We start from the raw sequence: 72,089 nt of genomic DNA on the forward strand, positions 1-72,089 counted from the left end.
ATATTTGCTTTGGAATTAAATGTTGACTTTTTCTCCAAATAAATTTTTTGCTCATTCCGACACCTAAATATTATCCGACCATCACCAAAATCAATAGGCTTCTTCCTCTATGAGACCTTCATTAACACTCGAAATTTCGTGAGGATCCGATCAAAATTGCGACCTGTAGCGTGATTTCCAAAAAAATGGAAAAATTTGATGTATTACCGATTATTGCGATATCTCCGTTAGTTGGTCACCTACGCCGACCTAGTTTGCATCATTGTAAAGATGGGATGTTCTACTTTCATAGTCAGGCTTTGCTTTTGGAAAGTCTCCAACCAACGCAGTGATATTCGTCATTATAATTAAAATCGCAAAAATGAAAAGTTGGGTTTTATTTGCGACTATTGTGATATCTTCGTTGTTTGATCACCTACGAGAATCCACTTAACATCATTAGAAAGGTAATATTTTCTACTTTCATTGTCATGGTTTGCTTTTGGTATACCCCTTATAGAAGCTGAGATATTCGCTTTGGAAAAAACGTTGTCTTTTTACTCAAATACGTTTTTTGCCCATTCCGACCCCTAAATATTATCCGATCATCACCAAAATCAATAGGCTTCTTCATCTTTGAGACCCCCATTAACCCTCAAAAGTTTGTGACGATCCGATCAAAATTGCGACCTGTAGCGTGATTTCCAAAAAATGGGTAAATGGGATGTATCACCGACTATTGCAATATCTCCGTTATTTGGTCACCTACGCCGACCTAGTTTGCATCATTGTAAAGATGGGATCTTCTACTTTCATAGTCAGGCTATGCCATTGGAAAGTCCCCAACCAAAGCTGTGATATTCGTCATTATAATTAAAATTGCAAGAATGAAAATTTGGGTTTTATTTGCGTCTATTGTAATATCTTCGTTAAGAACTTACTTTACATAATTAGAAAGGTGATATTTTCTACTTTCATTGTCAGGTCTTGCTTTTGCTATACCCTATATAGAAGCTGAGATATTCGCTTTGGAAGAAAACGTTGTCTTTTTATCCACATAAGTTTTTTGCCCATTCCGACCCCTGAATATTATCCGACCATCACCAAAATCAATAGGCTTCTTCCCCTCCGGGAGCCACATCAACACCCAAAATTTCGTGACGATCCGATCAAAATTGCGACCTGTAGCGTGATTACAAGGTTTAGATGGACAGACGGACGGACGGACGGACGGACTGACGGACGGACACACATAGCCAGATCGACTCAGCTCGTCGAGACATTCATTTTGGTATATATAAGTATGGGTCTACGACCATTATTTCGATGCGTTACAAACTTTTTGGGCAAAACCAACTTATAATACCCTCCCCACATAGTGGTGTAGGGTATAATGAGCGTTTAATAATGTGAAACTCGAATCCATTCATTCTGATCTTGATTTACTGAATGTCTCATCTGTTCTAACCACTTGGACTGATAGAATGTGGGAAAGCAGACTAATCAACTAAAACATTGGAGACATTTCCATAAGGAAGTCCGTCACTAGGGGCATCCTACAGAGAGAGAGTCTTACCTCGTTTGCTGTGGCTTCTGGTGGTGAACGGGATACTGAAGGAATATGATAGACTAGGAACTGGGGTGTCACCGTGGTACAATGGTATGCACACCCGCCTTGCACTCAAAAGGTCTGCCGCTTCCGGGATGTTTGTGAAACAATTATTTAATATTAAAAATGGGAAGCTTTTGCCGATTCCGAAACAGCAGTGTTCATAGATGAATAAAATTCAAAAACAAGAAAAAATCGCTGGTGTGACTTTTAAATAAATCGAGGTCAAAGTTCACATTTTTATACCCTCCACCATAGTATGGAGGATATATTAAGTTTGTTTTTCCGTATGTAACGCATTGAAATAATCATTTGCGATTCTATAAAGTATATATATTCTTGATCAGCGTCAAATTCTGAGTCGATCTGTGTATTTCCGTCCTTCCGTCCATCTGTGGTAATTACTGAATAGGACGCTGAAATTTTGGGAAGATGCTTCTTTTGCTTGCGGGCAGGTTCAATGGTGAGCTATATCGATCCACGTTTTGGTATATAACGGTACCGGTACAGGTATTTTGCCGTGTTTAGTGAGATTTTCAAACCAAATTAGCTAAAATTTGACATTCAGCCTTCCTAGTGATCAACAAACTTATATTCCAAAAGATATGGGTATAGGTCCATATTTTGGTACAGCCCCCATATGACGGTACCTCTCGATTTTCCGTATTTTGAGAATTTTAGCTACATTATTTTACCGAACTACCTGCAATTTTACAATTGTGGTCACAAAACATTTCAGGTATTTTGCCGTTTCTAGCCACTTTTTAAAACCGAATTAGCTATAATTTGACATTCAACCTTCCTAGTGATCAACAAACTTATATTCCCATATAAAGGTACCTTCCGTATATCGCCCATATAACGGTACCTCTCGATTTTCGGTATTTTGAATATTTTTGCTACTTTTTTAAAGGAATTACCTGTAATTTAACATTTGATATTCCCAGTGGTCCAAAAACATCTCCACCAAAAATGGTCAACATAAGTCCAAATTTTGGTTAGCCATCATTTTTCGATTTTCGGTATTTTGAGAACTTAAGCTACACTTTTTGACAGAATTACCTGTAATTTAACATTTGATGTTCCCAAAAACCATCTGCACCAAAAATTGTCAACATAGGTCCTCCCTATTTTTGGTATTTTGAGGATTTTAGCTACATTTTTTGACCGAACTATATAATCTGACATTTGAGGTTCCAAGTGGTGACAAGACGTCCCCACCAAAAATGTTTTGATAAAGCCCTCATATACCGGCTTCTCCCAATTTTTGACATTTTGGGGATTTTAGTTTCAATTTTTAAACAAACTAGCGGTAATATGCCGTATGAGGTTCCTAGCGGCCATAACACATCTCCACTGAAAATTGTCAATACAGTTCTATGTTTTGGTACAAGCCCCCATATAAAGTTACCTCCCGATATTAGGTTTTTTGGAGATTCTATCCACACTATTTTGACCCAACTACCTGTAGTTTGACAATTGACCAACAATTGTCAACATAGATCCATGCTTTTGTATAGTTCTATATAACGCACCTTCCGATTTTAGGTATTTTGACAATTCCAACTATATGTTTTCACCGAGCTATCTGTAATTTGACGTTTAAGTTTCCAAATGGTCACAGAACTTCTTCCCCTAAAATTATTATGGTCCATGTTTTGATATTGCCCCATATAAATTTGCCGTCCGATTCAAGAAATTTTTAGATGCATTTTTAACTACCCGCTTTTAGGGTTTTTGATGAGTACAGCTACATAGGTCCATAGGTCTTCCTTGTCTGCCTGCGCAAGTACCCAGGCTTCTGAATCATACATCAGCACGGGTAGTATCAGTGTTTTGTAAAGCGTTGTTTTTGTTTGACGAAATGTGGCTTTATTCCTAAACTGCTTGTCTCCCACTTTAGCAGATTCATTTTCGACTTTTTCAAAGGTATGAGTTACTTTCTTTACCGATCGACCTATAAGCAAGTAATGTAGGGAATGGAAGATACCAAGAAACGGGCATGAGAGGCATTAACATGGCAAAGCCCAGTATTTATCTTTGTCCCTCTTTCATCTTAAGTGTATACTGACTTCCCCGTAGTGTCACTTGGGGAGCTGCCTTTAGCACCCGTTATAGGTAGTGAGCTAACAGTGCCGCGCATTCACTCATAAGAATGTTAAAAACTTGGGGCTGAAAAATACTTTGATTTAGCCCCCATATAAAGGTGCCACCCGATTGAAGACATTTTTAAATGCATTTTAGGTATCCGTGGTCACAAAATATTTCCACCTAAAATTGTGTGGACAGGAAAGAAAATAATATTCCATATTTTGTATGAGAATATTTTATGGTGGAGGGTATAAAAAGTTTGGCCCGGTCGAACTTAACTTTTTTACTTGTTAGATTTATTTTAGGTTTTCACGATTTTGCTTGTAGAGAATTTTTACTGCTATGCCATTTCGATCGGACTTGCGGTTTCCAAGCAAACTCGTGAAAACCTAAAAAACCCCAAAAATGTAAATTTTGACAGCGATTTTTTTGTACAGCGCTCCTGTGATTTTTTTGTTTGTTTTTTTTTGGGTTTTCTCGTCTATAAACATTGTTCTTTCAGAATCCGCAAAAACTTCCCAGGCGTAAGAACCTTTCATTAGTTCAGGCGCACCGTGTTTCTCCTGCTGCTCTAGTTCGTCTATAAACACTCAGCGTGGCCGCTGCTCGTCTATTAAGACTCTCTGCTGCTGATGCAGTTCATATATAACGACTGCTTTCTGTAAAGACTCCCTCCCTGCTGCTACTACTTAGCTAAAAAAATTAAAAGAATCCCCGCTCACCTATAAAATCGAATGATGCTCGTCCATAAAGACTTAAGCTGAAAACAGATCCAACGTTTGAGTAAAGTTTTGTGTTGGGCGTTGAGAAAAAAACAACAACAACAGGTCGACGCCGACACCAAAGTCCAGCGTTGATATGTTTGCCGGCATATATTTCAAATGAATTTGAATTTTTGGGCATCATGCCGAACAGTATAAAAACGGCCAAATCGACAAAAAACTTTACCCAAACGTTGAATGTGGTTTCAGCTTTACTGTTCATACAGATCTTCTTCTTGGATCTGCAGCTCATCTACAAACAGAATTTAACCATAAAGAGAATAGACAGGTATAATTTAAAAACTTGACATATAAAAAATCTTGGGTAGAAAAATCGAGTTCGACCATAAAAAGTCCGCTTTTCGATTTTCTCTATAACCAAAAGTCGACTTGGATTTTTCGACTTTTCCAGCCAAATAATCGATAAGTCGTGTTGTGTGTCCATAAATTATAATTGGTTTGTTAATTAAAATCATTAGAGATTCGGCTGTTATCGGTTTCTTTTTGCTTTGCCCCAAGTTTTAATACATAAAACAACTCATGTAAACCTTGGAAGATGTCGACTAGTTTCTGTAGAGAACCGCAAGGGATTCGGGAATGGGCACGGTCTGATAAGTCGATATAAACATACGCGTTTGTCCGTCCGTCTGTCTATTGAAATCAACATACAGCTAGCAATGTTCAAGATAAAGCTTTAAAATTTGGTATAAACGTTTCTAATACGCCTGGGATGTTAGGTATTAAAAATGGGCTATATCGGTCCACGTTTGATACAGCTCCTATAGAACGGCACCTCCAGATTTTCTGACCAAAATGGCTGAAATTTGGTATTTTGTCTTCGTTGGAGGTAAAACACTTTCCACCTTAAATTTGTCGGAATAGGTCAGCGTCTTCATATAGAATGTTGGCTGCTGATTTTCGGTATTTTGACGGTTGTGGCCGCAACATCCCACCAAACTGGCTGAAATTTGGTATTTAGTCTTCGTTGTAGGCAAAAAACGTTGTACCTTAGTTTTGCTATAAGAACGTAGAGGAATGGATCTATTAATAAGGGTTGGACTATAAGATATGGAGGCGGTTATTGTGGTTTACTACGTAGATGGTTAACACAGGGTATGCATTACATTACAAATTCTTACCTATTTGGATTTACATTGCACTTTACCTGATCTTTCATTGGCAATCAGAAGAAAACAAGTCTACAGTAAATATTTGTATATATTTTTTATTTGTTATTGTTTTTCAATTCATTCATTTATTTATTTGTTTATTTGGCAACCGTGTTACAATATTTGCTAATTTACATTCTTAACAATTACAAAGAAAAAAAGTCATAATAATAATATTGTACAATTATGCATTGTTAATAATTAAAATAAATAAAGGAAGAGCTTTTTGAAAACTCGTGTTGCTGTGTTAAACTTAACAAATAGGCTTTAAACTTAGTGAAAGGCGTGAATAAACAATGTACAGAAAATAAACTATTAAAGGGAAGGGGGAAAAATGTGCAATTTTATTCTAACAAATTATACAAATAAATAACTTAATTAAATTAAATATTATATGGCGTACATAAAAGCATCTTTAGAAGGTGACGAAATGTGTAATGTTGTACAAATGTAATGTTAGGGGTTACTTATAAATGAAATTTATGATGCATATTATTTTTAATTTTTTTAAGGGATGACCACCACTTTTAAAGCCCAAAAAAGGTAATTTTTCATGTATTTTTTCAAAAGAAAAATCCACCTCAGCTCCTGAGGAAATTTTTTTCTACAGAAAAAAGTCACCTTAGTTCCTGAGGAAATATTTGTCTATAGAAAAACGTCATCTTAGTTCCTGAGGAAATTTTTTTCTATGGAAAAAAGTCACCTCAGTTCTTGAGGAAATTTTTTTCTATAGAAAAAAGTCACCTCAGTTCCTGAGGATTTTTTTTCTATAGAAAAAAGACACCTCAGTTCCTGAGGAAATTTTTTTCTATAGAAAAAAGTCACCTCAGTTCCTGAGGAAACATTTTTCTATAGTAAAAAAAAAATTCCTCCGGAACTGGGGTGACTTTGACCTCAGTTCCTGAGGTGACTTTTTTTCTATAGAAACAAATTCCTCGGAAACAGAGGTGACTTTTTTCAATAGAAAATATTTCCTCAGCAACTCAAGTGACTTTTTTCTATTGAAAAAAATTTCCTCAGAGACTGAAGTGACTTTTTACTATATAGAAAAAACTGACCTCAGTTCCTGATGTAAATTTTTTCTATAGAAAAAAGTCACATCAGTTCCTGAGGAAATTTTTTTCTATAGAAAAAAGTCACCTCAGTTCCTGAGGAAATTTTTTTCTATAGAAATAAGTCACCTCAGTTTCGGAGGAAATTTTTTTCTATAGAAAAAAGTCACCTCAGTTCCAGAGGAAATTTTTTTCTATAGAAAAAAACAACCTCATTTGCTGAGGTAAATTTTTTCTATCGAAAAAACTGACCTCAGTTGCTGAGGTAAATTGTTTCTATCGAAAAAACTGTCACCTGAGGTAAAACTGCTGAGGTAAATTTTTTCTATAGAAAAAACTGACCTCAGTTGCTGAGGTAAATTTTTTCTATAGTAAAAACTGACCTCAGTTGCTGAGGTAAATTTTTTCTATAGAAAAAACTGACCTCAGTTCCAGAGGTAAATTTTTTCTATAGAAAAAACTGACCTCAGTTCCTGAGGTAAATTTTTTCTATAGAAAAACTGACCTCAGTTCCTGAGGTAAATTTTTTCTATAGAAAAAACTGACCTCAGTTCCTGAGGTAAATTTTTTCTATAGAAAAAACTGACCTCAGTTCCTGAGGTAAATTTTTTCTATAGAAAAAACTGACCTCAGTTCCTGAGGTAAATTTTTTCTATAGAAAAAACTGACCTCAGTTCCTGAGGTAAATTTTTTCTATAGAAAAAACTGACCTCAGTTCCTGAGGTAAATTTTTTCTATAGAAAAAACTGACCTCAGTTCCTGAGGTAAATTTTTTCTATAGAAAAAACTGACCTCAGTTCCTGAGGTAAATTTTTTCTATAGAAAAAACTGACCTCAGTTCCTGAGGTAAATTTTTTCTATAGAAAAAACTGACCTCCGTTCCTGAGGTAAATTTTTTCTATAGAAAAAACTGACCTCAGTTCCTGAGGTAAATTTTTTCTATAGAAAAAACTGACCTCAGTTCCTGAGGTAAATTTTTTCTATACAAAAAACTGACCTCAGTTCCTGAGGTAAATTTTTTCTATAGAAAAAACTGACCTCAGCTCCTGAGGTAAATTTTTTCTATAGAAAAAACTGACCTCAGTTCCTGAGATACATTTTTTCTATAGAAAAAACTGACCTCAGTTGCTGAGGTAAATTTTTTCTATAGAAAAAACTGACCTCAGTTGCTGAGGTAAATTTTTTCTATAGAAAAAACTGACCTCAGTTGCTGAGGTAAATTTTTTCTATAGAAAAAACTGACCTCAGTTGCTGATGTAAATTTTTTCTATAGAAAAAATTAGGTAAATTTTTTACCTCAGCAACTGAGGTCAGTTTTTTCTATAGGAAAAATTTACCTCAGCAACTGAGGTCAGTTTTTTCTATAGAAAAAATTTACCTCAGCAACTGAGTTCAGTTTTTTCTATAGAAAAAATTTACCTCAGCAACTGAGGTCAGTTTTTTCTATAGAAAAAATTTACCTCAGCAACTCAGGTCAGTTTTTTCTATAGAAAAATGTACCTCAGCAACTGAGGTCAGTTTTTTCTATAGAAAAAATGTACCTCAGCAACTGAGGTTACTGTTACCTCAGGAACTGAGGTCTGTTTTTCCTATAGAAAAAAATTACGCCAGGATTTGAGGTCAGTTTTTCCTTAGAAAAAATTTACCTCAAGAACTGAGGTCAGTTTTTCCTTAGAAAAAATTTACCTCAGGAACTGAGGTCAGTTTTTCCTTAGAAAAAAATTACCTCAGGAACTGAGGTCGGTTTTTTCTATAGAAAAAAATTACCTCAGGAACTGAGGTCGGTTTTTTCTATAGAAAAAATTACCTCAGGAACTGAGGTCGGTTTTTTCTATAGAAAAAAATTACCTCAGGAACTGAGGTCGGTTTTTTCTATAGAAAAAAATGTACCTCAGGAAATGAGGTCAGTTTTTTCTATAGAAAAAAATTACCTCAGGAACTGAGGTCAGTTCTTTCTATAGAAAAAATTTACCTCAGGAACTGAGGTCAGTTTTTTCTATAGAAAAAATTTACCTCAGCTACTAAGGTTAGTTTTTTCTATAGAAAAAATTTACCTCAGCAACTGAGGTCAGTTTTTTCTATAGAAAAAATTTGCCTCAGCAACTGAGGTCAGTTTTTTCTATAGAAAAAATTTACCTCAGTAACTGAGGTCAGTTTTTTCTATAGAAAAAATTTACCTCAGTAACTGAGGTCTGTTTTTTTCTATAGAAAAAATTTACCTCAGTTTTTTCTATAGAAAAAATTTACCTCAGTAACTGAGGTCAGTTTTTTCTATAGAAAAAATTTACCTCAGTAACTGAGGTCAGTTTTTTCTATAGAAAAAATTTACCTCAGTAACTGAGGTCAGTTTTTTCTATAGAAAAAATTTACCTCAGTAACTGAGGTCAGTTTTTTCTATAGAAAAAATTTACCTCAGTAACTGAGGTCAGTTTTTTCTATAGAAAAAATTTACCTCAATAACTGAGGTCAGTTTTTTCTATAGAAAAAATTTACCTCAGTAACTGAGGTCAGTTTTTTCTATAGAAAAAATTTACCTCAGGAACAGAGGTCAGTTTTTTCTATAGAAAAAATTTACCTCAGGGACAGAAGTCAGTTTTTTCTATAAAAAAAATTTACCTCAGGAACAGAGGTCAGTTTTTTCTATAGAAAAAATTTACCTCAGGAACAGAGGTCAGTTTTTTCTATAGAAAAAATTTACCTCAGTAACTGAGGTCAGTTTTTTCTATAGAAAAAATTTACCTCAGTAACTGAGGCCAGTTTTTTCTATAGAAAAAATTTACCTCAGTAACTGAGGTCAGTTTTTTCTATAGAAAAAATTTACCTCAGTTACTGAGGTCAGTTTTTTCTATAGAAAAAATTTACCTCAGTAACTGAGGTCAGTTTTTTCTATAGAAAAAATTTACCTCAGTAACTGAGGTCAGTTTTTTCTATAGAAAAAATTTACCTCAGTAACTGAGGTCAGTTTTTTCTATAGAAAAAATTTACCTCAGGAACTGACCTCAGTTTTTTCTATAGAAAAAATTTACCTCAGGAACTGACCTCAGTTTTTTCTATAGAAAAAATTTACCTCAGGAACTGACCTCAGTTCCTGACGTTTTTCTATAGAAAAAATGTACCTCTGGAACTGAGGTCAGTTTTTTCTATAGAAAAAATGTACCTCTGGAACTGAGGTCAGTTTTTTCTATAGAAAAAATTTACCTCTGGAACTGAGGTCAGTTTTTTCTATAGAAAAAATTTACCTCTGGAACTGAGGTCAGTTTTTTCTATAGAAAAAAATTTACCTCTGGACCTGACGTTTTTGAGGCTATTTATCGGTATTTTACTGTACTTGACTTCGAATTTCATTGGCAACAAGTTGTCTGGTCTTTGACTTTATTTCATGACAAAATTTTTTTTCACCGCCCCTTGCTTGGAAGGTTACTCAAATTACCATTATAAGTAGGCCGCTTTTTTGTACTTTTTCTGCCATTCATGGCGTTCTTGTTTTTAGGTTGTTGTACAAAAACAACTCACATTACTACTCGCCTATTCGCTAACACAAGTCATGCAATTCCAGACCTCTTTTCCGGTGGGCCATTTACTTCTTTTTTTCCAACATCCGCACGAAGTAAAAAAGCAAATTATAAAACAAAAATAAACTAAGTAGCCGTCATGCAATGACTCCTCATGGTAGCCATCACCATCATCATCCTCATTAGAAATGAAGCTAACAACAACAAAATATATTCGATTTCAAATCTTTCATATTTAGTATTATCTTTTTACATTGTTGTAATATAATGCCATTCATAAATTTTCATGGGAATTACAAATTTATGCAAGAGCTGGCTCCAATACAAAAATGGACAGACCGAAGTGAACGGCAGCCACCAGAAAGCAGATGATCCTCTAGACAAAAAGCTCGCCACCACTAACGAACAAATAAAACCAAATTAAAATCAACAATAAAAACAAAAAACTTGCAAATAGTCCAGACCAAAAAAGAGTACATTGTTTCAAAAATTTATAACTTCATAAATGCAGACAGTCGAAGTTGTACAACAACAACACAATAAGCATCTAAACTAGCAACTGTCAAGGGCAGGCAGGCGGCGGTGTCAATAACGACGACAATATGTATGGTTTGGCTGAGCACAAAAAAACTATGGCAAAATTATCATAAAAAATAATATGCATCATAAATTGGCAACAACAATAAAAATAACAAATATAGTAAAAAATAACTAAAATAAAAACAAAACTACATACTATACAAATTAAAGGCTATACTATAAACTATATATTGACAGATATGTGTAGGTACAGGGGAACCCACAAGAAGAGGATAGGAAAAGGAAAGGCCTCTTAAACAAGGGTTAGTTTAATCATAAATTTTTCTTTAATTGTATGAACCCCCTTAAAAGGGGTTCCACTGTAACAATAATAATCTCTAGACTCCAAAATATGCAAGATAGGTTTACAACAGAATGCATCTCTTTTCATTTACAGAAATATACAATTCCATGGAATTCTTACAAACTAAGCATAGCTGCAAGCCAGGCACAAAAAAAAAACCTTAGGACACATTATATTACATACTCGTACATACATACTTACACATCTACATACTTATAACTATATTTATTCGTACTTAAAAACAGAATACGTTCTCGTAGCAGCAGCTTAAAACCATCATAAAAAAATATTTTAAAATACAAAAAAAAAAATTATCACATTTCAATACAAATCATCATCATTGTTGTAATAATAACAATAATTTCTCAATTATAGTAATTGTACAAAAACAACAAGAACAATATGAAGAACAATATATGGAGACATAATGGTACAATGATAATAACAAGAACAACAACAACGACAAACCTCAATGGGGAGATATAAATAACAGCATCATCAACATTGGCATCAGCCTCAGAATCCAATAAAAGATTCAAATGGCAAAAAAAAACAAAAAGTAAATAGATTTATGGAGCTAACACAGGGCTACAACAGGAGGAGGGAGAAATTGGCATTTAAATTTTAACAAGCTTTACCTTTATTTTCAATATGAAAATGAAGGAAAGAAAACAGAAGAGAATATTCAATAGAACAAATCGGAGGTAAGGAGACTTTTTTCTAAAGAAGAAAAATCCTCAGTTGCTGAGGAGACTTTTTTCGACAGAAAAAAAATTCCTCAGTATTGTGAGGTGAGTTCTTTCTATAGAAAAAAATTCCTCTGTACAGTGAGCTGAATTTTTTCTATAGAAAACAATTTTCTCGAGTTTTTTACAGACAAAATTTCCTGAAGAACTGAGCTGAGTTTTTTTCTATATAAACATTTCCTCAGGAACTGACATGGGTTCTTTTCTATAGAAAAAGTCTTATATTTCTGAGTTATTTTTTTTCAAAAGACAAAAATACTCAGTACAGTGAGACTGTGACTTTTCTCTGTAGAATAAATGCACTTCAGCACACTGATATGAGGTTTTTCTACAGAAAAAAAAAATCCGCATTACAATGAGGTCAGTTTTTTCGATAAAGAAAAATTTCTCAGTACATTGAGGTAAGTTTTTTCCTATAGAAAGAAAAATACCTCAGTACCCTGAAGCGAGTTTTTTTCTAGAGAACAAATATTCCTCAAGAACTGAGGTGATTTTTTTCTATAGAACAAATATTTCTCAGGAACTGAGGTGAGTTTTACTATAGCCAAAATTTCCTCATTTTTGTACAGGAAAAAATTTCCTCAGGAACTGAGGTAACTTTTTTCTATAGAAAAAAATTTCCTCAGGAATTGAGATGACTTTTTTTATTGAAAAAATTTTCCTCAGTACACTGGGTTGTGTTTCTTCTGTAGAAAAATTTTTTCTCAAGAACCAAGATGAGTTTGTCTACAGAAAAACATTCTTCAGGAACTGAGGTGAGTTTTCCTATGGAACCTTTTTTCATAAACTGAGTTAATTTCTTTTATAGAAAAAAATTTCCTCAGGAATGAACAGACTTTTTTTTGTCAAAAAAAAAAAAACTTTTTCTCCCTTTTCTTTCTTTTCTCAGTCCACTGAGGTGCAATTTTTCTGAAAAAAATTCTTCCGGAACCTAGGTGACTGTTTTCTATAGACAGAAAATCCTCAATAACCTAAGGAGACTTTTTTGCATAGAAAAATTCACAACAGGAATTGAGGTGACATTTTTCTATAGAAACAAGTAAAAAAGTATCAGTCGGCTTTGCCGACAGAGATATACCCTCAGCCTGTGTATATTGAAACAAATTTTTCCCAAAATACGTGTGTATTTAGGGGGTTTTAAAAATTTTGGACGTTTGAACCGACGAAAATGTTGATTAGGATTGAAGATCAAACGTTTTGCGGAGGAGATACTAAAAGGAATGTATCGACATTGACCGTTATGGAAGTGGACCTCCAGCCACAACATATGGTGCCATAGGGGGTTTTTACACTCTTCGGGCTGTTTGCTCAAGAAGTATGGACTTGCCCCTAAAAAAACTTTTACCATCGTATTTGAGGCAGCGAATGCAAGTTGCCTCAACAAAAATCAAAGTGATTCGATATCAGGTCTTAAAGTGAACTTATCCGAAATTTTGTGTGAGAGGTAACGGATGGAGTGGACAAATATAGCCCATATTTCAACCTGATCTATATGTGGTAGATATATTAGGACGTGTAAAGTATAGACCAATTCGGCCACTCCCTTCAAGAGTTACCGTACGAACAATTTTTCCGAACATGTTTGAAATTTTGTGGGGGAGGTACCTGAAGGATTGGACCGATATGAGTTATGTTCAAACTTAAACTATGTTTGGATAAAATATTACTAAGGACAGATTTTGGACCGAATCGGCAGATCCGTTCGAGAGTCATCTTTCGCTCCAACCACCTCAAACGGTGTCATAGGGGTTTTTTTGCAAGTTTCATGCTATTTTCTCAGGAAGTATGGACTTGCCCCTGATGAAACTTGTACCGTCGTATGGAGGGCAGTGAATACAAGTTGCTAGAACAAAAATCAAAGCGATTCGAGAGATGGCCCTAAACTGAACTTTTCCAAAATTTTGTGTGGGAGGTACCCGAAGGAGTCAACCTATTGAGACCATATTGGAACCTAATATTACTCTGGTAGAAAGTATACGCTATACAAAGTATGGACCAAATCTGTCACTCCCTTCAAGAGTTATCGTGCGCACAAACTTTCCGAACATTTTCGAACTTTTGTGGGGGAGGTACCGGAAGGAGTGGACCGATGTAGCTCATCTTCGAACTTAAACTAAGTTTGGGCAAAATATTGCGAAAGCCAAAATTTTAACCGAATCGGTTCATCCGTTCGAGAGTTATCGTGCGCTCCAGCCAGCAGGACAGACAGACAGACAGACGGACGGACATGGCTAGATCGACTCCAAATTGTCTGAAACACATTTCGTCCAAACATACTTGGGGTCTAAAACCATTATTTCGATGAGGCACATTTTCATCGTATCAAAGTGTATATACCCTCCTTAGCTTAAAGGCTGAGGGTATAAAAATGCACATCAGTACATTGAGGTGAGTTTTTTCTACAAAAAAAAATCTTCTTTACAATGGGGTCAGTTTTTACTATAAAGAAAAATTCCTCAGTATATTGAGGTAAGTTTTTTTTCTATAGAAAGATTCCTTAGTACACTGGGGCGAGTTTTTTCTATAGAAGAAATATTCCTCAAGAACTGAGGTGAGTTTTTTTATAGAACAAATATTTCCTCAGGAACTGAGGTGAGTTTGACTATAGACAAAATTTTCCTCAGGGACGGTGGATATATTTTTCTATAGAAAAAAAATTTCCTCAGGGACGGTGGTGATATTTTTCTATAGAAAAAAATTACTCAGGAACTGTGGTGACATTTTTCTATAGAAAAAAATTCCTCAGGAACTGAGGTGACTTTTTCTATGGAAAAAATTTCCTCAGTACACTGGGTTGTGTTTCTTCTATAGAAAAAATAATTTCTCAAGAACCTAGATGAGTTTTTCTACAGAAAAACATTCTTCAGTAACTGATGTGAGTTTCCTATAGAACCTTTCTTCATAAACTGAGTAAGTTTCTTTTACAGAAAAAAATTTCCTCAGGAACTCAAAAGACTTTTTTGTCAAAAAAAACTTTTTCTCCCTCTCAAAATTCTCAGTCCACTGAGATGCAATTTTTCTGAAAAAAAAAAAAACAATTCCTCAGTACACAGAAATAAAATTCTTCAGGAACTTAGGTGACTTTTTTTATAGAAAAAATCCTCAATAACCTAAGGAGACGTTTTTGTATAGAAAAATTCACATCAGGAATTGAGGTGACATTTTTCTATAGAAAAAAATTGCATCAGTACAACGAAGTGACCTTTTTCTACAAAAAAAAATTCCTCAGGAACTGTGCTGACATTTTTTATAGACAAAAATTTCGTCAGGAACCGAGGTGACTTTTTTCTATACAAAAAAATTCCTCAGGCACTGAGGTGACGTTTTTGTTTCTATAGAAAAAAATTTCCTCAAGAACTGAGGTGACTTTTTTTCTATAGAAGAAAATTTTCTCAGGAATTGAGGTGACTTTTTTCCTTTTTTCTCAGGAACTGAGGTGACTTTTTCTATAGAAAAAAATTTCCTCAGGAAAAATTTGTTCATAACACTGAGGTGAGTTTTTTCTAATGAAAAAAAATTATATAGAAAAAAATCGATAGAATCTCAAATCTCTCAGGAGACGTTTCCTATAGAAAGAAATTTTTAGTAATCTAAGGCGATTTTTGTCTTTTTTCTGAGGAATTTATTTCTATGGAAAAAAGTCAACTCAGTTCCTGAGTAAATTATTTTCTATAAGAAACTCACCTCAGTTCCAGAGGATTTTTTTCCATGGAAACAAATATTCTCAGGAACTGACGTAACTTTCTTCTATAGAAACAAATTCCCTAAGGAACTGAGACGAGTTCCTTCCTCAGTACATTTAGGAGATTTTTTTCTATAGAAAAAACTCACATCAGGAAATGAGGCGAGTTTTTTCTATAAAAACAAATTTCCTCAGGAACTGAGTTGTCTTTTTTCCAAAAAAAAAAAAAATCCTCAGTACACTGAGGTGAGTTTTATCTATAGAAGAAATTACTCAGTACACTGAGGTGAGTTTTTTCTATGGAACAGATTTCCTCTGCTCCTGATGTGATTTTTTTCTACAGAAAAAAATTATTCATTACACTGAAGTGAGTTTTTTCTATTGAAAAAACAAAATCATTAGTACGTTAGTAAAAAAATCAATAGTAAACAATTTCACATCAGGAACTGAGGTAATTTTTTGACATCAGTTTCACATCAGGAACTGAGGTGACGCTTTTTCTATAGAAAAAATTTCACATCAGGAACTGAGGTGACGCTTTTTCTATAGAAAAAATTTCACATCAGGAACTGAGGTGACGTTTTTTCTATAGAAAATATTTCACATCAGGAACTGAGGTGACGTTTTTTCTATAGAAAAAATTTCACATCAGGAACTGAGGTGACGTTTTTTCTATAGAAAAAATTTCACATCAGGAACGTAGGTGCGTTTTTTCCATAGAAAAAAAATTTTCTCAGGAAATGAGGTGAGTGTTTTCCATAGAAAAAAATTTCACATCAGGAACTGAGGTGAGTTTTTTCTATAGAAAAAATTTCACATCAGGAACTGAGGTGACGTTTTTTCTATAGAAAAAATTTCACATCAGGAACTGAGGTGAGTTTTTTCTATAGAAAAAATTTCACATCAGGAACTGAGGTGAGTTTTTTCTATAGAAAAAATTTCACATCAGGAACTGAGGTGAGTTTTTTCTATAGAAAAAATTTCACATCAGGAACTGAGGTGAGTTTTTTCTATAGAAAAAATTTCACATCAGGAACTGAAGTGAGTTTTTTCTATAGAAAAAATTTCACATCAGGAACTGAGGTGAGTTTTTTCTATAGAAAATATTTCACATCAGGAACTGAGGTGAGTTTTTTCTATAGAAAAAAATTTCACATCAGTTCCTGAGGTGAGTTTTTGCTATATAAAAAAATTTCAACTCAGGGACTGAGGTTGGTTTTTCTATAGAAAAAATTTCACATCAGGAACTGCGGTGAGTTTTTTCTATAGAAAAAATTTTACATCAGGAACTGAGGTGAGTTTTTTCTATGGAAAAAATGTCACTCAGGAACTGAGGTGACTTTTTTCTATAGAAAAAATGTCACATCAGGAACTGCGGTGACTTTTTCTATAGAAAAAATGTCACATCAGGAACTGCGGTGACTTTTTTCTATAGAAAAAATGTCACATCAGGAACTGCGGTGACTTTTTTCTATAGAAAAAATGTCACATCAGGAACTGCGGTGACTTTTTTCTATAGAAGAAATCTCCTGAGCTTACTGTGGAAATTTTGTAGCCCTGTGTACCTTAAATTTTCCTTTCTTCTTCATCACTGCCAAATGAGACGATGAATGACAAACCAATTGCCTGATCATCGTTTGGCGCTTGAAGATGCTGGCGTTGGTGTTAATGTTGTTGTCGTTGTTGTTATGATGCCGCCGATTTCCATATGGATTCATTAGATGCTATAAGATGCTCTTTAGGTGATGTTAACGTAACAAGTTCTTCTTCAGCCACGCTGGTGGCTAACGATGTCACCGCTTCTAAAGCGGCTGCCGTTGATGTTGTTGAGAGGCCTCCTGGCAATGTTGAAGCTGCTGATATTTGATCATTGTAAAGATGCTGTTGCTGGTGCAGAATTTTATGCTGGTGCTGCTGAGGATCGGGACTAAGCGTCTGTTGTTGATGATGCTGCTGCGGCTGAAAGCTCACCGTGCTTGAGCCAACATGTTGGTGTTTCAATGAAGCCTTAAGCTTGTTCGATGTTTGATGCAAACACGACTGTTTATTGTGATGCTGATGAGGACTTATGGCCGAGGATGTTGATGCTGTGGACGAACCATAGTAGCTTAGAAATCTACCCACATAGATGGCAGTAAGTGTGGCATAGATTATGCCCATTACGGCACCGGCCATTACATCCGACCAATGATGCCAGTAATCGGCCACACGACTCAACGATATAAACCAGGCCAACGATAGAAACAGAAATTGCAACAAATGACGTAAGACACGATTCACACCACGACCACCCCGCCAGATGGCGTGCAGATAAAAGGCCAAAAACAGCATGGCATAGAATGACAACGACGAATGGGCACTGGGGAATGACACATACAATTCGCGCAATTGACGAGCGGATAAATTGCGATTGGAACAATAGTATTGTTCGACAAATAAATTGCGATTTTTTGGATCGTCACATGTGGAGCCATCGTTGAGTTGCGGCCGGCAGGCCATGTAGAAGTGGGGCCTCAGCCGCCTTACCACGTTCTTGGCCAATTCGGTGCTCAGATAGGTGGCAATAAAACCAAAGCTAAAACAACCCAAACTAAGGCTGGTATTTCGTAGATATTGCCTTAAACGGAAGTTATGACAAAGGCGCATTATCTCCACAACACTAAGGAACAGCATGGGTAGTAGCAGCATGCACACCAGCAGCATGGGCACCGTAATGGTGCACTCATGGTATGGATACCTTATGCTGAGGTCACCACAAAAGAAACCGCGCTGATATGTCAGCATAGTTATGGCCTGGTTAGATGAATAGATAGCCTTTGTTGTAGATCTGTGACCAATATGGAATACATTCACTCAGGTTACAATGGCCACACGGTTCAAATACATACACAGGCACAGCGCACTCACCACTCTCGGACGGTATGGCCACACACTCGATACGTTCAAATACTTTGTAAATATTTAGATTTCTTGTTGTTGTTGTTGCTGCAATTGTTTTGTGTGATTTTTTTCCTTCAATTTGTGCAAGAATTTCCTCAAGTATGCTTTGTAGTTTTCTGACTGGGCTGGGCACTTGTCTGTCGGTCGTCGTTCACTTTTATTTGTTTTCCATGGAAAATTGCAAAAATCTTCTATTGGTGTTTTTTTTGTTTTTTCTTCGTGAAGTTCGTTCTATGCGTTCGGACTCTTTAAACAGATGCCTTCTTTCTTTAAAAGCTGTAAGCAAAAAGAAATATTGATGATGAAAGATGTACGTCTTTAACCTTTACGACCTGGGCACACAGTGGCAAACAAAAGTGGCGGAAGGCAATTAGAATAAAGGAGATGTTTCTGATTGGGTAATCTTTAAAAATGAAGTGGATTTTTGGTATTAGTTCAAGAAGGAGAGACAAAGGAAAAATTAAAAAGACACCACAGTTTGCTGAACTCAGTTGCTGAGGTAAATTTTTTGTATAGAAACAACTGACCTCAGTTGCTGACGTACATTTTTTCTATAGAAAAAACTGACCTCAGTTCCAGAGGTAAATTTTTTCTATAGAAAAAACTGACCTCAGTTCCTGAGGTAAATTTTTTCTATAGAAAAAACTGACCTCAGTTCCTGAGGTATATTTTTTCTATAGAAAAAACTGACCTCAGTTCCTGAGGTATATTTTTTCTATAGAAAAAACTGACCTCAGTTCCTGAGGTATATTTTTTCTATAGAAAAAACTGACCTCAGTTCCTGAGGTATATTTTTTCTATAGAAAAAACTGACCTCAGTTCCTGAGGTATATTTTTTCTATAGAAAAAACTGACCTCAGTTCCTGAGGTATATTTTTTCTATAGAATTCCTGAGGTAAGTTTTTTCTACAGAAAAAACTGACCACAGTTCCTGAGGTAAATTTTTTCTACAGAAAAAACTGACCACAGTTCCTGAGGTAAACTTTTCTATAGAAAAAACTGGCCTCATTTCCTGAGGTAAATTTTTTCTATAGAAAAAACTGACCTCACTTCCTGAGCTAAATTTTTTCTATAGAAAAAACTGACCTCAATTCCTGAGGTAAATTTTTTCTATAGAAAAAACTGACCTCAATTCCTGAGGTAAATTTTTTCTATAGAAAAAACTGACTTCAATTCCTGAGGTAAATTTTTTCCATAGAAAAAACTGACCTCACTTCCTGAGGTAAATTTTTTCTATAGAAAAAACTGACCTCAATTCCTGAGGTAAATTTTTTCTATAGAAAAAACTGACCTCACTTCCTGAGGTAAATTTTTTCTATAGAAAAAACTGACCTCACTTCCTGAGGTAAATTTTTTCTATAGGAAAAAAACTGACCTCAGTTCCTGAGGTAAATTTTTTCTATAGGAAAAAACTGACCTCAGTTCCTGAGGTAAATTTTTTCTATAGGAAAAAACTGACCTCAGTTCCTGAGGTAAATTTTTTCTATAGGAAAAAACTGACCTCAGTTCCTGAGGTAAATTTTTTCTATAGGAAAAAACTGACCTCAGTTCCTGAGGTAAATTTTTTCTATAGGAAAAAACTGACCTCAGTTCCTGAGGTAAATTTTTTCTATAGGAAAAAACTGACCTCAGTTCCTGAGGTAAATTTTTTCTATAGGAAAAAACTGACCTCAGTTCCTGAGGTAAATTTTTTCTATAGGAAAAAACTGACCTCAGTTCCTGAGGTAAATTTTTTCTATAGGAAAAAACTGACCTCAGTTCCTGAGGTAAATTTTTTCTATAGGAAAAAACTGACCTCAGTTCCTGAGGTAAATTTTTTCTATAGGAAAAAACTGACCTCAGTTCCTGAGGTAAATTTTTTCTTAGGAAAAAACTGACCTCAGTTCCTGAGGTAAATTTTTTCTATAGGAAAAAACTGACCTCAGTTCCTGAGGTAAATTTTTTCTATAGGAAAAAACTGACCTCAGTTCCTGAGGTAAATTTTTTCTATAGGAAAAAACTGACCTCAGTTCCTGAGGTAAATTTTTTCTATAGGAAAAAACTGACCTCAGTTCCTGAGGTAAATTTTTTCTATAGGAAAAAACTGACCTCAGTTCCTGAGGTAAATTTTTTCTATAGGAAAAAACTGACCTCAGTTCCTGAGGTAAATTTTTTCTATAGGAAAAAACTGACCTCAGTTCCTGAGGTAAATTTTTTCTATAGGAAAAAACTGACCTCAGTTCCTGAGGTAAATTTTTTCTATAGGAAAAAACTGACCTCAGTTCCTGAGGTAAATTTTTTCTATAGGAAAAAACTGACCTCAGTTCCTGAGGTAAATTTTTTCTATAGGAAAAAACTGACCTCAGTTCCTGAGGTAAATTTTTTCTATAGGAAAAAACTGACCTCAGTTCCTGAGGTAAATTTTTTCTATAGGAAAAAACTGACCTCAGTTCCTGAGGTAAATTTTTTCTATAGGAAAAAACTGACCTCAGTTCCTGAGGTAAATTTTTTCTATAGAAAAAACTGACCTCAGTTCCTAAGGTAAATTTTTTCTATAGAAAAAACTGACCTCAGTTCCTGAGGTAAATTTTTTCTATAGAAAAAACTGACCTCAGTTCCTGAGGTAAATTTTTTCTATAGAAAAAACTGACCTCAGTTCCTGAGGTAAATTTTTTCTATAGAAAAAACTGACCTCAGATCCTGAGGTAAATTTTTTCTATAGAAAAAACTGACCTCAGTTCCTGAGGTAAATTTTTTCTATAGAAAAAACTGACCTCAGTTCCTGAGGTAAATTTTTTCTATAGAAAAAACTGACCTCAGTTCCTGAGGTAAATTTTTTCTATAGAAAAAACTGACCTCAGTTCCTGAGGTAAATTTTTTCTATAGAAAAAACTGACCTCAGTTCCTGAGGTAAATTTTTTCTATAGAAAAAACTGACCTCAGTTCCTGAGGTAAATTTTTTCTACAGAAAAAACTGACCTCAGTTCCTGAGGTTAATTTTTTCTATAGAAAAAACTGACCTCAGTTCTTGAGGTTAATTTTTTCTATAGAAGAAACTGACCTCAGTTCTTGAGGTTAATTTTTTCTATTGAAAAAACTGACCTCAGTTCCAGAGGTAAATTTTTTCTATAGAAAAAACTGACCTCAGTTCCTGAGGTAAATTTTTTCTATAGAAAAAACTGACCTCAATTCCTGAGGTAAATTTTTTCTATGGAAAAAACTGTCCTCAGTTCCTGAGGTAAATTCTTTCTATGGAAAAAACTGACCTCAGTTCCTGAGGTAAATTCTTTCTATGGAAAAAACTGACCTAAGTTCCGGAGGTAAATTTTTTCTATGGAAAAAACTGACCTAAGTTCCTGAGGTAATTTTTTCTATGGAAAAAACTGACCTCAGTTCCTGAGGACATTTTTTCTATGGAAAAAAACTGACCTCAGTTCCTGAGGACATTTTTTCTATAGAAAAAACTGACCTCAGTTCCCGATGTAAATTTTTTCTATAGAAAAAACTGACCTCAGTTCCTGAGGTAAATTTTTTCTGACCTCAGTTCCTGAGGTAAATTCTTTCAATAGAAAAAACTGAACTCAGTTCCTGAGGTAAATTTTTTCTATAGAAAAAAACTAAATTTTTTCTATAGAAAAAACTGACTTCAGTTCCTGAGGTAAATTTTTTCTATAGAAAAAAACTGACCTCATTTCCTGAGGTACATTTTTTCTATAGAAAAAAACTGACCTCAGTTCCTGAGGTAAATTTTTTTTCTATAGAAAAAACTGACCTCAGTTCCTGAGGTAAATTTTTTTCTATAGAAAAAACTGACCTCAGTTCCCAAAACATTATTTTCGAAAGGAAAAGTCACCTTAATTATTAAAAAAAATTAATAATATTATTTTACGAACCTGTTTGATTTTGAATTAATCTGTATAGAAAAGCTGTAGTTAGTTCCCAAGTCATTATGTACAAATTACCAATATATTCTCGCCTTATGTACATAAACTCATTCATAGAATTTGTTTGCTAATTGTCTGCCAATTATGGCTATAAATCACATACTTATATTTCCGTTGATAATGTCGCGATAGTATTTTTCCGATACTCCTTCAACATTAAAGTATTATTAAAATATTTTTTATAAACAAAAAATTAAACGCGTAGCAGCAACGAATACTATAATTTGTTAATACTTTTTCTTTGAATAATTTAACAAAAATTCTTTTGATATCTGATTGGAGCTCTGCGGCGAGCGATAAGATAAGGCGCTTTGTGTTTTTGTTTGCGATAAAGAAGAGTGGAACATGGAACACATCAATGGCGTTTGATTTTTGTCGGTTATTTACCTTAATTTTTCTTCAATAACAATACAACTTATTGGCATATATATGATTGCGAAAAGTACCGCGAAAAATAAGATTTCATTCATACTTAGGTTCCTCTCTCTCTGTCTTTCTCTGTTTTATCAATGGAATGTTAAATGCCACCTTAGCATGACTAACTATGCAATAATTTCATCAATTATTGCAAAACATTTAATTGAGCTATTCTAAATGGCCAATTCCATTCAAAGTGAATTGCAATTAATCAGCGTGTTGTTGCTGTTGTAAAATTAGGGTTAATGATTCACCGTCAAACACTGCCAGCCTTTGATTTAGATTACTTAGTACACGATTTCGTTGAGAGTAGGAGTGTCGAGATAAATTTGAAATTAAATGGAAACGGAAATTATAGGCAAAATTTTAAGAATTTTTTATTTGGAATTTAGAAAGAATGATCAAAAGTTGGAAGTGAGTAAGTTGTAATACCTAATTTTTATAACTTGGCTAATTCCCTTAAGAAAAAGTTCGAGTGATTCAAATAGAAAAATACTGAGCAGTTTTTCTACGGAAAAAAGAGTCCTCAGAATACTGAGATATTTTTTTGCTATAGAAAAAAGTGTCCTCATAGTGTCCTTAAAGAAAACACAGAACTGAGTGGTGATTTTTTCTAATACAAACTATTCTTCACTGCACTGAAATGTTTAATTTATATAAATTTGCATGGACATCCTTAAGAAATCAACATTAAAAAAGTCGAAATATTTATTCATATACGAGTATAAGATAACATAATAATAGGAGTTACATCAGCTCATTAAAAATCTCTGAAAATTATTTAGAATGTCTTTGCCAATCAGAAACCTTTCTATATAACCGAAAGTGTTATATATTTAGATGACCCTATTGAAGTTCTATGAATGACCATTTGCATATTTATTTGACATACTTTCGGAGGTGGTGTAAGATACGGCCTTGATAGGTTTTAACAATGCAACGTAAAGGATTTATCTCGGTCCCTTTTCCAGGTGATGGATTTATGGTGAATTGGCGACATAAAAAACCTGCATTCCTGATTCACTTCGACGGATGGCAGTATTGTCACAATCCCTATAAAAGCAAAGTTGGTTAACATTGGACTCAGCGGGGCCCATGCCTCCACCGAATAGACAGACAAACGGACAAAGATATATTCTACTAGTGCCCAAAGAAAACATATGACCGTTCTGGATATGACATTATAATTGTTCTGTGAAATTTTAATGCTAAAATTGCGAGGAAAAATATCTTTCAGCCTTCATAGGGTAACATCCGACAACAGAATGAGGCTATACAATTTTGCCGAGGCAAAAATACATTATAATAATTATAGGTTATAACACATCACCCAGAAACCAGATCGATCATCTTGCGATATACAGTGTGATAGATGTCCGATCGGTACGAGAAGCGAACCTCGATCGTTTGTGGCCATTTCCTTGTAGCAACCAAGATACACACCTAATGTTGCAACAAAGTGCGATTTAAAACAGAACGGAATGTAGAGAAGCTGCAAACACAACAATATCACACTCTAAATACATGCTGGAAAACGGCACACTTTGTCCCGTTTATTTTGGATCCAAACATATTTTATGTTTGCGCCCAAACACATTATATGTTTGCTGAATTTTTTTTCTGCGTGTAAGCAATTTCACGACTATGGGCCTTTGAAAAAATATTCTTTAAAAAATCCACGACTATGGGCCTTTGAAAAAATATTCTTTAAAAAATCCACGACTATGGGCCTTTGAAAAAATATTCTTTAAAAAATCCACGACCATGGGCCTTTGAAAAAATATTCTTTAAAAAATCCACGACTATGGGCCTTTGAAAAAATATTCTTTAAAAAATCCACGACTATGGGCCTTTGAAAAAATATTCTTTAAAAAATCCACGACTATGGGCCTTTGAAAAAATATTCTTTAAAAAATCCACGACTATGGGCCTTTGAAAAAATATTCTTTAAAAAATCCACGACTATGGGCCTTTGAAAAAATATTCTTTAAAAAATCCACGACTATGGGCCTTTGAAAAATATTCTTCAAAAAATCCACGACTTTGGGCCTTTGAAAAAATATTCTCTAAAAGAATCCACGACCTTTGAAAAAATATTCTTTAAAAATCCACGACTATTGTTGCATGAAACAAATATTCTTGAAAAATCCACTAATATTGTTACTGGAAGAAAATATTCTTTAAAAATCCAAGACTACTGTCCTTGAAAAAAAATCTTTAAAAAATCCACGACTATTGTTCTTTGAAACAAATATTCTTTAAAAATCCACGACTAATGTTCCTTGAAAAGAAAATAACGACTGTTGGTTCTTGAAACAAAATATTCATTAAAAAATCCACGACGTTAAAATTATTTTTAAAAAATCCAAGTTTATTGGCCTTAAAAATATTTTCAAAAAATCCACGTTTATTGATCTTAAAAATATTTTTAAAAAATCCAAGTTTATTGGCCTTAAAAATATTTTCAAAAATTCCACGTTTATTGGTCTTAAAAATATTTTTAAAAAATCCACTTTTATTGGCCTTAAAAATATTTTTAAAAAATCCACGTTTATTGGCCTTAAAAATATTTTTAAAAAAATCCACATTTATTGGCCTTAAAAATATTTTCAAAAAATCCACGTATATTGATCTTAAAAATATTTTTAAAAAATCCACTTTTATTGGCCTAAAAAATATTTTAAAAAAAATCCACGTTTATTGGCCTAAAAAATATTTAAAAAAAAAATCCACGTTTATTGGCCTTAAAAATATTTTTAAAAAATCCACGTTTATTGGCTTTAAAAATATTTTTAAAAAATCCACGTTTATTGGCCTTAAAAATATTTTTAAAAAATCCACATTTATTGGCCTTAAAAATATTTTTAAAAAATCCACGTTTATTGGCCTTAAAAATATTTTTAAAAAATCCACGTTTATTGGCCTTAAAAATATTTTTAAAAAATCCAAATTTATTGGCCTTAAACATATTTTTAAAAAATCCACGTTTATTGGCCCTAATTATGCCCTCAGCCTTTAGGCTAAAGAGGGTATTTACACTTTGATACGGCCAAAAATGTGCCTCATCGAAATAATGGTTTTAGACCCCAAGTATGTTTGTACGATATCCGTTTCAGACAATTTTGAGTAGATCTAGCAATGGCCCTAATTATGCCCGGTCCACTCCTTCGAGTACCTCCCACACAAAATTTCGGAAAAGTTCAGTTTAGAGCCATCTCTCGAATCGCTCTGATTTTTGTTTTAGCAACTTGTATTGACTGCCCGCCATACGACGGTACAAGTTTCATTAGGGGCAAGTCCATACTTCCTGAGAAAATAGCCTGAAAGTTGCAAAAATTCTATGACACCGTGTGAGGTGGTTGGAGCGCAAGATAACTCTCGATTGGATCTGCCGATTCGGTCCAAAATTTGGCCTTGGTAATATTTTGTCCAAACATAGTTTAAGTTTGAAGATAAGCCATATCGGTCTACTCCTTCAGGTACCTCCCCCACAAAAGTTCAAAAATGTTCGGAAAATTTGTTCATACGGTAACTCTTGAAGGGAGTGGCCGAATTGGTCCATACTGTACACAACCTAATATATCTGCTAGATATAGATCAGGTTAAAATATGGACTTTATTTGTCCACTCTATCCGGTACCTCCCACACAAAATTTCGGATAAGTTCACTTTAAGTCCTGCTATCGAATCACTTTGATTTTTGTTGAAGCAACTTGCATTCGCTGCCTCAATTACGATGATAAACGTTTTTTCAGGGGAAAGTTCATACTTCTTGAGCAAACATCCCGAAGGGTGTAAAAACCCCCTATGGCACCATATGTAGTGGCTGGAGATCCACTTCTATAATGGTCAATTCCATTCCTTTTAGTATTTCCTCCGCAAAATGAACATTTTTGTCGGCTCAAATGCCCAAAATTTTTAAAAACCCCTAAATACATATGTTTTTTTGGGAAAAAAATGTTTTCAATATACACAGGCTGAGGGTATATCTCTGTTGGCAAGGCCGACTGATACTTTTTTATTTGTTGGAATATATTTTCATAAAATTCAAGTTTATTGAAATTGACTAAAAAATCCTCGATTATTGAAAAAATATTTTTTAAAAGTTCCACGTTTAAAAAAATTAAAAGAAATAGACGATTATTTTATTTTTAAACAAAAATCGACGAATATTGAAAAAAAGTTTTTTTTTTAAATCAGCGATTCTTTAAAAAAATATTCTTATAAATCTACGATTCTTAACAAAATATTCTTAAAAAAATCTACGATTCTTAAAAAAATGTTCTTTTGAAAGTATACGATTTTTGAAAAATATTCTTGAAACAATTTACGATTTTTGAAAAAAATATTCTTTAAAAAATAACTATTTTTGAAAAAAAATATTATTTAAAAATCTACGATTTTTGAAACAAAATATTCGTTAAAAAATCTACGATTTTTGAAAAAATATTCTTAAAAAAATCTACGATTTTAGAAAAAATATTCTTTAAAAAATCCATGAATATTGAAAAATTCCAGATTGTTAATAAAATATTCTAAAGAAGCCACGCTTATTGAAAAAATATTCTAAAAAAGCCACGATTATTAAAAAAATATTCTTAAACAAATCCACAATTATTAAAAAAAAATATTCTTAAAAACCTCGCGTTTATTGAAAAAATTATTTTAAAAAATTCCCGTTTACCAAAAAAAAAAAAAATAATTTTAAAAAATTCACGTTTATTGAAAAAATGCTTTAAAAAATCACGTTTATTGAAAATATATTTTTAAAAAATGCACATCTTTAAAACTCCACGTTAAATATACAGAAATTGCTTAAATCAACGATTCTTTAAAAAAAATATTCTTAAAAAAATCTACGATTCTTAAAAAAATAATCTTAAAAAATCTACGATTCTTAAAAAAAAGTTCTTTAAAAAATCTATGATTCTTTAAAAAAATTTAAGATTTTTGAAAAAATATTCTTTACAAAATCTACGATTTTTGAAAAAAAATATTCTTTAAAAGTCTACGATTTTTGAAAAAATATTCTATAAAAAACCTACGATTATTGAAAAAATATTCTTTAAAAAATCCATAATAATTGAAAAAAAAAAATATTCTTTAAAAAATCCATGAATATTGAAAATTCCAGATTATTGAAAAATATCCTAAAAAAGCCAAGATTATTGAAAAAATATTCTTAAACAAATCCACGATTACTAAAAAGATATTCTTAAAAAACTCACGTTTATTGAAAAAATAATTTTAAAAAATTCCCGTTTATCGAAACAATTATTTTAAAAATTTAAAAAAATATTTACGATTCATAACAAAAAGTTCTTTAAAAAGTATACGATTTTTGAAAAATATTCTTTAAAAAATTTAAGATTTTTGAAAAATTTTCTTTAAAAAATTTACGATTTTTGAAAAAAATATTCTTTAAAAAACTTTACGATTTTTGAAAAAATATTCTTTAAAAATCTACGATTTTTGAAAAAAATATTCTTTAAAAATCTACGATTTTTGAAAAAATATTCTTTAAAAATCTACGATTTTTGAAAACGTATTCTTTAAAAAATCCTTGATAATTAAAAAAATATTCCTTAAAAAATCCATGAATATTGAAAATTCCAGATTATTGAAAAACATTCTAAAAAAAGCCATGATTATTGAAAAAATATTCTAAAAAAGCCACGATTATTGAAAAAATATTCTTAAACAAATCCACGATTATTAAAAAAGTTATTCTTAAAAAACTCGAGTGTTTTGAAAAAATAATTTTAAAAAATTCCCGTTTATCAAAAATATAATTAAAAAAATTCACGTTTATTGAAAAAATACTTAAAAAAATCACGTTTATTGAAAACATATTTTTAAAAAATGCACATCCATTAAAAGATCTACGTTGAGTATATAAAAATTCCTTATATATAAAAATTCCTTAAAAAGTTCTTTAAAAAATCCACGTTGCGTGTACTTAAATTCCTTAAAAATATTCTTTAAAAAAAGCACTTTTGAAAATTTACGACTATGTGTCTTTGAAAAAATAATCTGTAAAAATCGACGTTTAAAAGAATATTCTGTAAAAATCTATGCCTGCAAAAAAAAATATAAATTCCACGTTTGAAAAATACGCCTTATAAATTCATGTTTGAACAAAAAATACTCTATAAAAATTTTAAACATTTATTGTTTGAAAGAATATTAACAAAAATACTTAATTTTTATACCCTCCACCATAGTATGGAGGGTATATTAAGTTTGTCATTCCGTTTGTAACACATCGAACTAATCATTTCCGACCATATAAAGTATATATATTCTTGATCAGGATAAAATTCTAAGACGATCTAGCCATGTCCGTCTGTCCATCCGTCTGTCCGTCTGTTGTAATCACTCTAGCGTCCGCAATAATTGAGAAAGAGTGCTGAAATTTTGCACCCGAAGGTCTTTTTTCCATAGGCAGGTCAAGTTCGAAGATGGGCTATATCGGTCCACTCTTTGGTATAGCCCCCATAAAACGGTACCTCCGGATTTGAGGTATTTTGACGTTCTTCGCCACATTTGCGGACCGAATTAGCTATAATTTGGCACTTAGGGTTCCTAATGATCAACAAACTTATATCCCAAAGGATATGGGCATAGGTCCATGTTTTGGTATAGTCCCCATATAACGGTACCTCCCGATTTTCGGTATTTTGAGAATTTTAGCCACAATTTTTAAACGAACCATCTGCAATTTGACATTTGAGTTCTCAGTGGTCACGAAACATCTCCATGAAACATCGTCAACATAGGTCCATGTTTTGGTATAGCCCCCATGTATCGGTACCTCCCGATTTTCGGTATTTTGAGAATTTTAGCTACAATTTTTAACCGAACTAGCTGTAATTTGCCATTTGAGGTTCTCAGTGGTCATGAAATATCTCCACTAAACATCCATGTTTTGGTATAGCCCCCATATAAGGGTACCTCCCGATTTTCGGTATTTTGAGAATTTTAGCCACAATTTTTAACCGAACTATCTGCAATTTGACATTTTTGAGGTTCTCAGTGGTCACGAAACATCTCCACGAAACATCATCAACATAGGTCCATGTTTTGGTATAGCCCCCATATATCGGTACCTCCCGATTTTCGGAAATTTTCAGTGGTCACGAAATTTCTTCACTAAAATTCGTCAACATTTAAAGATAGGTTGACTCTTTGAAATGGAGGTGAAAGTCTGGGGCACGGAAAATTCCTCTTGGCGAAGAAAGGCCTTGGTGAGTATATTATGAACCCCGAAGGACAGCTCCGCCGTGAGTCGAACTTCCGCTTTATGGCGTGATGAAATTTTTGTTAGAGACCCTGTGGGCCATCAGGAATTAGCTTTATATCTTTGTTCACTGTTGCTTAAGTGCTCTACAAAAACAACAAACAAAGATATAATGCTAATTCATGATGGCTTACAGGGTCTCTTGCAAAAACTTCATCACGCTATAACGCGGAAGTTCGACTCACGGCGCATCTGTCCTTCGGGGTTTTTAATATACACACACCAAGGGCTTTCATCTCCAAAAGGAATTATCTCTGTCCCAACATTTGTGTTCACAGTGTAATTTAAGCAATAGTGGGAGACGGTAGGAGTCTATCCATTGTCGAAAAGTTGTTCCACCTAAAATTGTGAAAGGACTCTAATTATTCCATTTTAATTAAGACTATTTTATGGTGGTATAAAAAGTTCGGCCCGGCCGAACTTAACGACTTTTTACTTGTTGTTATTTATTTCGTCCCACAAAAATGTACAAGAAATTAGTCCATTGGTTCTAAAAAAATTTTGTTTAAATATTTTTAAATATTTGTTTAAATATTTTAAGTAAAATGAAGTAATTAAGAACTATTTCTATTGTTTTTGCCTCTTCCTTATCCTTTCATCAGTATTCCTAAAAAATCCACTTTTGTTCACTATTAAAAATCATCTCTTTATTTTCCTCACTTTTGTGTGCCACTGTATGCCTAAAATTGAGGAACTATTATTTTGCATTTTAGAACTTATGTGTCAAATTATTTTAATCTTTGGCACCAGTTTTGTTAGTCACTGTATGTGATGCCTTGTTTGCATACATTTATGCATGGTTCTCATGCATCGTTATTTTTTACCATTACTTTTCATTTAAATGAGAACAAACACTAGAAAAAATAAAACAATTTTCTGCAATTCCACAAACGCTGTTTTTTTTTTGTACAGTTCTTTTAATTTGTTATTCCGCAGATTGAATGGGCCGCTCTTTTTGACCTGATTTTTTTAATTTAAAATTTTTTTCACATAAATTCTTGAGGCTTTTCTATGCATAAATAGATTATTAAATTATCACAAGTAGTCACTTTTTCTCTCATAATTATTTTAATGGCTATTAATTGTGGTTATTAATTCTTTTTTTGTGAACGTTTTGTTTAATTTGGTTTTAACTTTATTTAATTGGCAAATTTGTGGTGGTTTACGTTCTCTGTGTGATTCTTTCACAAACAAATGAAAAGGAAAAAACAACACCAAATCTTATCAACTGCACGGTGAATTGTTTGTAGATTTAATTTAAATTTTTGTTTTTTTTTGTCATTGTTTACTTTCTTTCTTCATTCATACATTCGCCCGTGTTTTTTTTTCATACAAATGATAATGAAAATATTTAAGAATTTATTTTCGTAGTTTTGAATTAAAATTTGTTTTTGTTATAGTTTCGATTTTTTGTTTTGTTATCACTTTCAGTTTGTCACGTTCTCTAGTTATGTAGCTTCGTTGACAAAACTTTTTTTTCAGGTTGTCGTTTATTTTTTGGGTAATTTTTCATTATTTTTATATTGTCTAACAATTGTTCAGTTTTTTCATAAATTTTTGCAAAAATATGTTTAAAATCGTAAATTAATTTGTTTGTTGTTTCGTTAATTTATGACTTTGAAAATGAAAACTGCATTTGAATTTTTAATATTATTTTTTTTTTTTGTGTAAAGCATTTTTGTAGCCATTGGCCACCATTGCAACAAAGTAATAAAGTAACTGATTGATCACTTGGAAATGTAAATATGTCAGTGCTTTGTGTGTGCGGACTGCCTGAATTTTTTGCTTTTTCACTCAAGTAGTTTGGTTGCTGTCAGTTGCATTTAAATTTTTATTTTTGAAATTTATAACTTTAAAAGCAAAAAGCAAAAATTATTTTTAGTGGAGTAACAATTACCAACGAGACAAAGTCTTCCGCTAGGAAATTAAACAGAGACGCTAAGCGAAGTCGTGGCTGTACATTATAAACAGTGTTGCTATTTATGCCAATCCTATAATATAGAATCCCTTTACGGATGTTTCCTATTCAATAGGAACCTACTACGGAGGTCTCCAATACTATAGGAACCTCCTACGAAGATTTTTTATTCTATAGAAGCCTCCTACGGAGGTCTTCTAATCTATAGGAACCTCCTACGGAGGTCTTCTATTCTATAGAAGCCTCCTACGGAGGTCTTCTATTCTATAGAAGCCTCCTACGGAGGTCTTCTATTCTATAGAAGCCTCCTACGGAGGTCTTCTATTCTATAGAAGCCTCCTACGGAGGTCTTCTATTCTATAGAAGCCTCCTACGGAGGTCTTCTATTCTATAGAAGCCTCCTACGGAGGTCTTCTATTCTATAGAAGCCTCCTACGGAGGTCTTCTATTCTATAGAAGCCTCCTACGGAGGTCTTCTATTCTATAGAAGCCTCCTACGGAGGTCTTCTATTCTATAGAAGCCTCCTACGGAGGTCTTCTATTCTATAGAAGCCTCCTACGGATGTCTTCTATTCTATAGAAGCCTCCTACGGAGGTCTTCTATTCTATAGAAGCCTCCTACGGAGGTCTTCTATTCTATAGAAGCCTCCTACGGAGGTCTTCTATTCTATAGAAGCCTCCTACGGAGGTCTTCTATTCTATAGAAGCCTCCTACGGAGGTCTTCTATTCTATAGAAGCCTCCTACGGAGGTCTTCTATTCTATAGAAGCCTCCTACGGAGGTCTTCTATTCTATAGAAGCCTCCTACGGAGGTCTTCTATTCTATAGAAGCCTCCTACGGAGGTCTTCTATTCTATAGAAGCCTCCTACGGAGGTCTTCTATTCTATAGAAGCCTCCTACGGAGGTCTTCTATTCTATAGAAGCCTCCTACGGAGGTCTTCTATTCTATAGAAGCCTCCTACGGAGGTCTTCTATTCTATAGAAGCCTCCTACGGAGGTCTTCTATTCTATAGAAGCCTCCTACGGAGGTCTTCTATTCTATAGAAGCCTCCTACGGAGGTCTTCTATTCTATAGAAGCCTCCTACGGAGGTCTTCTATTCTATAGAAGCCTCCTACGGAGGTCTTCTATTCTATAGAAGCCTCCTACGGAGGTCTTCTATTCTATAGAAGCCTCCTACGGAGGTCTTCTATTCTATAGAAGCCTCCTACGGAGGTCTGCTATTCTATAGAAGCCTCCTACGGAGGTCTTCTATTCTATAGAAGCCTCCTACGGAGGTCTTCTATTCTATAGAAGCCTCCTACGGAGGTCTTCTATTCTATAGAAGCCTCCTACGGAGGTCTTCTATTCTATAGAAGCCTCCTACGGTGGTCTTCTATTATATAGAAGCCTCCTACGGAGGTCATCTATTCTATAGGAACCCCCTACGGAGGTCTCCTATTCTATAGGAACCTCCTTCGTTGGTCTCCTCTTCTATAGGAACCTCCTACGAAGGTCTCTTATTCTATAGGAACCTCCTACGAAGGTCTCCTATTCTATAGGAACCTCCTACGGAGGTCTCCTATTCTATAGGAACCTCCTACGGAGGTCTCCTGTTATTTAGGAACCTCCTACGGAGGTCTCCTATTCTATAGAAGCCTCCTACGGAGGTCTTCTATTCTATAGAAGCCTCCTACGGAGGTCTTCTATTCTATAGAAGCTTCCTACGGAGGTCTTCTATTCTATAGAAGCCTCCTACGGAGGTCTTCTATTCTATAGAAGCCTCCTACGGAGGTCTTCTATTCTATAGAAGCCTCCTACGGAGGTCTCCTATTCTATAAAAACCTCCTACGGAGGTCTCCTATTCTATAGGAACCTCCTACGGAGGTCTCCTATTATTTAGGAACCTCCTACGGAGGTCTCCTGTTATTTAGGAACCTCCTACGGAGGTCTCCTATTCTATAGAAGCCTCCTACGGAGGTCTTCTATTCTATAGAAGCCTCCTACGGAGGTCTTCTATTCTATAGAAGCTTCCTACGGAGGTCTTCTATTCTATAGAAGCCTCCTACGGAGGTCTTCTATTCTATAGAAGCCTCCTACGGAGGTCTTCTATTCTATAGAAGCCTCCTACGGAGGTCTCCTATTCTATAAAAACCTCCTACGGAGGTCTTCTATTCTATAGAAGCCTCCTACGGAGGTCTTCTATTCTATAGAAGCTTCCTACGGAGGTCTTCTATTCTATAGAAGCCTCCTACGGAGGTCTTCTATTCTATAGAAGCCTCCTACGGAGGTCTTCTATTCTATAGAAGCCTCCTACGGAGGTCTCCTATTCTATAAAAACCTCCTACGGAGGTCTCCTATTCTATAGGAACCTCCTACGGAGGTCTCCTATTATTTAGGAACCTCCTACGAAGGTCTCTTATTCTATAGGAACCTCCTACGAAGGTCTCCTATTCTATAGGAACCTCCTACGAAGGTCTCTTATTCTATAGGAACCTCCTACGAAGGTCTCCTATTCTATAGGAACCTCCTACGGAGGTCTCCTATTCTATAGGAACCTCCTACGGAGGTCTCCTGTTATTTAGGAACCTCCTACGGAGGTCTCCTATTCTATAGAAGCCTCCTACGGAGGTCTTCTATTCTATAGAAGCCTCCTACGGAGGTCTTCTATTCTATAGAAGCTTCCTACGGAGGTCTTCTATTCTATAGAAGCCTCCTACGGAGGTCTTCTATTCTATAGAAGCCTCCTACGGAGGTCTTCTATTCTATAGAAGCCTCCTACGGAGGTCTTCTATTCTATAGAAGCTTCCTACGGAGGTCTTCTATTCTATAGAAGCCTCCTACGGAGGTCTTCTATTCTATAGAAGCCTCCTACGGAGGTCTTCTATTCTATAGAAGCCTCCTACGGAGGTCTCCTATTCTATAAAAACCTCCTACGGAGGTCTCCTATTCTATAGGAACCTCCTACGGAGGTCTCCTATTATTTAGGAACCTCCTACGGAGGTCTCCTATTCTATAGAAGCCCGTTACGGAGGTCTTCAATTCTACAGAGGTCTCCTACGGAGGTCTTCTATTCTATAGAAGTCTCCTACGGAGGTCTTCTATTCTATAGAAGCCTCCTATGGAGGTCTTCTATTCTATAGAAGCCTCCTACGAAGGTCTTCTATTCTACAGAAGCCTCCTACGGAGGTCTCCTATTCTATAGGAACCTCCTACGGAGGTCTCCTATTCTATAGGAACCTCCTACGGAGGTCTCCTATTCTATAGGAACCTCCTACGGAGGTCTCCTATTCTATAAAAACCTCCTACGGAGGTCTCCTATTCTATAGGAACCTCCTACGGAGGTCTCCTATTATTTAGGAACCTCCTACGGAGGTCTCCTATTCTATAGAAGCCTCCTACGGAGGTCTTCTATTCTATAGAAGCCTCCTACGGAGGTCTTCTATTCTATAGAAGCTTCCTACGGAGGTCTTCTATTCTATAGAAGCCTCCTACTGATGTCTTCTATTCTATAGAAGCCTCCTACGGAGGTCTTCTATTCTATAGAAGCCTTCTACGGAGGTCTTCTATTCTATAGAAGCCTCCTACGGAGGTCTTCTATTCTATAGAAGCCCGTTACGGAGGTCTTCAATTCTACAGAGGTCTCCTACGGAGGTCTTCTATTCTATAGAAGTCTCCTACGGAGGTCTTCTATTCTATAGAAGTCTCCTACGGAGGTCTTCTATTCTATAGAAGCCTCCTATGGAGGTCTTCTATTCTATAGAAGCCTCCTACGAAAGTCTTCTATTCTACAGAAGCCTCCTACGGAGGTCTCCTATTCTATAGGAACCTCCTACGGAGGTCTCCTATTCTATAGGAACCTCCTACGGAGGTCTCCTATTCTATAGGAACCTCCTACGGAGGTCTCCTATTCTATAGGAACCTCCTACGGAGGTCTCCTATTCTATATGAACCTCCTACGGAGGTCTCCTATTCTATAGGAACCTCCTACGGAGGTCTTCTATTCTATAGAGGCCCCCTACAGAGGTCACCTAATGTATAGGAACCTCCTAAGGAAGTCACCGCTGCATTGGATACTCCTAAGGAGATCCGCTACTCCATAGGAACCTCCTAAGGAGGTCTCCTACTCCGTAGCAACCTCATACGGGGGTCTCCTATTCTCTAGGAATCTAATACGGAGGTCTCCTTTTCTATAGGAACCTCCTACGGAGGTCTCCTATTCTATAGGAAACTCCTACGGAGGTCTCCTATTCTATAGGAACCTCCTACGGAGGTCTCCTATTCTATAGGAACCTCCTACGGAGGTCTCCTTTTCTATAGGAACCTCCTACGGAGGTCTCCTATTCTATAGGAACCTCCTACGGAGGTCTCCTATTCTATAGGAACCTCCTACGGAGGTCTCCTATTCTATAGGAACCTCCTACGGAGGTCTGCTATTCTATAGGAACCTCCTACGGAGGTCTCCTATTCTATAAAAACCTCCTACGGAGGTCTCCTATTCTATAGGAACCTCCTACGGAGGTCTCCTATTCTATAGGAACCTCCTACGGAGGTCTCCTATTCTATAGGATCCTTCTACGGAGGTCTGTAATTCCATTCTATGGGAGCCTCCTATGGAGGTAACCTCTGTAACCTCTGTTCAACTCTCATTCTTCTTTTTCTTTTTCCAAACCTGACAATCAATCATTTCTTCTATCCGAAAACAATGAAGTTTACAACTATGTTGTTTGTCGTTACGTATTCAATGACTTTGATTGTTCCATGTATGCAAACTATTTTCGTTATCATTTTTACAAAGAAGTTGCTGCAACATTTTCAAACAACAAACGATCTGTTCTTTGAATTGCAACCAGTCCGTCAGTCAGTCACTCCGTCACTGAATGATGAATGACAATAATTCGTTTTAATGCAACTCTATTTGCGATTTACATAAGTAAGCGATTAATGTTTATGCGGTGGCCATAAAACCATTTGAATTGTCCTTGAGAGTGCTGCCAAAGAATAAATTACCAAATTATTTTAAAGTGATAGGGTCCTAAGGCCAAATGTGGAGATTTATAGATTTTGGTATTTTAGATTTTCAGAGCTAATGTCGAGCTTTATTAAATCGCGTTAAATTTAAATGTGCTTAGGGCAATTTGCACTTAATGAGGTTTTCAAATGAAAAGAGACTGTAAATTGCTATTAGATTTAAACAGATTTTCTTTAGGGAAATATTTATGATATACTATTTAAAATTGTTTTTTTTTTTTAATTTTATATTTTAAGTTACAACTTTGTTGACAGCTCCTTGTTCAAGGTTCAAACTGATTTAATTTTGTTTAAATTGGTCGATGCTCATGCCTGACATAATCCAGAATATCAATTTGCAATATTATGTGCCAGCAGGGTTTTGGAGCTTTTGGGTCATTATCTCATTATCTCAGGAAGTATTGACTTACTCCGGAAAAAAATTATACCGTTGAAAATGAGGATGCTAGAACAACCTACTGAAAAAAGAATCAAAACGATGAGAGAGGAGCTCCTAAACTTCACTTTTTTTCGAATTTTGTGTGGGAGGTACCCGAAGTGGCCCATATTCCAACCTGATACATGACTGGATAAAATAATATGATGTGCAAAGTCTGCACTAATCAGAATCTCCTGCGAGAATTATGTTGCGGATATGACATTTTGGTTGGTGCCGTCAGGGTTTCTTAGAACATATCTCAGGAAGTATAGACTTACGTAAGAAAAAAATTATACCGTCATAAAAGGAGCCGCAAGGACAACCTGCTGAAAAAATTCAAGACGATCCAAGAGGGTGTCTTGGAACATGAAGACCAACATCTCAGGAGATATGGACTTGCGCAAGAAAAAATATACCGTCATAAAGGGAGTTGCAAGGACAACCTGCTAAAAAAAAATATTCAAGACGATCCGAGAGAAACTCTTAAACTTCGCTTTATCCGAATTTTGTGTGGGAGATACTCGAAGAAGTGGACCGATATAGTCAATATTCTAACCTGATACATGTCTGGATGAAAAAATACGATATGCAAAGTCTGCACCAATCACAAATTCCCTGTTCGAATTATCTTGCGGATTTGCCATTTTGGTTGGTGCCGTCAGGGTTTCTTGGAGCTTTTAGGCCAATATCTCAGGAAGTATGGACTTGCGCAAGAAAAAAATTGAACAGTCGTTGAAGGAGCCGCAAGGACAACCTACTGAAACAAATTTCAGAATGATCAGAGAGAAGCTCTTAAACTTTACTTTATCCGAATTTCGTGTGGGAGGTATCCGTTAAAAAGTTTTCCAAACAAAGGTTTATTATTCACTCCTTAACTTAAGTTGAATGATTTAGTAAATTGCCTGAGCATGTGGACCATTTCGAGAAAAAGTTTTTATTTCACATTCAGGGTAATCATGAATATTTTCCTCGGAATTTTCCGCACGGAAATCGAAATAAAATAAAAATTGTGAAATTGGGGAAACGGAACAATATTCATAATTGCCGTAATTAAGTTTTTTATCTCATATACAAAACACAACGGGTTCTTCCCTTGCAGGGCTCCTACATCAGCCAATTTTGCTCCGATTGATTTCAAAATTTTATAACAATTTAGAGTGTTTGCAATTGGTAAGTTGGGATTATCCCCTTAATTGAATTTATGAAACATAGTTCCTGATTTCATTGTCTGGGCTGGTATTGCTATTTTACAGACGTAAGGATATTAGCAATAGTTGGACTCGACTTGGTGTTAAACCACTTCAAACACTCTGTATTCGCTCGTACCACCGCATGAAGGATGGATCGTATTATGAGCCGACAGTCGGAGAGATATTTGAGTTACGGTTTTTTTTTTCTTCTTTTTTAAACCCTCAGCATTTTTGCCAACAAGGGTATATACATGTACATACGGACCAAATGTGCCTTGTCGAAATAATGGTTGTAGACCCCAAGTATGTTTGGACGAAATCCGTTTCAGACAATTTGGTGTGAATTAAGCCATTTCCGTCTGTCTGTCCGACTGGCTGGAGCGAACGATAACTCTCGCACGGATCAACCGATTCGGTCCAAAATTTGGCTTTCGTAATATGTTGTCCAAATTTAGTTTAAGTTCGTAGATGGGCTATATCGGTCCACTCCTTCCGGTACCTCCCCCACAAAAGTTCGAAAATGTTCAGAAAATTTGTGCAAACCATAACTCTTGAAGGGAGGAACCGATTTGATCCAAACTTTGCACATCGTGATATTTCTACCAGACTCAGATGAGGTTTCCACTCCTTCAGGTACCTCCCACACAACATTTCGGAAAAGTTCAGCTTAGGAACTGCTCTCGAATCACTTTGATTTTTGCTGTAACAATTTGTATTTACTGCCCCCTATACGATGGTATAAGTTTCATCAGGGGCAAGTCCATACTACCTGAGAAAATTGCCTGAAAGGTGCAAAAACCCCTATGATACCATATAGTGGTTGGAGCGCAAGATAAATTTCGAACGGATCTGCCTATTCGGTTCAAAATTTGGACTTCGTAATATTTTGTTTAAACTTAGTTTATGTTCAAAGGTAAGCCATATCGGTCCACTCCTTCAGGTACCTCCCTCACAAAAGCTCAAATTGTGCGCACGATAACTCTTGAAGGGAGTGACCGATTTGGTCCATACTTGACACATCCTAATATATTTACCAGATATAGATCAGGTTTGAATATGGACTATATTTGTCCACTCCTTCGGGTACCTCCCACACAAAATTTCGGATAAGTTCACTTTAAGACCTGCTCTTGAGTCACATTGATTTTTGTTGAAGCAACTTAAATTTATTGCCTCAATTACGACGGCAATTTTCAGGGGCAAGTCTATACTTCTTTAGAAAGCAACCTGAAAGGAGAAAAAAGTCCCTATGGCACCATATGTAGTGACTGGAGAGCACGACAACTCCTGAACCGATCAACCAATTTGGTTCAAACTTTCGATCTCCTAATATTTTGTCCAAATTTAGTTTAACTTCTAAAATGGTCCATACAGGTCCTCTTGTTAGCGTAAAAGTTCAACGTTTGTGCCTAAGTACAGTTAAGGCTCTGTTCGAAGATAGTTTGTAAATGTATACCGATGATGTTCGTTGTGGTCCTGTCCGTTGACAAGTCCATGCTTCCTGGCATACTGGTCCAAAATTTATACGATAACCCACTGAAATGACTAGTAGGCGCGTTATCTATCGAACAGAAATGACTTACTAAATAAGATCCACTTCCATAATGGACTATGTCGGTCCATTGTTTTATGTACCTACTCCAAAACTCTTTCTAGCTTTAATCCTAATCATCGTTTTTGTAGACAAGTTCAAATGTCCAAAAAGGGCCACAAAATTCTGATAAAACCCCAGACATAGGCTGAGGATTAAAGAGGTTTTAAACAAGTAAACAATTTGCCGACAAAGATATACCCTCAGCGAATATTTTCGAACTTTTGTGGGAGAGGTGCCAGAAGCAGTGGACCTATAAGTACTACCTTTGAATTTAATCTAATATTCGAAGAAATATTACTATATTCAATGTGTGGAGGAACGCAGTATTCGGTTCAAGCTCTACAGCCACTACATATGGTGCCATAGGGGCTTTTTACTCCTTTCGGGCTGTTTTCTCAAGATGTATGGACTTGCCCCTGAAAAAACTTTTACTGACCTAATTGAGGCAGAGAATGCAAGATGCTTCATCAAAAAACAAAGTGATTCGAGAGCAGGTCTTAAAGTGAATTTATCCAACATTTTATGTGGGAGGTACCCGGAGGAGTGAACAAAACAAATATAGTCCATATTCGAACCTGATCTATATCTGGTAAATATATTACGATGTGTAAAGCATAGACCAAATCGGTCACTCCCATCCAGAGTTATCGTGCGCACAATTTTTGCGAACATTTTTGAACTTTTTCGGGGGAGATCCAAATTTTGGATCGAATCGGCAGATCAGGTCGAATTGGCACACGGTGTCATAGGGTTTTTTTGCACCTTTTAGGCTATTTTCTCAGGAAGTATGGGCTTCCCCCTAATGAAACTTATAGCGTCGTATGGGGGTAGTGAACACAAGTTGCTACAACAAAAATCAAAGCGATTCGTGAACAGGTCCTAAACTGAACTTTTCCGAAATTTTGTGTGGGAGGTACCCGAAGGAGTGGACCGATTGAGTCCATATTGGAACCTCACCTAAGTCTGGTGGGAAAATTACGATGTGCAATGTATGAACCAAATCCGTTACGCACAAATTTTCCGAACAACCAGCCAGGAAGACAGACGGGCGGACAGGGTTAAATCAACTCCAAGTTGTCTGAAACACATTTCGTCCAAACATACTTGGGGTCTAAAGCCATAATTTCGATGAGGCACATTTTGCCCGTGTGAAAGTGTATATACATACCCTAGTTAGCATAAATGCTGAGGGTATAAAAATCGATGTCGGATTTTTTGTGCGGCAACCTCTTAAAATGTTTAGTTTTGTTAAAAATTAAGATTACCAATGTTTGAGCTCAATCGGAAAATGTTAAACCGTGCCACTGGGGCCTCAAAGTATCCATGGGTCCTTTATATAGCTGATAATTAACTCTGACCCGATCTTCAAAAGAACTGGTAAACTGTTTTCATAGATTGGACAATAAATGTGGTCTGTAGAGCGATTTCTTTAAAATTTGTATCTACAGACCACATTTATTGTCTAGTCGATGAAAACAGTTTACCAGTTCTTGGTAGTTGCTAAAAAAGTAATCCTACAAAAAATGTTGAAAATCTGGTCAGATTTTAATATAAGCTATATAAAGGGCCCATGGAAAATTTGATGCCCCAGTGGCACATGTTAACATATTCCGATTGAGCTCAAACATTGGTAATCTTAATTTTTAACAAAACTAAACATTTTAGGAGGGTGCCGCATGCACTGACAACAGTGTTTGCTCAAATTGTTGTTGTTATGTGCCGAATGCTGGTTAAAACCAGTCTACTGAGGATATATCTCTGTCGGCAAAGCCGACTGATACTTTTTTTAATTGTTTTTCAACAAAAAGTCTGATTCCCGTTCTCCCCCATGCATCGATACATCTGTATAACACTAGTTTTCAGCAGGAATTTGGGCTAGGGTTCCATCTCTGTCCTCAACAAAAGCAAACATTCTCTTTTTAAATATGTCGCAAATCACAGTTTTTCTTCGATTCAATCAAGGCACATTCATATTTATAAAGATGTGCATGAATTACAACAACTAACAAATTTACAAAAACAACATTATTGATATTGAAAATTTAATGTCAATGAAAATATTGAATAATAGGGTCATCCTCCAAATTTTCTCAGGAAAAACATAAATACATTTTGAAAATCCTCTAAAATAGAACACATTTGAATCAAAATGTAAATATAAAGCATTCAGAACTGTCGTAGGTCATTTTTATTACACGTTTAGGATGAAAAAAATATTTTATGGTAACAAATTTCGAATTTCAAAAATTCATGTGTAGACATTTTGAAAACTAAATTTCCAAAAATAGTAAGAATACAGCTGATTGTCACTTCTACCTTCTATAAATGTGCCTTGAATTCAATAAATATTTTTTCGAAAAAAAAAACTCTAGGATATTATTGGCCTTCTAGGGCGATTTTGCACAGTTCAGTTACTAGGGTATTTTTACACAGATTGACTCGGATTGTAGTAGGGATATTATAAACGTTGTAAGCAAATGTTGATGTCGATCTTGCTGTTGTATCTTGTTACTCCACTAAAAGTTTGCAATTTATTTAAAAATTTAATTTTTCACACACTGTTTTTATAAAATAAATTTGTTCAATATTGGTATTTATTGAGCACTGTCTTACGATCTTGTAACGTTTAAGTTCTGCACTGAACTGATGTTTCTTTAAAATTTTTTGAGAAGAATGAAAATTATATGTAAATACACTTGTTGTCATTGTATCCATTTGTTCCACTTAAAAAATCTTTTTATGTTACAAAACTTTTTATCAAAATTCAATCAAATTTTTATGATCAGCGTTTTCCTCAAGAACATTGGTTTGTAATTGCATAATTTTATGTTTATTTTATGGTTTTTAAGCTTAAGAGAAAAATCTTTAATCTCTTTCAAAAAAATGCTTCAAATATCTTTATGCATAAATTACATTTTCCGTCACAAAAAAATTCACTAAATTCAAAAATTTCCCATAAATTGTAAATCAATATTGAGTGGGTTGTCCACTTGCCGCTGCTCACTGTTTTTGATACTTTAAATTTGTATGGATTTTATTGATTTTGAATTAAGAAAACCAGGCACAATATTTACGATGCTTTTCAAAAAAAAAAGCTGCAGCGGCGGCGGCATAAAACCTAAAGACTTGGTAGATGCCATGCATGATAGGCTTAATTACATGCTTCATTTTCAAAAAGAGCGGTCGTAAATTTCAATTTGTAATTTTCATTTGTTTTTTTTGTTTCACAAATTTGTTTCAATTCCGTATTTTCTTTGTGGCACGTTTGTTTTTCTCGGTTTTGTTTTGAGTTTCACTTTCATGACTGTTTTGTTTTGATTTCTTTGTTGTTGTTTCTTACATTTTTATGACGGCGGGCTTTATAACGCCAGGCGTTGTTTATGGTTTGTGATTAAATGTCGCAGATGATGATCACTCCGCTGAATGGTTATTTGGATTTTTATTCCTCGCTCTAATGATGCACATTACAACCATAAAGCCTGCTGATCACTTTAAGAAAAAGTGGATTTTAAATTTTATATTTCCACCTTTATAAAGCTTTCCTCGCTCTCTCGTTTGCTTTACTGCTGCTGAATGGCCATAAAAACCACAATGTATCAATCACCAATATTAAAACGTTGATGGCCTATCATTCACTTGCACGAGATTATGATCGGCAAACACTTTGCCACAAAAAATGTTAATAAGTTTCAGCGATTTATTTGATACCCGCCATTCGTCGTTAACTCAAATATTACACTACACGCGTTTCCGATTGATTGTGCTGATGTTGATGACGACGGCGATTGGTCTTAGCGCGACAAATTTGTTGAGCTGTCTGTTTATTAAGTGTCAGTCAGCAGCAGTAGACGAAATGGACGAACGAAAAAAAAATTGCGCGTCACATCGTCATCCAAGCTAAGTTTGCAACATGAAACGTACGTTTGCGGTGATCTTTGAGCGAATGAATGGATCAACAAAATAGGAGGCTGGCTGAGGTTTGACTATTTCCAATGGCTTGGTTTGACTATTGCGTTACGTTTAAGCGTTGACGTTCAGACCGATCAAATGTTGCTGGTGGTATTGCGACAGAAGTTGCTTGCTTGCCGTTGTCGTCGTCGAGGGTTTCTCGAAGTTATGAAAATGTTTGCCGCAGCCACTACATTGAACTCTCCTCCTCACGTTTTCGTTTGTGAGTAGTTTATGATTATGGTTTCAATTGTAATGGCTTCTAGGCGCGTTCATTCGTTCGTGCCTTGACTAAGTACAACACGCCTCTGACATTATAGACGTTAACGTATTCTGCCCTCAGCTGTTGTGGTCGTCATTGTAGCGGTAGAGATTTGGTTTCGCCGCCTCCACTGCCGCCGCCAGCAACCAACCACCACCACTTGTTGGTGTTATTTTATTTGTTTTACTTTTCGAGTGTCTGCTGTTCCATTCAATCGATTTGAAATGTCTTCGATTCGTCGTCGTCGTTGTTGTTTCGTATTTCCATTACAGTTTATGCTGTGGTGTCCAAAAGAGTTACGACGTTGCACTTCGATTTATTTCTTATTGAATGGCTGAATGGAGTGCGTTTTGTTCTGGTTGTCCAGCCACCAATGACTGCAACATGCTTGACTTACTGTGGTCTACAGCCACTACGTCCAATTTGTAAAATAGGGGCCATTTGCTTAGTGATCTTTGATGACTAGAACTTCAGAGTCTAGTTGGTTGTTTGGTTCTCATCTAAGCACTCTATTGCATGTGCTGCTGATTGTCACACTCAAGTACAGGGTTGCCATTTAAGAGATAGGATTTAGTAACAAATTTCAAGAGGAATTATTCCCTAGTAAAATTCTATTTCCAGAATTTCATAGGAAAACATTTTTTTCTATTTATTTCTTTGGTGCAATATTTTATTGAATAATGGAGTGTGAACAAACCTAATGCCGATCAGCTGTTAGTGGTTTAAATAGAGCAACATCAACTCGATGTTGCTGAAGCAAATCCCCTTTAAAAATCCACATTTTCTAGACTGATGTTGCTAAAGAAAATACCCTTTAAAAATCCACATTTTCTAGGCCGATGGTGCTGAAGAAAATTTCCTTTAAAAATCCGAATTTTCTAGGCCGATGTTGCTGAAGAAAGTCCTCTTTAAAAATCCACATTTTCTAGGTCGATGTTGCTTAAGAAAATCCCCTTTAAAAATCCACATTTCCTAGGCCGATGGTGCTGAAGAAAATACCCTTTAAAAATCCACATTTTCTAGGCCGATGGTGCAGAAGAAAATTTCCTTTAAAAATCCGAATTTTCTAGGCCTATGTTGCTGAAGAAAATCCTCTTTAAAAATCCACATTTTCTAGGTCGATGTTGCTGAAGAAAATTTCCTTTAAAAAACCACGTAGTCTAAACTAATGTAGCTGAATTTTTTTTTTAAAAATCCACGTATTCTAAACTGATGTTGCTGAAGAAAATTTATTTTAAAAATCCAAGTTTTCTAAGCTGATGTTCCTGAAGAAAATTTCCTTTAAAAATCCAAATTTTCTAGGCCGATGTTGCTGAAGAAAATTTCTTTTAAAAATGTAGGTTTCCTAGGCTGTAGATGCCGAAGAAAAAACTGATGTTGCTGAAGAAAATTTCATTTAAAAATCCACGTTTCCTAGGCTGTAGATGCCGAAGAAAATTTCTTTTAAAAATCCACGTTTCCTACCTCGATGTTGCTGAAGAAATTTTCTTTTAAAAATCCACGTTTCCTAGGCTGTAGATGCCGAAGAAAATTTCTTTTAAAAATCCACGTTTCCTACCTCGATGTTGCTGAAGAAATTTTCTTTTAAAAATCCACGTTTCCTAGGTCGATGTTGCTGAAGAAAATTTTTTTAAAAATCCACGTTTCCTACCTCGATGTTGCTGAAGAAAATTTATTTTAAAAATCCACGTTTCCTACCTCGATTTTGCTGAAATTTTTTTTTTTTAAAATCCACGTTTCCTACCTCGATGTTGCTGAAAAATTTTTTTTTTTAAATCCACGTTTCCTACCTCGATGTTGCTGAAAAATTTTTTTTTTTTAAATCCACGTTTCCTACCTCGATTTTGCTGAAGAAAATTTCTTTAAAAATCCACGTTTCCTAGGCTGTAGATGCCGAAGAAAATTTCTTTTAAAAATCCACGTTTCCTAGGCTGTTGATGCCGAAGAAAATTTCTTTTAAAAATCCACGTTTCCTAGGCTGTAGATGCCGAAGAAAATTTCTTTTAAAAATCCACGTTTCCTAGGCTGTTGATGCCGAAGAAAATTTCTTTTAAAAATCCACGTTTCCTAGGCTGTTGATGCCGAAGAAAATTTCTTTTAAAAATCCACGTTTCCTAGGCTGTTGATGCCGAAGAAAATTTCTTTTAAAAATCCACGTTTCCTAGGCTGTAGATGCCGAAGAAAATTTCTTTTAAAAATCCACGTTTCCTAGGCTGTAGATGCCGAAGAAAATTTCTTTTAAAAATCCACGTTTCCTAGGCTGTAGATGCCGAAGAAAATTTCTTTTAAAAATCCACGTTTCCTAGGCTGTAGATGCCGAAGAAAATTTCTTTTAAAAATCCACGTTTCCTAGGCTGTAGATGCCGAAGAAAATTTCTTTTAAAAATCCACGTTTCCTAGTTCGATGTTGCTGAAGAAAATTTATTTTAAAAATCCACGTTTCCTAGTTCGATGTTGCTGAAGAAAATTTATTTTAAAAATCCACGTTTCCTAGTTCGATGTTGCTGAAGAAAATTTATTTTAAAAATCCACGTTTCCTAGGCTGTAGATGCCGAAAAAATTTATTTTAAAAATCCACGTTTCCTAGGCTGTAGATGCCGAAGAAAATTTATTTTAAAAATCCACGTTTCCTAGGCTGTAGATGCCGAAGAAAATTTATTTTAAAAATCCACGTTTCCTAGGCTGTAGATGCCGAAGAAAATTTATTTTAAAAATCCACGTTTCCTAGCTCGATGTTGCTGAAGAAAATTTCTTTTAAAAATCCACGTTTCTTAGCTCGGTGTTGCTGAAGAAAATTTATTTTAAAAATCCACGTTTCTTAGCTCGGTGTTGCTGAAGAAAATTTCTTTTAAAAATCCAAGTTTCCTAGGCTGTAGATGCCGAAGAAAATTTCTTTTAAAAATCCACGTTTCCTAGCTGAAGAAAATTTCTTTTAAAAACCCACGTTTTCCAAACTGGTGTTGCTGAAGAAAATTTATTTTAAAAATCAACGTTTTGAGGACAAATGCTGCTGAAGAAATTTTCTTTCAAAAATCAACGTTTTGAGGACAAATGCTGCTGAAGAAATTTTCTTTCAAAAATCCACGTTTTCTCGACTGATGTTGCCGCAGAAAATTTCTTTTAAAAATCAACGTTTTGAGGACAAATGCTGCTGAAGAAATTTTCTTTCAAAAATCAACGTTTTGAGGACAAATGCTGCTGAAGAAATTTTCTTTCAAAAATCCACGTTTTCTCGACTGATGTTGCCGCAGAAAATTTCTTTTAAAAATCCACGTTTTCTCGACTGATGTTGCTGCAGAAAATTTCTTCTAAAAATCAACGTTTTCTAAACAGATGTTGCTGAAGAAAATTTATTTTAAAAATCCACGTTTCCTAGGCTGTAGATGCCGAAGAAAATTTCTTTTAAAAATCCACGTTTCCTAGGCTGTAGATGCCGAAGAAAATTCCTTTTAAAAATCCACGTTTCCTAGGCTGTTGATGCCGAAGAAATTTTCTTTTAAAAATCCACGTTTCCTAGCCCGATGTTGCTGAAGAAAATTCCTTTTAAAAATCCACGTTTCCTAGGCTGTTGATGCCGAAGAAATTTTCTTTTAAAAATCCACGTTTCCTAGCCCGATGTTGCTGAAGAAAATTCCTTTTAAAAATCCACGTTTCCTAGGCTGTTGATGCCGAAGAAATTTTCTTTTAAAAATCCACGTTTCCTAGGCTGTTGATGCCGAAGAAATTTTCTTTTAAAAATCCACGTTTCCTAGGCTGTTGATGCCGAAGAAATTTTCTTTTAAAAATCCACGTTTCCTAGCCCGATGTTGCTGAAGAAAATTCCTTTTAAAAATCCACGTTTCCTAGGCTGTTGATGCCGAAGAAATTTTCTTTTAAAAATCCACGTTTCCTAGCCCGATGTTGCTGAAGAAAATTCCTTTTAAAAATCCACGTTTCCTAGGCTGTTGATGCCGAAGAAATTTTCTTTTAAAAATCCGCGTTTCCTAGCCCGATGTTGCTGAAGAAAATTCCTTTTAAAAATCCACGTTTCCTAGGCTGTTGATGCCGAAGAAATTTTCTTTTAAAAATCCACGTTTCCTAGCCCGATGTTGCTGAAGAAAATTTCTTCTAAAAATCCACGTTTTCTAAACTGATGTTACTGAAGAAATTTTCTTTTAAAAATCCACGCCTTCTAAACTGATGTTGCTGAAGAAATTTTCTTTTAAAAATCCACGTTTTCTAAACTGATGTTGCTGAAGAAATTTCTTTTAAAAATCCACGTTTTTAAACTGATGTTGCTGAAGAAATTTTCTTTTAAAAATCCACGTTTTCTAAACTGATGTTGCTGAATAAATTTTCTTTTAAAATCCACCTTTTCCAACCTGATGTTGCTGAAGAAAATTTCCTTTTAATTTTTTTGCCAAAATTCCCCCAAAAACGGCAACCCTACTCAAGTGGCGAGCATTGGTTTTCCTCAAAAAAGCAATAACTCTCTGGCAAAGTACTTGGCTGCTTTTCTTTAGGGCAGTCATTGTTGTTTGTTGTTTCACTTTAAGTTCTATTAAAGCACTTTGTTTTTATTACTCTACTCTTTAGTCGCTCCTCTTCAACCCCCCTCCCTCCAGTTTCCCAAACTTTTTGCATTGATATTGAAGAATTGCTGCTGTTGTTGTTCTTGTTGTCATATTGGACTGTTATCAGTGGCGCTATAATGTCGCCGTCAGCGACGTATACAACGACGTTCTTCTGCTCTCTGCCTTAGATACAAAACAGACACACGATCCAAACGAAAAGTAAAGACAGTGGGCGCAAATAGCCGTTATTCTAGTGGGGACTTAGTAGCAGTGATAACCAGCCAACCAGTCAGCCAGCCATGCGACCGACTAACCGATCAATCGTCGTCGTCCACTACCCCAACAAATTTGTCTTGTTGTCTCGTCTATTCCAAAACAGAACAAGAAAAGATGTTTGTAAACATTCACTGCGGAGGCACGCAAAGCTACCGACTTTGCGCGTAGCAGTGCCGCATTGCGCGCATGTCTTCGGTCTAGCTGTCTGTCTGTGAATTTATGTTGCGTCTACTGACTGCTGTTTTACATACGTGATGTGGTTCGTTGTACTAAATATGGTGTTGTAAACGACAGTTTATATGACAAATAAGAGTGTGCCCTACAACTCACCTGCCTGTGATTGTTCGGTTAGGCGCCATTAGGGGACTTTGCAACACCTACATGCAGCCAATAAAAATGAAAACAAAAATTTTCGGTGGGTTGTAATAAGGAAATCCATTTGGGGTATGTTGTCAGAATTATTAATAATTCCATGAATGGAGGGCAATTCAAAGTAAGTCAGCTATCGATCGATGTCAATCAATAAAGGGCGATTAAATAAAGCCGACTACATTATTGGCCGAGACGAAAGGGAAAGTGAAGTTGGCTGTAAAAGGCCGTATATAGAAACGAGAGGTAAAATATTTTTAAACGCCTCATAGGTATATAAAGAAGGCGCTTTTAAAGGGCCTTAAAGAACAGATTTAGGGGGTCTTCTATCGAAAGAGGGGTTCCTTTAACAGTAGAAGATCTTTAGGAAGCATTATATCAATGGGAGAAGGTCCTTTATCTCAGTCTTTTCCTCTATCTTTAGAATGTTATCTTTATAAAATGTATTAACTGAAGAGTGCCTATAGAACATCTATGGAAGACCTTTAGTTAGTATTACATCTATAAAATTCCTTTAAATTGCCTTCTATACACGACTTTATGAAGGATCTCCCGTTTATCGAATTCATTTTGCATGGTACTTTGTCTATAAAAGATCTGTGGAAGGGACTTCATGTACAGAACTCCTCTTATATGCCTTCTCGTAGCATGGAGGCCTTTTGAGATGTATTTTCATTTATTGAAGACATTAAGGAGGATTCCTCCAACTTAAGTCGACCATATAAATGTCTTCCCGGTAATAGAAATCCTTGAAAACGGCCTTCTAGTATATAGGAGATCTTGTGAAAAGTCTTCTGTGTATATAAGACAGCATGACAAATCTTCTCTGTCGAAGACTGCTCGCAAAGTTTTCATAGAATAAATATTCAAAGGTCTTCTGTATAACGGAAGCCTTGTTAAGAGTTGTCCGTCTGTTAAAGAGCTTTAGAGCTCATCTATGTAGCATAGGTGAGCCGTAGAGCTCATCTATGTTGTAGAGGTGAGCTTTAGAGCTCATCTATGTTGCATAGGTGAGCCTTAGAGCTCATCTATGTTGCATAGGTGAGCTTTAGAACTCATCTATGGTACATACGTGAGCTTTAGAGTTCATCTGTGGTACATACGTGAGCTTTAGAGCTCATCTATGGTACATAGGTGAGCTTTAGAGCTCATCTATGGTACATAGGTGAGCTTTAGAGCTCATCTATGGTACATAGGTGAGCTTTAGAGCTCATCTATGGTACATAGGTGAGCTTTAGAGCTCATCTATGGTACATAGGTGAGCTTTAGAGCTCATCTATGGTACATAGGTGAGCTTTAGAGCTCATCTATGGTACATAGGTGAGCTTTAGAGCTCATCTATGGTACATAGGTGAGCTTTAGAGCTCATCTATGGTACATAGGTGAGCTTTAGAGCTCATCTATGGTACATAGGTGAGCTTTAGAGCTCATCTATGGTACATAGGTGAGCTTTAGAGCTCATCTATGGTACATAGGTGAGCTTTAGAGCTCATCTATGGTACATAGGTGAGCTTTAGAGCTCATCTATGGTACATAGGTGACCTTTAGAGCTCATCTATGGTACATAGGTGACCTTTAGAACTCATCTATGGTACATAGGTGAGCTTTAGAGCTCATCTATGGTACATAGGTGAGCTTTAGAGCTCATCTATGGTACATAGGTGACCTTTAGAGCTCATCTATGGTACATAGGTGACCTTTAGAGCTCATCTATTGTACATGAGCTTTAGAGCTCATCTATTGTACATAGGTGAGCTTTAGAGCTCATCTATTGTACATAGGTGAGCTTTAGAGCTCATCTATTGTACATAGGTGAGCTTTAGAGCTCATCTATTGTACATAGGTGAGCTTTAGAGCTCATCTATTGTACATAGGTGAGCTTTAGAGCTCATCTATTGTACATAGGTGAGCTTTAGAGCTCATCTATTGTACATAGGTGAGCTTTAGAGCTCATCTATGGTACATAGGTGACCTTTAGAGCTCATCTATGGTACATAGGTGAGCTTTAGAGCTCATCTATGGTACATAGGTGAGCTTTAGAGCTCATCTATGGTACATAGGTGACCTTTAGAGCTCATCTATGGTACATAGGTGACCTTTAGAGCTCATCTATTGTACATGAGCTTTAGAGCTCATCTATTGTACATAGGTGAGCTTTAGAGCTCATCTATTGTACATAGGTGAGCTTTAGAGCTCATCTATGTTGCATAGGTGAGCTTTAGAGCTCATCTATGTTGCATAGGTGAGCTTTAGAGCTCATCTATGTTGCATAGGTGAGCTTTAGAGCTCATCTATGTTGCATAGGTGAGCTTTAGAGCTCATCTATGTTGCATAGGTGAGCTTTAGAGCTCATCTATGTTGCATAGGTGAGCTTTAGAGCTCATCTATGTTGCATAGGTGAGCTTTAGAGCTCCTCTATGTTGCATAGGTGAGCTTTAGAGCTCATCTATGTTGCATAGGTGAGCTTTAGAGCTCATCTATGTTGCATAGGTGAGCTTTAGAACTCATCTATGTTGCAAAGGTGAGCTTTAGAGCTCATCTATGGTGCAAAGGTGTGCTTTAGAGCTCATCTATGATGCATAGGTGAGCTTTAGAGCTCATCTATGGTGCAAAGGTGTGCTTTAGAGCTCACCTATGTAATAGCTCATCTTTGGTCCATAGGTGAGCTTTAGAGCTCAGCTAAGGTGCATAGGTGAGCTTTAGAGCTCAGCTATGGTGCATAGGTGAGCTTTAGAGCTCAGCTATGGGGCATAGGTGAGCTTTAGACCTCATCTATGGTGCATAGGTGAGCTTTAGAGCTCATCTATGGTGCATAGGTGAGCTTTAGAGCTCATCTATGGTGCATAGGTGAGCTTTAGAGCTCAGCTATGGTGCATAGGTGAGCTTTAGAGCTCAGCTATGGTGCATAGGTGAGCTTTAGAGCTCAGCTATGGTGCATAGGTGACCGTTAGAGCTCATCTATGTTGCAAAGGTGAGCTTTAGAGCTCATCTATGTTGCATATGTGAGCTTCGGAGCTCATCTATGGCGCATAGGTGAGCTTTGGAGCTCATCTATGTTGCATAGGTGAGCTTTGGAGCTCATCTATGTTGCATAGGTGAGCTTTGGAGCTCATCTATGTTGCATAGGTGAGCTTTGGAGCTCATCTATGTTGCATAGGTGAGCTTTGGAGCTCATCTATGGCGCATAGGTGAGCTTTGGAGCTCATCTATGGCGCATAGGTGAGCTTTGGAGCTCATCTATGGCGCATAGGTGAGCTTTGGAGCTCATCTATGGCGCATAGGTGAGCTTTGGAGCTCATCTATGGCGCATAGGTGAGCTTTGGAGCTCATCTATGTTGCATAGGCGAGCTTTAGAGCTCATATTCGATGCATAGGTGAGCTTTAGAGCTCATCTATGTTGCACAGGTGAGCTTCAGAGCTCATCTTTTTTACATAGGTAAGCTTTAGAGCTTATCTTTGGTGCATAGGTGCGCCTTAGGGCTCAGCTGTGTTGCATAGGTGTGCCTTAGGGCTCATCTATCTTGGTTAGGTGAGCTTTAAAGCCCATCTAGACATTTACAAAGACTCCCTTTCCATTTCTTTTAAAGACTCCATGCAATTCATCTTTTAAGAATTCTTCTGGTCGTCTATAAAGATCCGCGATGGTCGTATATTAAAACCGCCTTATTGTCGTCCATAAAGACTTCCTTCTTCTCGTCTTTAAGGACCTCCTTTTATTCGTCTATAAAGATTCGCTTGTTGTCGCTTATAAAGATTCCCTTCTGGTCGCCTATAATGACTCACTTCTGGTCTTCTATAAAGACTCCCTTTGGGTCGTCTATAAAGACTCCCTTTGGGTCGTCTATAAATACTTCCTTCTGATCGTCTATAAAGACTCCCTGCAGGTTGTCAACAAAGATTCCCTTTTGGTCGCCTTTAAAATTCCCTGCTGCTCGTCAACATAGGCTCCCTTCCGGTCATATATAAAAACTCCCTTTGGTCGTCTATAAGACTTGTTTCTGGTCGTCTACAAAGACTCCCTTTTGGCCTTCTATAAAAACTTTCTTCGGCTCATCTATAAAAACGCCTTTCTGGTCGTCTTTAAATGCTCCTTTCTTCGCCTATAAATATTCCCTGCTGGTCGTCTATAAAGACTCTTTTTAAGTCGTCCATAAATACCTTTCTATAAAGACTCCCTTCAGGTCGTCTATAAAAAATTCCTTCTCATGTCTATAAAGACTCCCTTCTAAACACTCACCTTAGGTCATATATAAAGACTCCCTTTTGATCTTCTATGAAAACTTCCTTCACGTCGTCTATAAAAACTTCCTTCAGGTAATCTATAAAAACTTCCCTCTGGTCGCAAAAAAGGCTCCCTTCCGGTCTCTATAAAGATTCCATTCTGGTCATCTAAAAGGACTCTTTTCTGGTCGTCTATGAAGACAATCCATTGGTCGTCTATTATAACCCCCTTCTGGCCATATACAAAGTTGTTTAACTGATCAGTGATCACCTAGAACTTCCCCACATTCTAAAATTTATTGCAGGTACTGATTTCTATAAATAGTTTCTTAATGTTGACACACTCTTTTTAGCAAGTGCCCCGCATCAACTGTCTTTTTCTTCTTTGTGTTTTCATAACTGGCGTCGTCAACGTACGTATTTTTATTATCACACGTTACGTCCAACTCGCTGTTGTAAAGGTGTGAATTGATTACAATCCTGTTGCAATAACCACTTCATCTTGAGTTTTCAATATTCCCTACCAGTTACTCCTCCCTGCCACGACCCCCACTACCACACCTTACCAACTGTCATGAATAATGATTGTTGTTCGGCCAACAGACGAATGAACAGCGAGCAGTCAGTCAATCAGTTTCGCCATACCATGCCAGAAATATGTTGCAATGTTGACAGATATTTTTATGCCACATTCGTGAGCGATGATTAATGGCATTTGATTTAATCACTGGGGGTTTGACTCTTCCACACAGAGCCAGCGACGGATTGAAGACACAATTAAATGTTTTCTTTTATAGAACACAAAGCCAATCTAAACTCCTCAGATTTCTAAATAAAACCAACAACTCCGTTGCAAGCGAGTAACACGAGCAGTTTTATGGCAGCAATAACATCTTCACACTGCTTCGGATGTGTTGGTGTGATATATGGCCTGTTTGTTAAGTTGCATCAGATTGTCATATCTCTGTGAGGAAGTGTCCGTGTGTGTGTGAAATTGTTGATAGCTGCACATCACAATCGTCATCATTGGAAACGCAGGTGTTTTCTCCACCACTCTGATTTTTGCTGATGGAATAATGATGACTGAGATTTGGCAGCTCTATTGTTGTCTAGAAATACCTAGTTTTAATTTCTGCTTCAGCAGAGAAATCTGATTGGAGGAGGGGACATAGGAAACCAACCCGCCACAACATATGAATGTATGACAGTTTTATGGTAAATACACATATCAAATATCTTCATGTTGAAGTTGGCACATCGGAGACAAAATACTACTGCAAATCTATAAGAAACGAGGGGGAGTGCAGACAGATTTCCTTCTGTTCGTCTAAAAAGATTGCCTTTTGGCCAGCTACAAAGATAACCTTCTGGGCTAAGCTGTAAAAAATGAGGGGCATTGCCGACTGAGAATCTGTTTGAAGATACTGGGAAGAAGATATCCAGAACACAAAGACAACTTTCTGGGCTAAGCTGTAAAAAATGAGGGGCATTGCCGACTGAGAATTTGTTTGAAGATACTGGGAAGAAGATTTCCAGAACAACCAGAAGGGGGTCTTTCTAGATAACCAGAAGAAGCCCTCAGAGACGACCACGAGTGGTCCTTATATACGTCCAGAAGGACGTATTTATAGAAGACCCGACGGAAGTCTTTTTAGACGACCAGAATGGAGTCTTTTTGGACGACCAGAAGGGAGTCTTTTTCGAAGAGCAAAAGTAGTTTTATAGACGTCCAGAAGGGATTTTGTATCGAAGACTTTAAGGAATTTGTTACGGACGACCAGAGAGAAGTCTGTCCCAGAAGGGAGTTTTTTTATAGATGACTAGAAGTGAATTTTTGTAAGCGCCCAGAAGAAGGGAAGTTTTTAATACGAACAGAGGTAAGTATTTATAGATGACAGGAAGGGAGTCTTTATAGACAACTAGAAGGGAGTGTTTATAGATGGCCAGAGGAGAGTTTTTATGGACGACCTCAAGGGAGTTTTTTTGGACGACCTCAAGGGAGTCTTTATTGACGAAAGGAGTCTTTATACATAGACAACTTGGAGGGATTCTTTATATACGTCCAGACGATAGTCCTTATAGACGACCAGATGGTAGTCTTTGCGGACCAACAGGACGGTGTCTTTATAGACATGACCAGGAGTAAGACTTTTAAGACGACTTGAGGGTGCCTTTATAAGCGATAAGGAAGTTGTCCTTACAGACAACTAGAAGGGTGGCTTTATAGACGACCAGAAGTGAGTCTTTATAGACCACCAAAAAGTCACCTTTATTGGCGACCAAAGGAAAGTTTTTAGACGAACTGAAGGATGTCTTCTTAGACTACATGAAGGGAGTCTTTATCGTGTCTATAGATACGAACAGAGGGATATCCTTAGAGACGCCCAATGCAGAGTTTATAGTAAAGTAGATACGAGACTTTATAGTCGAAAAGGGGGAAATATTTTTAAATAACTAGAAGGGTGTTTTTGTTTACGAACAGAATCGAATGCTTATAGACGACTTGAAGGAGCCTTTATCGATGACTGGTAGGACTACCTAAAGCGAGTCTATATAGACTACCTGTAGGGAGTAATTGCAGATTACTTGAACGGAGTGTTTATAGACAACCTGAATGTAGCCTTGATAAATGGACAGAAGGCGACCAGGCGACTTTATTGACTACCTGATTGTAGTTTTTATTGACTACCTGAAGAGAGACTTTTTATATACAAGAAGGTCTTTAGAGACCACTAGAAAAGTGTCTTTATAGACACGACTTTGAGTGAGACGACCTGAGGGAAACCTCTATGGAAGACCAGAAGGGAGTATTTATAAGCCATCAGAAGGAAGTCTATATGACGACCAGAAGGGACAAGAACGATTTCTTTATAGTCGACCAGAACTTATTTACACATGACCAGAATATTGTCTTTACAGACGACAAAAATGTAGTCTTGATAAAGGGGCAGTAGTCGAGCAGAAGGAAGAATTTTAGACGACCTGCAAAAGATTGATAAAGATTTAACGTTCGCACCATTTTAGCCAAAAACTTGGAACTTTTGTGCTGGAGGTATTCGAAGGATATTGCGAGATTTTCGGTGATTTTATCCAAGTTCTACTAAAGGAAAAAAATATCGTTAAAGATACCATAGTAGAGTTACTATAGCTGACCATTAGAAAGACCGTTAGCGTCAGCTGCCACGACAAACCAGAGTAGTTTTTACTCAACAACTAGGGGTACTGCAGTCGCCTAAATTTTATTGGGCGAATATTGGTCGCGCTGTGCAAAACATCTGCCTAGTATGCGGCATGGGCCCGCACGACACACTCCACATTTTCAACTGCCCTGCCAAACCTAGTCATCTAACTCCAATGGATCTGTGGTTACATCCCACCGAAGCAGCCACTTTACTGGAACTGGAGAGCAGAAGAACGAACACACAAACACACAATAATAAACACTGTTACTGCAACAACAACATTATAGACCAACATAAAGGAGTCTTTATTGACAACCAGAAGTGAGTCTTTCGATGATTATGGTACCAATCAATCATATTAGATGGTCACCGACTATGTAGGAGCATATGGTCAAATATATCAGGACTTGCCATCGAAAAAATTATAGCACAGGAATCAGAATCACAGGGGCCACCCTCGATTAAAATGTTCAAACCATCTTCGAATGGCACTTAAACTGAACTTTTGTGAGGGAAATACCCGAAAGTGTTTTCCAATATCGTTCTATGGGGGCTATATGAAGGCGTGGGTGTATACCAAGAAATTTCATATGGAAAGTTTTATACATCAAATGAGGACTAAATACCAAATTTCAGCAATTTCGGAGGAATATTGAGGCCACAACATTCACAATACCGGAAATCGGGAGGAACCGTTCTTTGGGGGCTATATGAAGGCGTGGATCCATACCAACAAAATTCTGGGGGAACATTTTATATCCCCAACGAAGGCTACCAATTTCAGTCTAAAACCTTCAAAATACCGAAAATCGGGGGTACCGTTCTATGGCGGCTGTATTAAGGCGTGAACCTGTACGAACAAAAAATGGGGAAAATTTCGTACCCCCAACGACGACAAAATACCAAATTTCAGGCACTTCCGATGAATATTGAGGCCACAACCTTCAAAATACCGAAAATCGGGAGACACTGTTCCATGGGGGCTATATGAAGGCGTGGACTTGTACCGACAAATTTAGAGGGGAAAGTTGAACACCCCCAACGAACACTAAATACCACATTTCAGCCATTTCACCTTTCTGTGGGGGCCATATGAAGGCGTGGACCTGTACCGACCAGAGCGATCGGTGAACATTTTTGGGGAAATGGTAATGTTTTTTGGTGGGTGTGGGGCAATTCAATTTGGGGGTGGGGTAAGTTCTTGTTTGGTGGTGTGGAGAGGGCAAATTGCTCCCCTCACTTGCGCGATCTCGAGAAGAGTTTCACTCGCGAGTGGAATTCGAGCGAGTATTCGGAGCTCTGGTACGGACATTTCTAGGGGGAAAGTTTTATACCACCAACGAAGACTAAATACCAAATTTCAGTAATTTCGGTTGAATATTGAGGCCACAACATTCAAAATACCGGAAATCGGAAGGTACCGTTCTTTGGGGGCTATATGAAGGCGTGGATCCATACCAACAAATTTCTGGGGGAACATTTTATATCCCCAACGAAGGCTACCAATTTCAGTCTAAAACCTTTAAAAATACCGAAAATCGGGGGGTACCGTTCTACGGCGGCTGTATTAAGGCGTGAACCTGTACGAACAAATTTCTGGGGGAAAGTTTCGTACCCCCAACGACGACAAAATACCAAATTTCAGCCAATTCTGATGAATAGTGAGGCTAAAACCTTCAAAATACCGAAAATCGTGAGACACTGTTCCATGGGGGCTATATGAAGGCGTGGACTTGTACCGACAAATTTAGAGGTGAAAGTTGAATACCCCCAACGAACACTAAATACCACATTTCAGTCATTTCACCTTCCTATGGGGGCTATATGAAGGCGTGGACCTGTACCGACCAGAGCTCCGATTTTTTAATTTTTTTTGTGGGTGTGGGGCAAGTCTATTTGGGGTTGGGATAAGTTCTTGTTTGGTGGTGTGGAGAGGGCAAGTTGCTCCCCTCACTTGCACGAATTCGAGAAAAGTTTCACTCGCGAGTGGAATTCGAGCGAGTATTCGGAGCTCTGGTACGGACACATTTCTAGGGGGAAAGTTTTATACCACCAACGAAGACTAAATGCCAATTTTCAGTAATTTCGGTTGAATATTGAGGCCACAACATTCAAAATACCGGAAATCGGAAGGTACCGATTGGGGCTATATGAAGGCGTGGACCTTCACCGCCAATTATAGTGGGAAAAGTTGAATACCCCCAACGATGATGAAATATCAAATTTCAACCATTTCGGAGGAATATTAAGGGCACAACCTTCAAAATACTGAAAATCGGGAGGTACCGATAAATTTCATATGTAAAGTTTCATACCACAAATGAAGACTAAAAACCAAATTTCATCCATTTCGGTGTGATAATGAAGCTAAAACCTTCACAATACCGAAAATCGGGAGGTACCGTTCTATGGGGCTTATGAAGACGTGTAACCATACAAACAAAATTCTGGGGTAAGATTGTATACCACAAAAGAAAACTAAGTACCAAAATTCAGCAATTTTGTTGTGAAAATGAAGATAAACCTTCAAAATACCGAAAATCGGGTGGTACCCTTCTATGGGGGCTACATCAAAACGTGGACCGATATAGCCCATTTGCAAAACCAAACATCATAGGAATAATGGAAACTTCTATACCAAATTACAGAGCTCTATCTTAAAAGTTGTGAGCAGTATCTTTATTTTAATAGACGGGCGGACGGACACAGTTATGTCGACTTAGAATTTTTCCCTGATCAAGAATATATATACTTTATAGGGTCTCCGATGAATATTTCGATGTGTTACAAACGGAATGGCAAATTTAATTATACCCTCCATATTAAGGTGGAGGGTATAAAAATTCCAGTAACTCGTGATAATATGGTCCACACAAAATCGACAAATTTCCTTGCCGTTTTTGAGTATTTTTTAAAGAAAAAAGGTCATGTTATAGGTAGCGTTACTTCAAATATAACGGTGCAACCAACGAAATTTTCATGGTTCTCTCTTTTCTATCACTTCATGTAATTTTTTTTAAGAATTTTTTAGAAAAAAAATATTTTAGCCTTTTTGGCACAAAATATTTGATTTGACCCATTGTGCGCCGACAGGGTTTTTGATATCTTGGACCATTATCTCATGAAGTATCGACATGTACTTGGAAGAAATTGTACAGTCATAATAGTCGCCGCAAATTTCAGGAAATTTCAAAACGATCCTAGGCAAGCCATCAAACTGCAGTTTTGCTAAAAAATTAAATTCAAGTTGGCGCAAAAGTAATCCTCCTATCAGAAAATGCTATAAATTTTGCGATTGGCCCCTAATGTCAGTTCTGTTTTCACATTTGTGTAGTAAACACATGCGAAATACACGTTAATAAACAATGTTACGCTACACTGCTCCAGAACGCGGAATATTGGGTGACTATTTATTTGACCAATGAGTCGCTTTTCCATCTTAGCGGGTACGTAAATAAGCAACATTTACGCTTCTGGGGCACTGAAAATCCGCGTGTAACCTTTTTTCTTCGAAGACGTCGTGGGCCAAACTGTGAATGGTGAGCGCTACAGAACAATGATCTACGAGTTGTTTTTGCCGCAACTTGATGAATTGGGACTGAGAAACATGTGGTTCCAACAAGACGGTGCAACGGCACACACTGCACGTGCCAGAACCATAATATGCTGAAGGATGCATTTCCCGGGCGCCCAATCTCCCGTTTTGTCATTTTCACTGGCCAGCAAGATCGCCTGATTTGACCGCTCCAGACTTATTTTTGTGGGCCTTTATGAAGTCGCGGGTTTATGTCAACAAGCCTCAGACTCTTTCAGCTCTTAAAGACAATATCCGTCATGAATGTGAGGACCTATTGCCGGAAGTTTTGGCCAAAGTAATGGAAAATGCCATAAAAAGGGCTCAAATGGCAATAAACTGTTGCGGCGGCCATTTATTCTCGACTTAATATAAAAAAAATTAAGAGAAGCTTTCCATTTTTTTTTTTTAAATTACAGCCAAAACACATCGGAAGTTTACTTTTGCGCCACCTTAATGAGCTTTTGTGCGATTGTATGCCAAGTTCTACTGAAGGGAAACAAATAAATGGTTTATCTCTTTGAATTTTTTTCTTCATTGCACAGAGCAGCCTGGAATTTGTTCCCAAACCGTCCAGCTAACCTTCAACCAAGCATTTGTTTGTTCGTATATATTTTAAACACGTACTTAGGTATGTACCCAATGCTTTTTTTCAATTTTGAGATAATTGGACATAATTTTTTGCTCTACCATTAACTATTGTCTGTCTGACCGCAAACAAGAACGCCTTTAATAAGATCTCCAAAAACGAGATAACAGAAAAAAATAATAATAATTTACTTTAATGGCAAATATTATTTATCCAAGCAAGAGAACCCCACCGAAAATCTCTGCCACACATAACAAGAACAAACAACCAACCCATGATAGCGCGATTATTTAAACAATTATTATCGGTGGTCACATTTGTTTCACATATTTTTTTTTCTCGGCCACACATTCAATCCCAAAAGACCGAAAGCCTAGGCGGCGGTAAACGCCTAGTATTGTTTTCGTCCACTCAAACCTCCATTTGCAAATCGTAAATATGTGCAGATTTTCAATCTAGGTTAAAACAAATTTCAATACAAACCCACCAAAGCCAAGAGTAGAGGCAGCAAAAACCCATTAAGAATAATTCTCCTCCATTCACTTTTTTCCCGCTCAATGAAAAAATTCTGCTTATTGTGGCTTAAATTCAAAATTATAATTATTGCGATTTAAGCACAGCACAGAATAGAGATTCAGAAAAAAAGCAGACAACAACAATAACAACAAATAGTAAGATTTAAATTTCAAAAAAGACAATTTTTGTCGATTTACCCTTGAAACGATTTCCATCTGGGCCGGATGGTGGCTTCTTCGTAAGCATCAAATAGTTCCTAGAATTGATAGGAGGGGGCTGGGAAGATGTGATTATGTGCATCCATGTGTATGCGGTTTTCTATTGATTTGATTTGTGGTTTTTGCTGTTGTTGTTGCTATTGTTTTTCGATTCCTCTGTAATTTAGCTCATCTACTTATTTGTCATTAGGTTTCTTTGATAGTTGATACAACAAATGAAATCAAATATTTATGGTTGAGTTTTAAAGCATTTGTGTTATGGCGGAGACGGAGTGGGAGAGAGAGAGGTTTAACTTCTAAGGGGAGGTCATATTGATATGTTTATGTCACTCACTGATCCGACTGAGGGGATTGTGGCTAGCTCGCACATATAAGTATTTTCTTTTCGTCAATTTTATTGGTATCGCCGTCATTGTTGTTGTTGTTGTGTCCGCTGAATATCAGTTCTAATTTGTTCTCAATTTCAAAATAATTTGAGTGTTCTGTTTGTTGAACCTAATACCCTAGACAGACGGCAGAGTTAATTTGCATTAAAAATTTCCTAATTCGAATTAAATTTTCACCCTGACAGACGATAGTTTCTGCATTTATGAAACAGCTGTTTGTGTTGTTTGTTTGTACCCAGCAGACCATTTCATAAAGCTTTACAAAAGTTCGCCAAAATATGCGAAACAAATACACTTTCTACCATTGACCTTTTCACCACGATGATGAAAAAAATAAATTTAATTTATTCGCGATATTTTTGAGTCTTTTTAATATTATAAAAATATTGCAAAACTTTAAAAAACATTTGAAGAAGATATCATTTTCGATAGAATTGGTATGGTGGGTAATGACATTTTTTGTGAAAATAAAAATTTTAAAAAGAGATTTGTTAGAAGGCTTTAAAAACGATTAGCTGCTATTCTACTCGCGAAAGACCACTACTTATTTTGAAGAAACGCGAAAATTGCTGATTTGCTTTCCTTTTTTATTTTCTTAAACATGGAAATTTGACAAAGACAATTGATTTTCAACAGCATTGCCATATTGAAATTGCTAAATTCAGTTTAAATTTCCTTTGATTTTGTGCATTAAGAATGTGGATAATGCACGAATTAATTTGAATTAAGGCAGTTAATGCAAATTAACGCTGTCGTCTGTCTAGGGTATAATGCTTAGTACTTTGATGGCTATATTGATTTTAGAAAAAAATTGTTTGTTGCTGCAATTGTTGTTGTTGCCGTACTGTGATCTACGAAATAAACCAGAAACCTTAAAAGTAATTGAAAATAAATAGAATGTGTACGGTTTGCTAGTTTTATAATTAGGTCTTGAATGGATGGATTTTACAACAGAGGCAAATAGGTTGGCGAACTGGTGGTTACGATTATTTTGCGAGATCATGCAAAAAATATTTTACACACTGGTGACGGGGTAAAGAGGAGTGTGCCCCGGCGTATAAGAGCCCTCTTAGATGCCACCTCCACAATTTACGATAAGCAATGGGGCCTCAAAATTTCCATGGGCCTATTTTACAAGACCATTTTCAAAATTTTTTGTAGGATTAGTTATTTGGCCACAACAAAGAACTGGTAATTTTTATATCGATTGGACAATAAATGTGTTCTTTAGAACGATTTCGTCAAAATTCGCCTTTGGCCCCACACAAATTACTGTGGAAACTTCGGGCCCCAGTAGCACGTGGCGGTACCCCCCGCCGGAAACAATCCAACGTCAATATTTTCCCTTTGAGTTAAGGACAACGCGAAGCCTACAGCTTTGCAGACTCCTTGCTCGTCAAACCCGAAGCAGGATGACATCGCTGCTCGACGGTTTGTCCCGGGTGAGATCCGGCTGGCCAATGGGCGTATCAGTGACTGTCATTGGTTGCTAGTTGAAGGTCGTCTTCGGTACATCCTCATCTCGGACGTGGTTGAACAGGCAAATGTGCGGCTAGGCCAGGCTGCTCTTTACAAGGGAAACAAGGTAATTAGCTGTGAAAACAAAGAATCAGAATAAAACAGTTAATGACATTGGCTCTCTTTGGGGAGGTAGCAATCTGGCAGTTGTTCCTTTGTCCGAGATACCATGTGGGATGATAACCTCAGTATGGGTCCCTCCTCCTTCAATGGAGCTAGGACGAATACTGAAGTTGGTTGAGAAGCAGAACGTTGGTCTTCAGATGGGAAATTGGAGGATTCTCGGTTCCTTTAAGAAGAACGACGGACTGGTCATAAAATTCGCACTGATAAGTCCGGAGAGGAATTTTTATGGAGTCGAGGAGGGGTGCTGGACTTTGGATTAGGACGACTATGTTTCCGAATCCTACCAAAGCAGCAGTAGGTAGGAAGCGGCAAAAGCTTAGCTTTGTGCAGATAAACCTGTATCATTGCAAAGCTGCTGCTGCTGCTGATCTACTGAAAAACCTGTGGACTCAAAACATCGATATCGCCCTAGTCCAGGAACCTCATATATATAAAAATAAGGTGAGTGGCCTTAGCGGCAAGAACTACTCTGTTTTCGCGGCCTCAAATGGGGACAAGGAGAGGACATGTACAGTTGCTAAAACGAATCTTAACCTAATCCTTCTGTCCAATTACAGTAGAGGTGATATAACCACCGTACGGATGGAAGAAGGTCGGAGCAAACCCTTTGTTTTGTCTTCGATTTACCTGCCTTACGAAGACTCAGGATCTAGTGGATGAACTAGGGAGCATAGGTTGAATCGTCCTTGGATGTGATGCCAATGCCCACCACTTCCACTGGGGAAGCAGTGACACAAACGCCAGAGGTGAGTACATTTTCAATTTTATTTTAAAAAATAATTTAAGAATTTGTAATAGGGGTAACATTCCCACGTTTCAAAATATATTAAGGCGGGAAGTCATTGACATAACCCTGACCAACATGGACGATGCAGAGAATTGGAAAATATCAGAAAAGTGCTCCTTTTCGGATCACAAGATGATACTATTTCAAATCTCTATACTTGGGGTAACACAGAACCCTCATAGAAATCCCAGGAGGACGGATTGGGGTAAATTCGAAGCTCTGACGGCCTCAAAATTATGTGGAAGTGGAAGTAACACTCTCCATACTGTCGAGGAGGTCGAGAGAGCTGTGGATTCCCTAACTTAAATCCTTCTGACGAGCTATGAGGACTCTTGTCCAATCACCTATCCGGGGAATAAAAACCAACCGGTGTGGTGGACCAAACAATTAGCCAAGCTGCGTAAAGCAAGTTCAATTTCAATAAATACAAGAGCGAAATCAAGAAAGCTAAGCGAAATTCTTGGGTTAGTTTCAGTGAGTCGATAGAAGGAGTTAGTGAAGCTGTCAGGTTCCGTAAGATACTATCTAAGGACCCAAAATCCATAGGTAGTATCAAACGGAGCGATGGTTCCTGGACTAACTCCGGTCTAGAGACTTTGGATCTGCTGTCAGGGGTTCATTTTACTGTTTGTGTTGACTTCGACGGAGCCTTGCCAACAGCAAGTCACAGTCGAGTCCGAACTGTCGAAGATGAACAGCTGATTGACAGAATAACTAATCACACAAGAATTCGGTGGGTGATCAACAGTTTCCAGACCTATAAATCACCGGGACCGGATGGTATAATACCGGCAATGCAACAGAATGGGGCTGAGCCGACGCTATCAATCCTTGTAGAAATTTTTAAGGCTTGTTTATTGGTATCGGGGAAGCCAAGTCACACTCTACCAAAGGACTACAGACCAATTAGTCTTGCTTCCTTTCTTTTAAAAACGTTAGAAAGGTTACAGGATCTTGAAATTAGAACACAATTAAACCTCAATAACATCAGCAAATCTCAGCATGCCTACACTAAAGGCAAATCAGTGGAGACTGCCCTATATGAGGTGGTCGGGCATGTTGAGAAGCATATGGAAAATTCAGGCTTCACGCTGGCGGCCTTCCTCGGTATAGAGGGGGCTTTCAATAACGTGAAGCCACAATGCCCTCAACAACACAGGTATTTCCTCCATCCTTGTGAAATGGATTGATAAGATGCTGCAAAATAGAATCATCAACTCATGCATAGGAGAGAGTTCCGTGAGGAAATCTTTTAACGGAGGCACTCCGCAGGGAGGAGTACTCTCACCCCTGTTATGGCTTCTGGTAATAAATTAAATACTTGTGTGATTCGACCGGCTGAAGATCAAGGTGGTTGCTTATGCTGATGATGTTGTTGTGCTGATAAGCGGCAAATTCCTGCCAACCCTGTCTGAACTCATGCAAAGAGCCTTAGTACATCTCGCAAACTGGGCCCAGAACAACGGACGGGAAGTAAACCCGAAAAAGAACAGAGGTTGTATTATTCACAAAGAAACGCAAAATTCCCAATTTCGAGCCTCCAGTCCTGGACGGGGTGACCCTAGAACTATCTACTGAAGCTAAATACCTCGACACTATTCTGGACCATCGCTTGTCATGGAAAAGAAATGTAGAGGAGCGAACGAAGAAAGGACTCATGGCATGTAAGAACTCCATTGGGAAAAGCTGGGGACTGAGACCACAGATCATACACTGGCTGTATGTAACCGTGGTCCTGCCCATACTTACCTATGGTGGACTGGTCTGGTGGCAAGCTCTTGGGAACAAAGCGTTACTCTCCAAATTATCAAGTGTACCAAGAACCGCGTCACTGCTGATTACCTGATCGATTAAAAACACTCCTTAAGCTGCCGTAAACGTCATCCTGGATCTCCAACCTCTGGATGTCCTAATCCAGTTTCAGGCGGCGAGAACCGCTTTTAGACTCAGGGAGACAGTGTGTTGGCGTGGTTTACACTTTGGACACTCGAAAGTCCTAAAACGAATTGATAGTCGATTATATGCCTACCTCATTCAAGTTTGACTCTTAACCGGCATCTTCCCAAGCAGAGACGCATGGGCTGAGTGCATATCTTCTCTGGACGGTCTGGCAATTTACACAGACGGGTCCAAGATGGAAGAAGGTACTGGCGCTGGCGTCTACTGCGAGAATCCACTAATTAAAAACTCATATAAGCTTGACGATAATTGTAGTGTTTTTCAGGCGCAGATTCTTGCTATCAGGAAAGCAGCTGAATTGGACCGGTAACTATATATGTCGGTAGTCAAGCGGCCTTCAAGGCTCTCAAGTCATGGACCATAAATTCAAGAGCTATTCTTGAATGTAGGAGAGCTCTGCAGGATATACACGATATCGTAAAGCTATGATGGATTCCGGGTTACACCAACATCATGGGAAACGAGGTAGCAGATTAACTGACTCGAGGTGGATCTAGGTCTATCGACTTATCAGTTGATGAAATCGTCCGGCCACCGATGTACCACTACATCGGCAAACTTCGGGAGATATTTAATGAGAAAGCACATCAAAGATGGCTATTGGAACCTGGTTGTAGGGTATCCAAGGTCACTGCAGAGTGAGATCCTTAACTTCGAAATGGGACGAAAGTGGCATTGACTACTGCAGACTATGTGAGGATGACTGTCGAACATCTGCTTTGTAGGTGCCCCATGTTGCAAACAAGGAGATACCGTACACTAGGCAGATATAAGATAGACACTGTGACCTTCCTGTCTAACATAGACCCATCGTCCTACTCAACTTTGCCAGACATCTAGTATGGCTTGGCAAAGGTCCTTAACAACCCTTAATAATCAGACTCTTTTCGCTCTTCTAGATAATTCCTTGGCGTCTATCTCTACATCACCTTCACTCACCATCATCTCTATCCTATCATCCTCTTCTAATCAAGCTGCATCACTACTCTGGCATCTTTTTCATCTTTAATCATCTCATCAATACACCTCCATCCGTCTCTAAATAGCCTACACAGGATGAAAACAATGAACCAACGGTCTCCGAGTGAAGCAGTCACATACTCAAATAGAGGGCTGCGCATCCTTAAACATAACCTAACCTAAAACCACCTTAGTCCACACGGAATCTCAATGGTATTGCTTAAGCAACTGGGTGAACCCCAAGTTGGGTATTCGTCAAATGTCCTCAATTTACGCAGGATTGTCCTGCTATTGAAACCAGGCAAGGGAACCAGCAGAGGCGATTCCTAACGGCCGATTTTCCTCCTGTCGCCAGTAGTGCAGATTGGAGGGGCACTACTCCTCCCCTAGTGAGATGCAACAGTATTACAGTATAATGCAACTGAACAGTTATGATGGCTTCTGACTTTTCGAAGGCCGGCGATTCAGTCAAGCAGGCAAATTTGTACAAGGACGGAGAATATACTTCTAACACTCTAGTCGTGTTTGTAACGTTGCATAATCATGTACATACATATAAGTGTGGGCGCCGTTTGGAGACTAATATAATGTGGGAGGGAGATTCACTATCATCTTGACAGGCTTCCACCATTCAGGCAGGTCAGAAGAGATATTCATGATATAGGTCAATGAGCCTATTGTGCAGGCTTGGATAGCATACACACTGATCTACATATGTATGGCCACCGCTTCCGTTAAGTGTTTTTTTGTACAGTCTTAGGCTGAGGTCTTTTAGTTGCTCACTTGTTTTAGCAATTCTTTACTTAAATATAAAAAAATTTAAACCTAGACGACAATTTACTTTTTCACGAATAAAGTCCAGCTCCAAGTTCTGTCTTATTAGCAATAGCTAAACAAAAAATGTTCCCTCAAAACCACAGTCGAATATCTAAATCAAAATGGAATATAATTTTTTTTAAATTAGGTATTTGAATAAAATTCATCTATTCTGATTACCCACATTCCTGTCACATGAACGTAAATATTATACATATTTACATTTGTTGTTGCTTCTGTCATCATCGCTGCCATAATTTTGCCGCTGGCAAATTTTAAGATAAACAATTAATGTTTAACTATTTACAATACAAATAGACAGCGGCAACAAAATAAGCATAAAAATTAATTGCGATTTGCTGGAATTGAATTGGAATTTCTATTTGTTATTTATTCTTCTAGTAGCTTTTAAAGTGCGTCCGACAGAGATAAAGGCGTTTACTAAGATTTCATTGTGGATTGTCAGCGCTATTCAGTGCACAATGGGAGGCAAATATTTTCTAGAACAACAAAAAATCAGTCGAAATTTTCGACAACCAAATGTCTTCAAATAGGAGGGGTGGATCTAATTTTCCTCGGAAAAGATAATTCATTTTAAAAAGAAATAAAATTTTCGTGGGTTTCGAAGGACCTAATTTTCCCCCAACAGATTCAATAACACAGTCTACATACATACATATGTTGGCTTAAACATCGCCGAAGGTACAAGGGAGAATTTTATCATAACATACTTGGGATATTTCGGGAAGTATTGGCTTTCATTAGTAAAAAAATATATGTCATTAGGGGCTGTTTGTCGTACGACCATGTTATGTGTTATTTACAGTGACTTGAAAAAATCACTTTGTAGACAAGTAAGAACGGCGTTAAGTTCGCCCGGGCCGAACTTGTTATACCCTCCACCACAAGTTGTATTGCAGTAAAATGGAATAATTAGTTTCTTTCGTGTATGAAGAAGACTTAATACTAAATTTCAGCAATTTCGGTAAAACAATGTGAGGCACCATTCTATGGGGGCTATTTCTAAACGTCGATCTATACCGACAAATTTCTGACGGAAAGTTTTTAGGCTCAAAGAAGACTAAATACCAAATTTCCTATATTTCCGTAATAGAATGTAGCTAAAACTTAAAAAAATACCGAAAATCAGGAAGTTCGCTTCTATGGGGATGTAGGAAGACGTGGACCTATACTGATAATACTCTTCTGGAATATTTTATAACTCTTGGAAGACGAAATAACGAATTTCAGCCATTTCGGTTGGATATTGACGTCACAATCTTCAGTATTATGAAAATCGGGAGGTACCTTTCTATGGGGGCTATATCGAAACGTGGACCTATACCGACGAATTTTAGTCAGAAATGGGGCAATACGAAAGCGCGGACCTGTACAGACATATTTCTGGCGAACAGTTTTATATCACATTGAAGACTAAATACCAGAATTTCAGCCACTTTGGTGGAATATTGAAGACACAACCTCCAAAATACCGAAAATCGGGAGGTACCGTTCTATGGGGGCTATATGAAGGCATGGACCGATACCGGCAAAGTTCTGGGGGAAAGTTTTATACCACCAACGTAGACTAAGTACCAAATTTCAGCCATTTCGGTATGATAATGAAGCTAAAACCTTCAAAATACCGAAAATCGGGAGGAACCGTTCTATGGGGGCTATATGAAGGTGTGGACGGATACCGACAAAATTCTGGGGGGAAAGTTTTGTACCCCTAAAGAAGACTACGTACCAAATTTCAGCCATTTTGGTAGGGTAATGAAGCTAAAACCTTCAAAATACCGAAAATCGGGAGGTACCGTTCTATGAGGGCTAAATGAAGGTGTGGACGGATACCGACAAAATTCTGGGGGGAAAGTTTTGTACCCGTAAAGAAGACTACGTACCAAATTTCAGCCATTTTGGTAGGGTAATGAAGTTAAAACCTTCAAAATACCGAAAATCGGGAGGTACCGTTCTATGGTGAATATATGAAGGCATGGACCGATACCGACAAAATTCTGGGGGAAAGTTTTGTACCCCTAAAGAAGACTACGTACCAAATTTCAGCCACTTTGGTAGGATAATGAAGCTAAAACCTTCAATATACCGAAAATCGGGAGGTACCGTTCTATGGGGGCTATATGAAGGTGTGGACGGATACCGACAAAATTCTGGGGGGAAAGTTTTATACCCCTAATGAAGACTAAGTACCAAATTTCAGCAATTTTGGTAGGATAATGAAGCTAAAACCTTAAAAATACCGAAAATCGGGAGGTACCGTCCTATGGGGGCCATATGAGTGTGTGGACCGATACCGACAAAATTCTGGGGGAAAGTTTTATACCCCTAAAGAAGACTACGTACCAAATGTCAGCCATTTTGGTAGGTTAATGAAGCTAAAACCTTCAAAATACCGAAAATCGGGAGGTACCGTTCTATGGGGGCTATATGAAGGTGTAGACCGATACCGACAAAATTCTAGGGGAAAGTTTTATGCCCCTAAAGAAGACTACGTACCAAATTTCAGCCATTTTGGTAGGATAATGAAGCTAAAACCTTCAAAATACCGAAAATCGGGAGGTACCGTTCTATGGGGACTATATGAAGGTGTGGATCCATACCGACAAAATTATGGGGGAAAGTTTTCTACCCCTAAAGAAGACTACGTACCAAATTTCAGATATTTCGATGGAATATTGAGGCCACAACCTTCAAAATATCGAAAATCGGGAGGTACCGTTCTATGGCGGCTATATCAAAACGTGGACCGACATATCCCATTTTCAATACCAACCATCCTGCATGTAATAAAAACTTCTGTACCAAATTTTGACTCTCTATCTTTAAAATTGCGAGCTGTATCTTGATTTCAACAGACAGACGGACGGACGGACAGACGGACGGACGGACAGACGGACAGGGTCAAATCGACATAGAATTTTATTCTGATCAATAATATATATACTTTATAGGGTCTCCGACGAATATTTCGATGTGTTACAAACGGAATGACAAATTTAATTATACCCTTCATATGGTGGAGGGTATAAAAATGGAATTTACCTGTGAACATTTTCGTCCAAGAATTGTTCACAACTTTCGACGTGGATAATCACCGCAATAGTGTATCGATCAAATTAAATATTTGTATGTCGATAAATGACCATCCTATAGGACTAGTAAAAACTGCTTTAATAAATTTAACCGTGCTCGGCACTCGCCAAAAAACGAAGATCGTGAGGGTCGCCCAAAATCGGTCGTTGTGCCAGAAAAAAAATATACCGTACATGAACGGATAATGCGAGATCGCCAGGTTAAATACAGTTAAATAGAGGCATCCTTGGGCATTTCTTCCACTAACTAACATTTGATATTGCATAAGCACCTGGCCGCAAAAATGGATTTTTCTCTTTAGATCCAGCAAAATTGGACAATCGGTCAAAAAAAGGCTCCTGTGAATTGGTGCAAAGAAATGGTGTCAAAAATCGATCGCTGTGCTTCAAACGACATTTATAAGATCGTCACAGACGACGAATATAGGATCTATGTTTAGGAGCCTGAAACAAAGCAGGAATTTGGGTCTTCGAAAGCGAGCCAAATCAAACGAAATTTGTTTCATGCAAGAAGCACGTCCG

At 36.9% G+C, this 72,089-nt stretch overlaps 1 protein-coding gene across 1 annotated transcript; it reads right to left on the reverse strand.

Moving 5' to 3' along the window:
- Positions 1 to 12,824: 12,824 nt before the first annotated feature.
- laza (lazaro) lies at positions 12,825 to 44,912 on the reverse strand. The gene is made up of 2 exons (XM_073982792.1): positions 43,535 to 44,912; positions 12,825 to 18,700 (listed from the first exon to the last, which is right to left on the reverse strand). Exon 2 carries the CDS (start codon positions 18,266 to 18,268, stop codon positions 17,171 to 17,173), a length of 1,098 nt encoding a protein of 365 aa, XP_073838893.1. The 5' UTR covers positions 18,269 to 18,700; positions 43,535 to 44,912; the 3' UTR covers positions 12,825 to 17,170.
- Positions 44,913 to 72,089: the final 27,177 nt, after the last annotated feature.

This window comes from Musca autumnalis, unplaced genomic scaffold (assembly GCF_047663935.1).
Source record: "Musca autumnalis isolate F117 unplaced genomic scaffold, ASM4766393v1 scaffold_4, whole genome shotgun sequence".
Taxonomy (NCBI): Eukaryota; Metazoa; Arthropoda; class Insecta; order Diptera; family Muscidae; genus Musca; species Musca autumnalis.

Bases quoted from the DNA above. Each gene is read 5' to 3' on its own strand.
- laza (XM_073982792.1), bottom strand. From the start codon at position 18,268: ATGCTGACATATCAGCGCGGTTTCTTTTGTGGTGACCTCAGCATAAGG.